Raw genomic sequence first — 70,754 nt, 5'->3', positions numbered from 1 at the left:
TCAACCCTTCAAATTCTCTCTCTCTCTCTCTCTCTCTCTCTCTCTCTCTCGTGGCTGACTCTTTATACTTCAATCAACCCTTCAAATTCTCTCTCTCTCTCTCTCTCTCTCTCTCTCTCTCTCTTCTCTTCCTGACTGACTCTTTATACTTCAATCAACCCTTCAAATTCTCTCTCTCTCTGTGTTCAAATTTAGATTGTTAGCATACCAAATCATACTACAGAGAGCAATCTGAAACTAAGGTACCAAAACATGCACAAAAAGGTAATGTGGCAATAAAGTTTGAAGATTCTGCTAGAGTGCATTATAAAATCTTAATGCCTTGTTCTCTTTGCTTTTCAAAAAGCATTTTTCAAAAAATTCACCCTAGATTCCCTCTACTTCCAACATTTCTCTCTCTATCTCTCCCCATTTATTACCCCTACTATTTTTCAAAAAAAAATTTCAAATCCAAACACAGCATTACTCTTCAAAATACAATGTAAAGAGGCAAAGGAAACTTTTTAGTGTTTCATGTTGAAGTATCTGCTGGAAGTACTCTAACATTCTCCTTGAGGTTTAGCTAGACATTGACAGAATAAGCTGAATTGGCCAGGCTAAAGAAGAGGCGGAACTGCCAGAGTACATTCTTGGAACTGTTCGGCTAAATCGTGTGAAGCTAGACTCTGCTGTACCCCTTGAAGTCTGAGATACTTTTACACGTCGACAGGCTTGGATTATTGTTTTTGCTGAGGCAATGGCATCATAGCTACTGGGAACAGTCAAAGGATTTCCCGATTCTGCTGTAAAATATTTTGCACATTATGTGGATCTTCCGTCGAAATTTCAATCAAAGGTCACCTTATTTGGGTTCAAACTCGGCAAGTGTTTGGTCTCTGTAATCAACGTATATTGGGTTTGTTGACAGGTTACAGAACTTGCTTTCATATCAATTGGTTTTAGTTGAGTATACGTACAAATATTAAGCAAGTCAACTGGGTTTATCTCCTGGTTTACATGAATGACTGACTGGATTACAATCAATGATATGACTCTTCAAATTCTGGAATACAGACTTAGTTGAGTTCCATCTTTTGAGACCTTGTTCTTCCACCCAAAATCTTTGGCAAAGGCTTGATATAACATTGTTGGTCGTGCATGTAAATACGTATATTACACGACACGTGTATATTACACGACACGCTTATAACGTAGGCTCTTAGATGTGATGGTGGTTCACACTTCGAATAGGTATCAGGTCCAACAATCCATCTTCTATGAGTGTAATTGGGAAATTGTACGAGCCTTATGTGTATATATACCGAGAATAACTTCTACACGGAGGGTACGTGTAGAAGCAAATGTCCACTAAGCCAAAACATGCCAACTCAGCAAAAAGTGGGGTACCTAGCAAGGCGTGGTATCCTCTCTCTCACTTAACACTTCTCCGGTGAAATCACTCCCTCAGGGCCTTATCCTCTTTGCCGCCAACGAACTGAACCATAACGGCGCCACCATACTCGCCAGACCTAACCCTTTTTCTTTCCTTCTCACTCCTCTACCACAGCTTCTCACTTGCCTGACCTGACCCTTCTTTTCTTCTCTGTCTACAAACCCTCACTTTGAACCAAAAAATTACCAGAGCACCAGGAAATGCACACTACAAATTGTGGAGTTCCAAAATTAGGATGGTAGGGTTTGTACTCCTTGGATTTCCAAAATCAGATTGAAATTGAAAAAAGAAAAAACACATCGGAAAACCCACTTTTTAGGACTCTGAAACTAAATCGAAACGGAAAAAATTAAGTTCAAACTCCGATCAGTTGCTTATATTGAGAATACTTGAAGATGAATTAGAGTTCAATCCTTACTATAATTCTATGTGATTCTTATAGATGGTTAGATTGTTGTATTTAGCTAGGATTCAAATCCAAAGAGCTACGAAAAATGGTGGTGAGGGAAGGTCGAAAGTGCGAAGTGGGTTTAATGATCGGTGGACTTTTTCTTCACAGAACCCACAATCTACAGTTCGGGTAACTATAGTAGTGCCGGGATGGCTTAGTTTGCCGACGGCAAAGAGGAGAAGGCTCTAAGGGAGTGATTTCGCCGGAGGAGTGATAAGTGAGAGAGAGGAAATTTGATTCAAGGGCTAGGATTAAATTAAGACATGTGTCCATACAAGAGAATTTGGCACATATGATGGGTTCAAAGAGTTGGGACAGAGGATCCCACACCTTGCCAGTTGCCCCACTTCTTGCTGAGTTGGCTTGTTTTGATTGCCTTGGTGGACATTTGCTTGCCAAAAATGCTACTTGCACAACCGTTGTGTTAGTTGTGTGCGTAATTCTGACCGTTCAGATGCATTTGGACGGTCTAGATTTTATAAAAACTCTTCCAAGGAAAAGTTTAACTTTTATTGGGAAGAGCTTAAGCGAATCCTGGCCATTTATTACAGCAATGGATGGTGAGAGATTGATTGTATGTTGTGTTTTACACAACCGTTGTGTGTGTAGCATTTTTGTTTGCTTTACACGGACCCTCCGTGTAGAAGTTATTCTCATATATACCATGCTGTAACCTTCTTCCACTATTGGTATCTTATTCCATCTAGTATTATCATTACTTCTGAAGAACCGAACGAGCTTGTTTAAGTTTGGTTTGAAAACTTAATGAGCTTTAAAAATATGTTGGAGCTTCGCTTGGTTATGAGCCAAACTGATATTAAACTGAGCTGATCACAAACCGATCTCGGACTTGTATAACTTGAATCTTTTAGACATCATAAGTTGAACAAGCCGAGCAGTAGTTTGTTTGACCTTGGCTCAAAAGCTTAACGGGCTTCAAAAAGACTTTTTAAACTAGGTTTTTTCATGTAATAGCAAACTGATCTCAAACGAGCTTTTAACGAGATCGAACTAGAGCGGTTTGGTTTGTTTATAAGCCCTAGCAAGAAGATGGTTAAAGTCTATTTAGTGTTGCAAGTACTAGAACCATGCATCATTGGTCATACTCCTACATAAACTTCAAAGTATAATGGTCTTGTAGCTGAGGAGCAGTTGTGACACCCCGCTTTCCGGTGGCCGTTGGTACTGCAGGAAGCAAGCTCCGTCCGGACGGGGGGGGGGCAAGTCATGGTTTGTAAAGAAAGATCCCTCCTACTTGTACAATGCCTTTTAAAGCCATGAGGGCGGGCCAAAGCGCATAGGAACTTCACAGTTAAGCATGCTCATCATGGAGTAGTCCGGGGATTGGTGACCTACTGGAAAGTCTATGGACTTTGAGCGTCCAAAGCGGACAATATTGTACAAAGATGGAGCGGATCGTTGCAGCAGTCATGAAAGGTTTTGCTGTTTCTTTGCTTGGTGATTACAACCAACTTCTTGACTACTTTTGCTTTGGCCTTATTTCTCAATTTCTTTACTATTTTCACTTCTTCTTTTTTTGGTACTTTGGAATATTTTTTCTTCACTATTTCCAATGTTGAATGGATCTGCATTTTTATCTTACCACAGCCTATGAAACAGATTTGAAAAAGTCTTCACACTGAAGTAGTAGTAATACATTTGGTGGAACTGTCTTTTTCTTCAATCACACTTTACTTGCTCCACACACTCCATATCTTATTATCTTTGGTTTCACTAAAGAAGTAAAGAGTGGTTTATGTTACTTTTGTGATTGATTTGCTTTTCCTGTAGTTGAATGTTTATCCATTTTGTACCAACACCATTCATAGTTGACCAACTCTTTCATTGGCAATGCGCAATAAGAATGTCAAAAATACCCTCAATTATATATCTTGGACCAGACACAATAGCAAGTGCAATGTATTTTAACTTCTCACGAATAGAATCGCGGGTATGCATGGCTTTTCTAGCTTCCATTTCATGTTGTGTTTTGGTTATGGTTATGTGTGGATTTCATGGAGGAAAAATGAATTTGAGTAAATAATGAAGTAAAGGGTTAAGGAATTATTTGGTTTCTATGATCCAAACATGGTCTAAAGGGGACAGGGGGATCTTGTCAGGCAGTTGATCTAGCCGTTTATTTTGACTGCGAATCCGAGCTTCTATTGATTCGAGCCGTCCATTGATCGGATTTCCGTCCATAGCTGAAATAGACAATCAGATCGACCGCATGGCCTACAATCCTGTAGGACAGCCCGCTTTACAGGATCTCCTTGTCCTTGTCCGTCTAAAGGTAGAGGTGGCTAGTCTTTGCAAATACATTATACAGTACATAGTTTGTTGATTCCAATGGGAAAAAGAACTGATTCACATGATCAGCTGAAGATATCAAACCTAACTTTTAAACTCTTAATGGGAATCCAATTAAGTGATTTTCTTTATCTTTTCCTCACAAGTCGTGTTCTCAAACCGAAGCCACACCCACACGGTCGGTCCATGCCTTTTTGGAAATCTGTTCCAGGAAACTTTTTCCTGAGAATTTGTGTTTTTGTCTCTTTTACAGAGCTCATCTGAATTGAGTGCCAAAAGTGACCCAACTGTTGTTCAAAAGCTCCGGTCTACAGGAAATTCCGATACTGTAATATGATAATCTGCATGCACGAAAAAGTACAGAAATTTGTGCAGAAAAGTCTGGTGTGATTTGAATTGGTCTGCTATGGGCCATATGGATCATAGAATATCACAGCGGTGCTACCCCACCGCTTCTCCCACCGCAGCACTCAATTTGACCTTTCGTCTCAGCAATCAATGATCCAGATCTTAAAAAAAACTCTTCCAGCTTAGAAGAGTCTTTTAAAATTCGGACCGTCCAAAGCACTTTCGAATGGTAAGATTGAGAGCAGTGGAGAAAACGGTGTTACATAGCAATGGGGTAGACTTTCTGAAAGAATATACACATAGATGGCTTCTCTTCGAGTCTGGCCAGTATGTGGAATGGAGGAAAAGTTGTTACGTACTCTTGCAGTACTGTCATGTTGATTCCATCACAAAATGTATGGCTTGTACATGAATGCGTGGTAAGAAAAGGACACTGGAGCAGTGAATAGCCACTCTGGAATGGATGGATCTTCTTCGGGCCCATAGGGTTTAGTTTTAGCTTCGAATCGTTTGTCTTGTTTGAGCAAATTCACCCTTGTACCGAATGTCATGCCAAAGTTCAAATTTTGTATCAAGAATGGACAAAATCCTCTTCATCCTTGTGCTAAATGCAATGGTAAATTTTGTCCATGACATTCTTGGTGTCAAAATCTTGCTTAGAAAATGAGAAGCTCTTTGGACATAGATCGAGCTTCAGGAATGACAAAAAAGTTTTTATTTTTATTTTTTATGCCAGTTGTAATAATAGTTTGCGGCTTTTCTCTATAGGCGATCAGATTGTGTTGGGTATAGATTTACTGTCATGGCCAGGATGGAGTGGGTAGTGAGGAGTTTGTGGTTTGAATTCGATGAGGGTGTTTGGGGAATTGTACAAAGAGATTGTAAAGTGAATGTGGAGTCAACATGTGTGGATCTCGTTTGAAGATAAGATGAATTCAATGAGGGTGTTTGGAAAATTGTACAGAAAAATTGTACAAAGAGATTGTAAAGTGAATGTGGTGTCAACAAGTGTGGACCTCATTGAAGATAAGATGAATTCGATGAGGTTGTTTGAAAAATTATACAGAGAGATTGTAAAGTGAATGTGGGATCAATAGATGTGAACCTCGAGCTAAATCCGCTTCATCCTTGAGCTAAATGCAATGGTAAATTTTGACCATGACATTCTTAGAGCATTTCCAACCCATGATTTCATATTGGAGATGTCAAACTTGTCGCATCACCTTCAAGGTGGGAAAAGCGGCCAAAAAGTAACTTTAATAGTATCATTAAGGGTGAACTTGGTCTATGTTAGCTAAGATAATTCATGCATGATAAATGCACAGTGATCTGATAATAGTCATGATTTCATTCGAAATTGAATTGCATTGCTCAACGGTCATGGAATCATGTCCTAATTTCCTAATGCCAGAATCCTTAAGTACCATTTTGTGTTTTCCAATTGGTGTACCCTGTTTTTGCTGCGATTTCAAGCACAACGTTATGTTTTGAAAACGTTCGTACGTAGCGATTCTCACATGATCCTGTACCCGAGAATGCCCTGATACAAGGAAAATTTATTCCTGAAACCGCGTATTGTGTGGGGTCCAAGACACGTATCAAGTTCCCATGAAGTTTTTCTTGAACCTAGTCCAGTTGAGTTCGGACCACTGTGGCCCCTACTTGGCCCAAACAAATATTTTTCATTTTTCCTTGCACAAATTTGTTTTGTTCACATACCTACTAATATTCGATCAAGCTATTTTCCTACTCGTCGAGTTCTATAAAATGAACGATTCCAAACATAGTTGTCGCCACGTAGGAGCCCACAATGACCCAAACTGGACACAAGAAGAACAAGAAGCGAGCGTGGCGGTGTCTCAGGAGCACTGAATTTATCTCTCCTTCATCCGGAGCACATTTATGTACCTTTGCCCCATAACAGGAACCGAAAGGGAAAAGGAGTAGGCCCCGTTCCAGAACATCTTTTTAAAAAATAAGTACTTATTTCACATTTTCAAACTCAAAAATAATGTAAATGAAAAATAATTTTTTAAATTTTTTTGCATCGTATTAAAGATCTCAATGAGATCTATCAAACAAAATCCATATTGCATATTTTTAGATTTCAATAAACCTATAATTTTTGAATTTGAAATTACATTCTTAAAAAATAAAGACTTAAAATCCGTTCTGGAACGAAGCCTAAGAATAGAATGAACACTTTCTCCCAAAAAAGGATCAAAAGAGCATTAAAATGAAACTGAAGACTAGTACTTCCAGAGCACTCACGGGGGGCAAAGCTTTAATGAATGAAATGCCTGCAAATTGAATGCTTTTTGCAGTCTCCATAAATGAATGCACGCATATGTGACATATCCGCCCAAAAATCAAGAAATCTACGTCTACGCCCGCCGCTCAATATTTCTCGCGCTCAATTTCATCATTCAAAAGTGTTTTGAATGATCCAATTTTAAAATAAACTTTTTCAGAGAATTGTTGAGACGGACAGTGAAGAGTTGAGCGGTGACCCTAGCACTGCTGCCCAAAAATCTATACAATATCAAAGAAAGGGTATATTTCAAGTTTTTAACCCAAGGGATTGGCTCTGGGACTTCAGGGTTTGGACCCTTCTAAGGTCTCAAACTCCCAGGTTAGCTTCTCTTTGCCAGTAATTTTTGGGGCCACCTCACCCTCACGAGTTAGCATGTGAAACGGTTGTAGGAGGGGTTGTAGGGATTAGTCCGAAGTGCACGCGAGCTGGCCTGGGATACCTTGCATTAAAAAAAAGAAAGAGAGAAAGAAGCAAGGGTATATTTCACTTGGAGAACAAATGTTTTCATTTTAACCTTAAGTATGGTTACTTCACTATTTTTTGGTTTATTACAAAATGCTAAATATTTGACAAAAACATACTTATCTTAAAAGAGAGAAGTTTACTGTTCCGTGGGGTCCGCATGGAAATGTAGGAATTCACAATATAAGTTGGCTTATATACAGGCACTAGAACAACGTAGAACAACAAATTATTCTTCCTTAAATGACATGATAAAGTCTATAACGAGTAACAACGCACTTGAGTCAGACGATTGCGCACGAACTCGGGGAGCTTGTTGTCCGACAACATCTGCGTTGTCCCTCCAAGCGCTTCATCCGGACCATCCAAACATTTTTGGACGGTTAAGATGAAACAATTCACTGTGTTACCTTTTTAAGGGACAACATGCTTCCTGTGTTCATTTCGCGCCTTTTAAAATTTAAAGAAACATGTGCAATTTATTTATCATGTCTACTCTTTTTATATCTCGTACTTTATCACTGATTCAGAGAAAAAGAAAAGGAAACGATTTGGACATTTTGGCCAAACCCACCCAGATGAAAAGGAGAAAAAAAAAAAAAAAATGCTTTCTTTGACTTCATTATCAAAATTCACCTATTTATCGGTTTCACACTGCGTACACGTGATAAATTAACATTCCTTGTACTTGGCCCTCAAATTCGATTACGTCCCAATCGGAGTCTAGGATTAAAAAGGGGGAAAAAATTACAAAGCAGTTTAGGCAAGCTTTTCAACGGTTTAAATCATTTTCAAATCGGAGTCCAGGAGCGTCTGTGATAAAACCGCAAAATTTGGCCGTTTGCGAATCTTAGAGGATGTGCCCGGGGTGCAATTAAGTGCGCTTGGGGAACATAGAATTGGGTCTAAGGCACATAAAAAGTACACAATATGTCAAACTTCGCAGGCTTGTCCCGAACACTCTCGAATTCCGATTTGCATATAGTTTGAACCATTAAAAGTTTGTCGAATCTATTTTCTAACCCAAGTAGTTTGGATCCTAATTTATTTGTACATCAAAAAATATGACCATTTTACCCTCAATTGGTCGAAAAACAAATCTTTCCTGTAAAACGCTCACATCTCCCTCATTTTATATCGGATAAAGACGTATTATATATCGATAAAAAGTGTTTTCAAAATAATAGAAGACAGTGGAACCCAACTATAAAAATACTAATAAACTTATTTTCTGAAATTGGGATAGAAAGCGCGACTACAGTCTACAAAGATTATGAGAGTACTATCACCAATACTATCACCCTAAAACTATCCCTCCACCACCAATCATCATGGTAGTGGTGATGTGGTAGCGGATATGGTAGTGGTGGTGAAGTGATGGTGGTTTAGATGGTGAAGTTACAATTTGGGCAGCGATTTTCAAGACTGAATGTCCGATTGGTGTTCATCTTCTTTTTTTTTTTTGGCAAGTAGTGTGTTATTGGTGATGTCGGTGAGTGGTGGTAATTGGAGCTGACTGGCGATCGTGGTCATCGGTGCGTGGTGGTGGTGGTGTCATCTGGTGTGGTGGTGGTGAATGAACGGACGGACAAATAAGAGGGCAACGAGGAGAGAGAGAGAAGGGAAAAACGGTGGTGGTGGTGGTGACATCACCCATGAGTTCGAAATGGAGGGCAAGGTGGGTACAATCCAACCACGGCGGTGGTTATGGAGGATTTGTTAGTGGTGGTTATGGAGGATTTGGTGGTGGTGCAGGGGAGAAGGTTCCATTTTGGGGGGAAAAGTCCTTTTTGGGAATGCGGGGACAAGTTTGGAAGTTTAGGGAAATTTTTGAGGTCGTAGTTAACAAATTGTCATAAAATTTGTGGGTTAGGCTTAGAACAAGCTACGTATAAAAAATTTGTGATTGCAAATAGCTCGGCGCATATAAAATGGCGCGCTTTTTTTATAAAACGACACCGTTCCTCTTTACCATCTCTTCTTCTTCCATTTCGTTCTGTTGCCTCGAATTTCTTCTATAGATCATGAAAACCTAATCAAGATCTATTCCATAATTTGCATCCAGAGCTCTCTCTCTCTCTCTCTCTCTCTCTCTCTCTCTCTCTCTCTCTCTCTCTCTCTCTCTCTCCCCGTTTGTTGTTCATAGAATAGCACTGTATAAATCCAATCTTTTTGGATCTGGAGAAATGGGCATTAGCAAAACAAAAATAAACTTAAGGAGACTACTCGCGGCTACACCTCATCAACAAAATCAAGCAAAGCTTCTACATGTACGTCTATTCGGTTCTTGATTTGCTAAAAAAGAAATTTGTTGATTTTTTCTTGTAAATTCTCATAGAAATGATTGCGCATTTGCAGTATGTTGTTACTCTAAGGGAACAATTGGAAGAACTAGCTGAAGAAAAAACCTCAGGTGGATTACCAAGATCCTTTTTGCATTTTCCTTTCACATTTTTTAATCTATTTTCTCGTATTAAAGGTTGCTTTTAGGAGTTCACCTTAATGGCTCTACAATATTTAGATATTCGTGTAACTTTTTGGTTCTGAAGATTGGATCAATTAGTGTTTGTTAATTTATCGACTCTTGAAAAAAATGTTGATATGGGTATTGATGGATGATTTGGATTTCAGAGTAAACTTTATTCTATTTTGGCTTTTTCAATCGTCTAGTTGTGTTGTTCTTGTGTGAAGATTTGGGAACTGAGGTTCAAAGCTATTCACTTTGGTAGTTAACATTTTGGGAGTCTTCTTGTGGACATGTTTCTGTTGGATATCAAAAGCGCAAGTGAATGATTATTCGGAGAAGATAGAAGCCATTGTTTCCAAGTTGGTTGTCCCCGTGGTGCGCGTTTCCTTCAGTTTCTTCTACATCAAATATCACAAGTAAAACAATGACAACAGAGTTGTCATTTTCAGAATAAACAATGGAGTTGCCATTTTCACATAACATCACTTGCATTGGAGTTTTTTTTCCCACCATTCTTAATGTTGGGGAAACGAAAGTCTGATTTGCTTTTCGTGATTTCCCTTATTTCTACTGGTTGCGAATGACTTACTTTTTCTGGGTTACCTGCTTTAAGTGATTCTTTGGACCCTTGTTTGGTTATTTCTGAAGCTATTTCCGAAGGTTTTGTTAGACTCAAGTTTTTGTCTCCATCATAACATTTTAACTTAAGATTCGGGACGGATCCGATCCGATCTCCGAATTTAAAAAAAAAAAATCCAAATCCGTTCCGATATTCGAAAAATCTGATCCGCTCAAAACGAATAACGGATCGGATACCGACGGGTTGGCCGAGATAAACATTCCTATTTGACGGTCTCCACTATTGAAACTACCCACCGCATGGTGAGTTCAAAAATTATGACCGAAACATGGTAACCATGATTCAGAAAGACTCTTTTGCCCTTCAATAAAAGAACATCTTTGCTGTTGAGATGCGTCTCCCTCCTCGCTTCTTACAGAATGCAAAAAGTGGTCGGTCCTCCATCTCCTCTCAAACCCTCGCCCACCACCACCGGGCCACCCCAAACCCGCTCCCCCCACCATCGACGCACGGTGCACCCTCTCACACTCCCTACCAATCCTCCCAAACCATCGATTGAGCACCCCACCGACGGCGCCCCACCACCATCGGTGCAAACCACTTCTGAGTCTAAGTCTTGGGTTCGTCTCTCTCTCTCTCTCTCTCTCTCTCTCTCTCACTATGATTTCTCTCTCATAGCCATCGATCTACATTTTTATTTTTAAGCCTCTCCAAAATTGCATCTGTTTATTGTATCTTTTGTTCTGCTTATTATCAATACGTGAATTTCCAGTTCTGACAATCATAGACTACAATCTCAAAAGAAATACCTCATAATTGGAAAAGTAAAAGCAAGATTCATCACATTATACATTTCAGATGCAAGAATATGAAATTATGCAATCCTTTCGAAAGCCCAAAAATAAATAACATTTATACCAAGGGAGGATCAAAGGGTGTAGGTGCTGGTCCTTCATTATTCCCTGATTTTTTGACTCTAGAAAGTTACAGAACAAATACAATATGGGACAGGACCAAGTCATTCTTCAATACATGTGAGCATATGGATATGGACTGTGAAGTACTGTTGATTATGAACAGATATAAATATGGTACCTAAACGAGAAACTCACAAATCAATATTTTAGATACTGTTGATACTTGAATGATTCATAATCGAAATCTCAAAAAAAAAAAATCCAATTTACTTTTCGTATCTGATAGAATGATTTGATGCCGTTGGGAATTAGAACTAAATGGAAAATCTATATTTATATAAAGATATCAAGTGGAGTATCAAATAGGGTACACAATACCCTAAATTGCAAACAGTTGACTCATCCCTAAAGTTTTGAAGATTAAGAAAACTTTACCTGATGACGGATGAGCAATCTTCAAAACTTTACCTGATGACGAATGAGCCATATAAAGTGATATAATGATGGAGCGTGCAGTCTTTTCCGACTCCAATCACCAGAAACAAATTAGGGGAAATTGTCGTAGGTGTATGCGATTTGCTTCGAAGTATGAGGGTGAGGGAACCGATTAGCGGGTGGAGTTGGAGATATGGTACAACGTCGGGGTAGGAGGCAAGTCTCGCAAGGATGGGGAGCATGGAGGATAAGCAAGGGAGGAGCAAACCTTAAACAGAGGAAACAGAGATATCGTTCGAGAGGAGGAAGAGAAGACCAGAAAAGGGGTTTGGGGGACATGAATCAAAACTATGTCGTTTTAATATAAGGGCAAAATGGTCCTGCCCAGATATCTTTACCATGTATTGGTCATTAAGATAGGAGCTACCATGTACCGGTGATTTCTAAACTCGGTACCATGTGTTGGTGATTAATCCCGGCCACCTAGCCGCCACTGTCCGGTAATTCTCCCTATTTATAAAAGTACTTATTTTCATACTTTTGAACTTTGAAGATATAATAATTTTTGGCAAATTACACTAAACCCCCTTCAACTATACCTCAGTAACGAGTTGCCTCCTTCATCGTTTGACTCGGACATTTAACCCCCTTCATCTATTCTATCACGCGGAATTGAAGATACCGTTAACGGAATGTGCGCAATTACCAATTTGCCCATCTGAATTTATGAAGGGAAAGAGTAAGAACATACCCTTAGATCACGACTGGAGTTTAGCAGGAGACCAAACCCACTTCCCTTCAATTCTACTCCATTTCCCTCCAATTTGACCTTGAAATTGGCACCCTTTCGCGTGTATTGTACCCTGTATAAGTACCCCTTTGCGCTAAATGGTACTCTTATGCCACAATTGCATAACACATTTAAATCCCCATCGCATGATCCAGTGCTACCTTCCATTACCGAGAGAGAGAGGGAGAGAGAGAGAGAGGAGGGGGGGGGGGGGGGGGGGGGGGGGAGATATAAATGGGTAGAGAGAGAGTGAGTACCGTTGTAGAAGATGATACATATCTACGCACTTATAAGGGCAACACCAATCATTAAAAGGTCATGGGTCATGTGCTGCTCACATGACCTTCTTCCGTTTGAACCCATATCGGCTCACTAATAAGAGGTGGTTAAGTGTCACGCGATAACAAATGAAGGGGGTTAAGTGTTCGAGTTAAATGATGAAGGTGGCAACTCATTACCGAGGTTTAGTTGGAGGGGGTTTAATGTAATTTGCCCAATAATTTTTTAAAATATAATTAATTCAACTTATTTGATAATTTTATCCTTTTATTACAAATTGTAAGGAGCTTTTTTCAGTCTTAATATGGATTTTTTTTTGTGGCCTTTAGATTAATTTCAATCTTTCTAGACCCTTGGATTGGGACATTATGGTAGAACCAAATCACTAGATTATTCCTTGCCCACTTTGGAAATAAGTGGAAGAGATAAGAATTTGCTTCTCTCATCTCTGGTTTGTCTCTCCCCTCTCTCACCAATCTCTCTCTCCTACCGATTGCCTCAGCGGTCCTCTCATCTCCATTTCTCGTATGGTGGCGGAATGACAGTGGCCGGTCACAGGTGACGGCGACCTCCTCCCTCCCTCTCTCTCTCTTCGATCACAGATGGAGTAAGGGCAGGCTCGTCATTCACATATCCGACTCAGGGTGGATTTGCCAACGAGGGGGTACCCGCAATCGCTAGTAATCCGGGACATAGGTGGATTTACAATCCAGGAGAGCCAAATCCCCCCACAAATCCACCTGCGTTTTTTTCTTCCTAAACACCTAATTTACGTGGGGCCAGGGCTCCAAATCCGGGCGTAGAAATCCGGGCTCCAAATTCGGCATCCAAACAGGGTGCTAGGGTTTCAAATCTTCAAGGCGAATCATGGCAACTGCATCAGGCATGCCTTCTTCGATCTCCCTTTTATCATCCTATTGATTTGCAGTTATTTTGTATGTGTTGCACATGCGCATGGTTCTATGTTTTGATTTGTTGATCCTTTATTGTTTATGCTTAAATGAAAAGTGAATATGCAGCTTTCAATTTCGTCCTTCTATTGATTGGAATTGGCCAATTACGTTGTGTATTAATTAGAGATTTTGTTTGTTTTTTATGGACGATGGTTCTGGGTGAAATTTCTAAAGTGATGCTAGGAGTAATTATTTCGTGTTAATGGATGACTTCAAACACACCATGAAACCAACCACAGAACGAAACAACAAACTTACGTGGAAAACCCCAAAATCGGGCAAAAACCACGGGAATGAATCATGCACTAAAACAAATGTACAATTACAAGCAATCTTAATACTGACCGTGTATCCTCACCACGAGTCCTAAGATCTACCTGCCGAATCCACGTTCATCGTACCCTTGCGTGATCGCCGAATCCTGAATCCTCATGCCTTCCAAAGACGCCTTTCGAACTCCGTGAAAGGACTTAACTTCGATTGATCATAGACAGAGAGAAACAACCTCTTTGAAGTTAGAACTTGTTGAACCGAGATGTCCAAGATCTCTTTAAGTCTTCAACGTCCACCAAAAACAAAACTCCCGCAATCGTCACTACTGAGCTGTAAAAACGAGAGAGTTAAATAATTGCCATGCTCGACCTCCTTTCTGATGACCTAATGGGTCGATGCAATTAAGGCCCCATAAATGCATTCGAGCAAAATAGAAATCGGCCCACTAAGAATTTTGTTTGGCTTTGGCAAAATATCCTATTTTCCAACTCTTTCATGAACTGGCCCAATAAAAACTCTACTAACATCTACCGCACTAAAAAACAATACAATATAATGATTCCTTTCCACATCCTAAACAGACGCTTTTAACCAAAAGAAAAAAATTACAACTCGATAAAATGGGGATACGTGGAAAGGTGTTATTTGGTCATGAACGTGCCAACCAAAAGGGAGCTCGGCCAATGGAGCTTCACTGGGGAACTCGGCCATGGGGAATCGTATTGTCTGTTTGTAATTTTGGAACTTTTTGAGATGAAATTGCAAAGATATTGTTCTTCTATAGTCTCTACTACTGTTAGGAGTAAGATTGGAATTGATGCAATTCGCATCGTAGAAATTAGCTACCGAAGTCTTCAGCGTTCGTACTCATAAATTTATGAGGACGCAGAAGGTCTTTTCGTTTCGTAAAGAGTCTCAAGCAATGGTGTGCAAAAGTTGGCTCTTTTTTTGTTTATCTGAATTTCTCTTTAGGAAATTTAGGTTTTAAAGTACTACTTGTTCCTTCTAGAGTGTTCGGATTTTAGAATCTGAATTTTGTAAACATTTGCGGAAGTTAATTTTCGATTTTGGTAGCTATTTCAGGACTGAATGTCCAATTGGTGGTGAATGGACAGATGGACAAATAAGAGGGCAACGAGGAGAGAGGGAGAAGGGCAAAACGGTGGTGGTGGTGCTGACGTCACCCGTGAGTTCGAAATGGAGGGCAAGGTGGGTACAATCCAACCACGACGGTGGTTATGGAGGATTTGTCGGTGGTGGTTATGGAGGATTTGGTGGTGGTGCAGGGGAAAAGGTTCCATTTTTGGGGGAAAAGTCGTTTTTGGGAATGCAGGGACAATTTTGGAAGTTTAAGGAAATTTTCGAGGTTGTAGTTAACAAATTGTCATAAGATTTGTGGGTTAGGCTTAGAACAGGCTACGTATAAAAAATTTGTGGTTGCAAATAGCTCGGTGCATATAAAATTGCGCGCTTTTTTATAAAACGACACCGTTCCTCTTTACCATCTCTTCTTCTTCCATTTTGTTCGGTTACCTCGAATTTCTTCTGTAGATCATGAAAACCTAATCAAGATCTATTCCATAATTTGCATCCAGAGCGCGCGTGCTCTCTCTCTCCTCGTTTGTTGTTCATAGAATAGCACTGTATAAATCCAATCTTTTTGGATCTGGAGAAATGGGCATCAGCAAAATAGAAATAAACTTAAGGAGACTGCTCGCGGCTGCACCTCATCAACAAAATCAAGCAAAGCTTCTACATGTACGTCTATTCTGTTCTTGATTTGCTAAAAAAGAAATTTGTTGATTTTTTCTTGTAAATTCTCATAGAAATGATTGCGCTTTTGCAGTATGTTGCTACTTTAAGGGAACAATTGGAAGAACTAGCTGAAGAGAAAACCTCAGATGGATTACCAAGGTCCTTTTTGCATTTTTCTCTCACATTTTTTAATTTATTTTCTCGTGTTAAAGGTTGCTTTTAGGAGTTCACCTTCATGGCTCTACAATATCTAGGTATTCGTGTAACTTTTTGGTTCTGAAGATTGGATTAACTAGTGTTTGTTAATTTATCGACACTTGAAAAAAGTGTTGATATGGATATTGATGCATGATTTGGATTTCAGAGTAAACTTTATTCTATTTTGGCATTTTCAATCGTCTAGTTGTGCTGTTCTTGTGTGAGGATTTGGAAATTGAGGTTCCAAGCTATTCACTTTGGTAGTTAACATTTTGGGAATCTTCTTGTGGACATGTTTCTGTAGGATATCGAAAGCGCAGTTGAATGATTATTCGGAGAAGATAGAAGCCATTGCTTCGAAGTTGGCTGTCCCCGTGGTGCGCGTTTCCTTCAGTTTCTTCTACATCAAATATCACAAGTTAAACAATGACAATGAAGTTGTCATTTTCAGAATAAACAATGGAGTTGCCATTTTCACATAACATCACTTGCATTGGGGTTTTTTTTCCCACCATTCTTAATGTTGGGGAAACGAAAGTCTGATTTGCTTTTCGTGATTTCCCTTTATTTCTACTGGCTGCGGATGACTTACTTTTTTTGGGTTGCTTGCATTAAGTGATTCTTTGGACCCTTGTTTGGTTATTTCTGAAGCCATTTCCGAAGGTTTTGTCAGACTCAAGTTTTTGTCTCCATAACATTTTAACTTAAGATCCAACTGTTTCATCCTTCTTCTTCTGTATTAGAAATACATGCATCTCTTTTGGTTTCTCATTTCTAACCAGCTTTTCACTTGGAAACTTCCAGTCAACCATGCAAGAATCTGAGAAACCTTCTGATATAACTCCTATAGGAGAAAGCCCTTCTAAGACCAAAGGAGAAAGTCCAATTCTTACTTCCCCAAAATTGAGGAGAAGATTTGTGTAAGAAACTACGGTTTCTATATTACCTCTATCTCTTTGGTCATTTTTTGTGTTTGTGGTTTCATTCATCTACTTAAACAGGCCCCAATCGAACGTTGAAGATAGACCTCATAATCATGCTGACACTAATAACTCGGCTCCTGTCAAATTGGATGCAGCAGCACAGACTCATATTCAAAAGCACAGGTACTTATCTTATCATATCTAAGCATATTGTTCAAGTAACTTGATCACAGTAAGAATTGAGGGCAATAGTTTTCTGCCATCAATTTTGAAACCCTTTTGAGGTTGTTGATGCCTGTCCACATGTTTACTTTTAGTTATTGGTTTATGTACTTTTATGCGTATTCTAAAGGCAGTACTTTAGCGCAGTTGAACTGTTGGTCCCCCTTCACCATATCCTGTTAAAATTGGTTTAGCTCAACATCTTCATCTTGATGGAACTTGTGATAATTATAAAAAAGAAAGAAAGAAAGAGACTGATTTAGATTCAAGGCATAACATGTATTTTTGTGTCCACTTATTATATTAATCCTATTTGCATTACATATTGTCATTTGCCCGCCTTTCTGCATCCTACCCTTATCCCCTCGGCCAAGGGGCTGAGCTATGAAAGGACTGGTGGTCCATAATTTAATGCCTTGTAGTAGTGAAAAACTTCAACCTTCTTTCAGGGGGAAAACCCTTGCATTATAGTTGAGCTTGAGTTCACAATTAATGTGCATTACTAAGTATAATGAACAATGCATAACAGGAACTAATCAACGGATTTGTTTGGTTGTTTATTAAGATCTCTTGATTCATTTAAACAAAAAATGCATCAGAAACCAAGCAAGACACCACAGCAGTTTCATTTTGGGGATTTAGAGATAGGAATGTTAATGCTTGAACTCTTGTCTAAAGAGGAAATTGGTGTTTGGAGCTTTCATTTTTCTTTCATTTTCTTTGTAAGTGTGACAAGAAATTGTGATCAGTTGGCTCACAAGCATTGCTGTGGTTTGGTTTTTCAGCCTCATAATATGAGACTGTATGACTGCATCTGTAGATTACTAGTTCAGCCAACTAGTTAGCATGTATATATTAGGTTTCAACTTTTTACTGTTAATGCTTAATTGGAGGTTTTAAAGGAGCTACCCAGCAATACGCTGTCTACCCAGTTGAATGACATGATATCTATTAGTGCTGATTTTTTTTTTCTTGTTACTGCTTCTCATTGCCTTCGCTGCCTTCAACAGAAAGCTTCAAGAGGACTTGACAGATGAAATGGTGGGGTTGGCACAGCAGCTTAAAGAGAGTAGTCTCGTCATGAGTCAATCCATCAAAAACACTGAGAAAGTAAGTTACCTAGAATTTGTCTTTTTGTTTGCTTTGGTAGTTGTCTTGAGGTATATATGAGGCACATGCAATGGGTTGTATCTTCTACAACAATCATTGCGTTATAGAGCACTAGTGGATAAAAAAAAAATTACTATCACTAAAATTGCGTTCTTAAACCATGGGTCTGAGACGAGTCAAACTGTGCATCTCATGTTTCCTACAGGTTTTATTTCGAACTATTAGGTTAATGGGATTCTATTCTGACACGTAGCAACTATTCTTATAGTTTTTTTTTTTTTTTTTATCGGCAACTATTCTTATAGTTCAGTTGTAATATGAATGCAGATTCTTGATTCGACAGAGGAGGCCGTTGAACATAGCTTGGCTAGCACTGGTCGTGTCAATACACGAGCGATGGATATAAACTCGAAGACATTCAAGACTACGTGTTTTACATGGCTTGTGATGTTTGTAATGACATGTATCTTCATCATGGTTGTACTTCTTATTCGTGTCACCTAGGTACTATTGCTGTAAGAAACATACACAGAGTTACGCTTATGATTGTGTCTGTAAGGGTAATCTTCGTGGTTCTGTAATTTTACCAAATCAAAATGAAGCCAGTTTATGTATATGATTTGGATTGTTGGGCCGTGTCATGGATTTGTTCTGCATTTGGTTCTAGATTTTTTTTGGCTTCAAATGTGAATAAGCAGGGATCATTGTTTGCCAAGGCATGATCAACAAAAAGAAAAAGGTTTCATCACATCTACGCGTCTGATATTACTAAAGACGATGAACCTGAGTCAATATGCTTACACTGTAATTCATCCATTTTGTTGGCAAATCATTATGTCCATGGAAGTCCAAGTTGAAGACTATCAAATCATGTAATGTTGAGATATGGGTAATCAAGGAAATGGTTCAATCTGTTTTGTAATGGTGTCAAATTGTTGATCCTTACTGTACCCTCTTTGGGGTTACCTGATATTACATTCCAGTTGCACCTAATAAACAGTGTCTTGTTAGAACTGGCATCCTTAACCTTTGAAGCCATGTGATCAGCTCGGATCCATACCACTCATTTGTCAGCATTTATCACTAACTCAAAAAAAGGACATTTTGTACCCATACCTATAACAGGTTAAATCTTTTCATTTATAGACAGGTTATGTAGGCTATGTTTTCGTGTGTTGACCTTTAATCTGCCATTATGTTACAAAGAGTTACGTATCTGGTGCCATTTATATGCAGCTTCTTTCCTTTTGTCTTTGCCTTTATCTTGGATTGAAATCCTGTGTAGATATAATGAAGATTGCTACATCTAGTTGTGGACCCCAATGTATTGGGACCCAACACATCGTTTGGTTTTGTTGGGTTATGAGCATTCAGCATTACTATCGCATTCTCATTCCCGTGGCCTAAGAAGCTGTTTCAATGTTAGAACATGTCAGCCATTAACTGTGTGCTGGATTGCTGCTTACTGGTTTCTTATTTCCTCTCCACAGCCCCCCCCCCCCCCCCCCTATTTCCTCTCCACAGCCCCCCCCCCCCCCCCCCCCCCCAATTCTAAACTCTATGTTATGGCATCACTTAGCAGAACTTTATCTTTTTTATCTTTCTTTTTGTGGTTTGACTGGTTTCTCATCCCTCAATCCAGTTTTTCATACATCCTTCATCAGAGTGTCCATATATTAAAAAACCTTAGCGTGTGATTATGCAGAAATTATGTTTCTTATTAACACATGGTTAAATTAGGTTAAAATATGGTAACATATTATCTATAACCCAGGCGAGAAAGAGAAATAGAAAGGGAGGAACACGACAACAAGGATGCCGAGTGATAGCTCACGTATTCATGTTGGTAGAGAGCCAAACATGAATAATTTTTGCCCCCTTTGCAAAAAGTTGGCTTTTCCAGAAAGATGAGATTATGGTTGTTACAGGAGCAGCAGTGCTACATGAGAGGGGAGCAATGGTGAATGTGATAGGGGAGGTGGCCGGTGGATGGTCAAGTCGATGGCAGTTTTAAGTGATGCAGTAGAATTTTCCTTGTCCTTCATAACGAGGGTTTATACCTAAGAGGCCTATTGGCGGGCTTAGTGTACTAGTAGACTTAGTCTATGACTATATAACTAAGCATTGTGTTCTTATCATAGTTAGTTTTCTGCATGGAAGAATAATGAATAGCTTGGGAAAAGCTCCGGTGTTCTCTCTATTATCTAACCCTGCGGACAACCCTAGCAGGCCCAACCCTAGGCATAAGCCCTCTAAGAGTAAGCCTAGTGCACCGATTTTGGCCCAAAGTAGGGCACTCATTTGGAAGAAGTTATCCTGGTTCTTGATCCAAGACATTATCATGGTTCTTTTCGCCAGGGGAAGGATAAGACAGATAGTAATTGTTGGACATCTCCAAGCGGTGCAGCATTTATGATCAGAGGGAAGACATATTTGAAAGATAACACTAAGGTGGGTATTTGTTGACATCAGAATTGTTTCACCGGTTTGATCACAGTTCAGAGGAGTGGTTTCAGAAATTTATTCACTCTGAAAAGTATGAAGTCTGTCTTTTCCTCCCATTTTCTTCTTTCTTGGAAAATTCCTATGTTTAGGTACAACATATATTCCTCCTCTTTCTCTTATTCTTTTTTCTCTTTGAAGCAGCTATAACTATAATCCAATATCTAATTGCCTATACCAATTTGAAGTATATTGAGTAGCTTGTCAATTGTCAAAAGCTTGAGATAGCCGATGACGGTATGAGTTTGGTGCAAAATATCTTGCCCCTCAGCCAAAGGGGGTGCTATTTAGATTCTGGCAAACTTTACTGTGGGAATCTTTTTTTTGTTTTCTTTGACGAAGAAAATTTTAGAAAATCTCTTTACTTGAATTGATAAGGATTTGAATGTCTACTCGATTGTATGCCCCTTTCAGGTAAAGGGAGGAGATCCACTTTTACAGCTTATTGCAGTTGACTGGTTTAAAGTTGAAAATTGCATCAGTAAGGTTGCATTGCATCCCAGTTCCCTTGTTCAGGTAAAGGATGTAATCCATCTCTCTTTGAATTATGGATGAAACTCTGGAGAAATAAAGGTGTATGTAATCTCATTCAAATGTTTTGCTGCCATATGTCCGCAATGTTAATGTTATTCACTTATTCCAACTTTTGTAGCCAGGCCTATGATATTGTATGTTCCATATACCATATGGTGCCACTTTTTGGCTGACAAATGGAATCACATTTTGGCAAACTATTCATAGCTTTTACTCATACTTTTTAGCTGTTTTTTATTTCGTCATTATTTAATAGTCTTGTACCTAAGAAAGCCTCCTGAAACTATGGACACATTTTTTCTAGCATCGTGAGAAATGCTTCAATCCTGTTTGAAAACAGATGTATGTCATTTGAATGTATTGGGGCTTATGATCTTTTAATCTTTTGGAAGGTCGTCCTTGTATTTTTGTAACATTCTTTCTTCTTATCCAGTCAGAAGCTGGTAAAAAACTCCCGTTCGTCCTCATTGTTAATCTTGAGGTATGTTTAAGAAATCTTTTTGATTCTCCTGTATGCATTTGGTGGGAATAATAAATAAGGTTTGGTTTGTACCCAACGGAGTGCTCCACAGTTTTTCAATCTGAAAGCTACCGCCTGCCTGTTTCATCTCCTTAAACTTTACCACTGCTGTTAAAGAAAAGTCATCCGGTGTAATTGACACCTCCGGAGAGCTGCACGTGTTATAAAAAAATATGTTGTTTTATTAGATGTTTATCATTTGGAAGCAGTAAGTATTATGATCTATATATAGAAGCCTACCCCCTATTGTTCCATTTCCGTTCTAGTACCGGAACAATCACATTGGACTTAGTTCCCTCTGGGAATCCTAACTTTTTTAATCATTTGAAAGCAGTAAGTAGTACTAAAATCTATAGAAGCCCCCCCTATTGTTCCCATTTCTGTTCTAGTACCAGAACAATCCACTTTCCAGGCAGCATCGGACTTGGTCTCCTCTGGGAATCCCAACTTTTTTTATGAGGTGCAATTATTATATTCAAATTAAAGGGTCAATTCCTTTAAACCCCCCTCAACGGTCACCCATTTACGAGTTACCACTTCATGTTTAAACTCGGACACTTAAGCCCCGTCATGTATTCTGATAAAAAATGGACTAAACGCCGTTGATAGAAAATTTCAATTTTATGTTTTTGCCCGTTCAACCAATGCTTTGGAGAAGCCCATCAACAAGCAAACCCATCCTCCATTTTTCTCACTGAAACTTTTACATAATTCAGATCCAAACAACATCTAAATTCTATGTGACCAACCGATTGGTTCTGCTTTCCCCCAAAATTGACGTCGACCCGAGTGATATTGGGTACGCGGCAGAGGGGGAATTGACGGAGTGGAGGAGGAGAAAGAATATGGAGGTTGCCGTGGTGTCGGTGGCCTGATGGTGGTGTCGATGAGTTTTACAGATTTGAAGCGGTGAGATAAGACTTGAAAGATTTTTTTCCTTAACTGATAAAAAAGAATACTAACTTTGTTAAAGAACTCTCATTTATCTAGTCCAGTACTATTCAAGTGGAATATTCCATCCAAAATCTTAACTGTTAGTTAGCCAGAGGGGTTTCTTGCCATAAGATAATACATGTTAAGTGTTTGAGTTTAAACATTAGGTGGCAACTCGGAAACCGGTGATAGTTGAAGGAGGTTTAATGTGATTTACCCCAAATTAAAAATGGAACACCTCTCACATTGCACCTTTGTTCCCGAGTTTGACTATATTCACTGCCATTTTTTTGGATAATTTAGAAAAAATAGAAATATATAAATTTTCTTGTCAAAAAGGACTGGCTATTTGGGACGTACCATTGGGGATATGGACCAAATACCAATGGAGATATGGACCGAATTTTGGGACCTAAAGCATCTCTTTCTTATGAGCTATGCTTGTATGTACTGGAGTTTAGGCAAAAAGAATTCCAGGATGAACTTGGACTTTCTTTCAGCGTAGATATCGTCTTCATAATAATCATTGAACATAATGCGTAATGGTTCTTTTTGTTTTTATCTTTTCCATGCTACGAATTTAAGTCAATGATATGGCAAGAAATTGCGGTGGTTTCATTGTTTCAGGTTCCAGCAAGACCTAACTACAGCCTGGTTCTTTACTAAGCTGCTGACAGGCCTGTAAATAAAAACTCTTTGCTGGGTAAATTTATTGATGGGTCTGACATGTTTCGGGATTCCAGACTTAAACTAATTCCAAGTATTGTTGAGGTATGAACTGCTTTGCTTGTACCATGTGTTATTGATCCAGCTTAATTTCTGATGGTTTTGACTTACAAATGGTTTTTACAGGGATATTGGATGGTAAGGCGTGCAGTGGGAACAAAAGCTTGCTTACTAGGGAAAGTAGTTACTTGCAAGTACCTTCGACAAGACAATTTTCTCGAGGTAATGACATTTGATTCCAACATCCAAATAGTCAGCTAAGGTTAATACGTATTGTCAGCTAAGGGTAATAAGTATTGCCCTCAGGGTTGGATGTGCTCATATTTAACTGCTTCTTGCTCATCCGCCGTAAGGTTAATAAGTATTGTCAGCTACTTGCAGATTGACGCGGACATTGGCTCATCATCTGTCGCTAGGGGTGTCATTAGTCTTGTCCTTGGATATGTGACGAGCCTCGTTGTTGATCTTGCAATTCTAATTGAGGTTTGTATTTTCCAGTTATTTCTTTTACTAGCATCCCCAGCAGATGCTTCAACTGTCAAACGTCCAAAAAAATTGAAGGTTTTGAAAGGTTTTTATGTGGCTGACTCTTTTTTTTTTTTTTTCCGGTCAAACGGAAATTTGTGGCTGACTCTTTATACATCAATCAACCCTTCAAATTCTCTCTCTCTCTCTCTCTCTCTCTCTCTCTCTCTCTCTCTCTTCAAATTTAGATCGTTAGCATACCAAATCGTACTCCAGAGAGTGATCTGAAACTAAGGTAGCAAAACACGGCCACAAAAGGTCATGTAGCAATAAAGTTTGAAGATTCTGCTAGAGTGCATTATAAAATCTTACTCTTCAAAATACAATGTAAAGCGGCAAAGGAAACTTTTTAGTGTTACATGTTGAAGTATCTGCTGGAGGTACTCTAATATTCTCCTTAAGGTTTAGCTGGACATTGACGGAATAAGCTGAATTGGCCAGGCTAAAGAAGAGGCGGAACTGCCAGAGTCCATTCTTGGAACTGTTCGGCTAAATCGCGTGAAGCTAGACTCTGCTGTATACCTTGAAGTCTGAGATACTTTTACACATCGACATGCTTGGATTATTGTTTTGCTGAGGCAATGGCATCATAGCTACTGGGATCAGTCAAAGGATTTCCCGATTCTGCTGTAAAATATTTTGCACATTATGTGGATCTTCCGTCGAAATTTCAATAAAAGGTCGCCTTATTTGGGTTCAAACTCGGCTAGTGTTTGGTCTGTGTAATCAACGTATATTGGGTTTGTTGACAGGTTACAGAACTTGCTTTCATATCAATTGGTATTAGTTGAGTATACGTACAAATATTAAGCAAGTCAACTGGGTTTATCTCCTGGTTTACATGAATGAACTGACTGGATTACAATCAATGATACGACTCTTCAAATTCTGGAATACAGACTTAGTTGAGTTCCATCTTTTGAGACCTTGTTCTTCCACCCGAAATCTTTGGCTAAGGCTTGAGACAACATTGTTGGTCGTGCATGTAAATACGTATATTACACGACACGCTTACAACGTAGGCTCTTAGATGTGATGGTGGTTCACACTTCAACTAGGTATCAGATCCAACAATCCATCCTCTATGTGTGTAAATGGGAAATTGTACGAGCCATTTATATATATACCATGCTGTAACCTTCTTCCACTATTGGTATCTTATTCCATCTAGTATTCTCATTACTTCTGAAGAACCGAACGAGCGTGTTTAAGTTTAGTTTGAAAACTTAATGAGCTTTAAAAATATGTTGGAGCTTGGCTTGGTTACGAGCCAAACTGATATCAAACCGAGCTGATCACAAACCGATCTCGGACTTGTATAGCTTGAATTTTATAGACATCATAAGTTGAACAAGCTGAGCAGTAGTTTGTTCGAGCTTGGCTTGAAAGCTTAACGGGCTTCAAAAAGACTTTTAAAACTTGGTTTTTTTTTTTGTAACAGCAAACTTATCTCAAACGAGCTTTTAACGAGCCAACACGAGATCGAACTAGAGCGGTTTGGTTTGTTTATTAGCCCTTGAAAGAAGATGGTTAACGTCTATTAGTGTTGCAAGTACTAGAACCATGCATCATTGGTCATACTCCTACATAAACTTAAAACTATAATGGTCTTGTAGCTGTGGGACAGTCATGAAAGGTTTTGCAGTTTCTTTGCTTGGTGATTACAACCAACTTCTTGGCTACTTTTGCTTTGGCCTTATTTCTCAATTTCTTCACTATTTTCTCTTTTTTTTTTTGGTACTTCGGAATATTTTTTTTCTTCACTATTTTCAATGTTGAATGGATCTGCATTTTTATCTGACCACAGCCTTTGAAACAGATTTGAAAAAGTCTTCACACTGAAGAAGTAGTAATACATTTGGTGGAACTCTCTTTTTCTTCAATCACACTTTACTTGCTCCACCCACTCCACATCTTTTCTTTGGTTTCACTAAAGAGTGGTTTATGTTACTTTTGTGATTGATTTGCTTTTCCTGTAGTTGAATGTTTATCCATTTTGGACGAACACCATGCATAATTGACCAACTCTTTCATTGACAATGCGCAATAAGAATGTCAAAAATACCCTCAATTATATATCTTGGACCTGGCACAATAGCAAGTGCGATGTATTTTAGCTTCTCGTGAAAAGAAACGCAGGTATGCATGGCTTTTCTAGCTTCCATTTCATGTTCGAGTTTTGGTTATGGTTATGTGTGGATTTCATGGAGGAAAAATGAATTCGAGTAAATAATGAAGTAAAAGGTTAAGGAATTATTTGGTTTCTATGATCCAAACATGGTCTAAAGGATCATGTTAGGCGGTCGATCTAACCGTCTATTTTGACGGCAAATCCGAGCTTCTATTGATTCAAGCCGTCCATTGGTTGAATTTCCATCTATTGCTGAAATAGACAATTAGATAGGCCGCGCGACCTACAACCCTGTAGGACAGCCCGCCCTGCAGGATCTCCTTGTCCGTCTAAAGGTAGAGGTGGCTAGTCTTTGCAAATACATTATACATAGTTTGTTGATTCCAATGGGAAAAAAAACTGATTCACATGATCAGCTGAAGATATCAAACCTAACTTTTAAACTCTTAATGGGAATCCAATTCAAGTGGATTTTCTTTATCTTTTCCTCAAAAGTCGTTTTCTCAAACCAAAGCCACACCCACACGGTCGGTCCATGCCTTTTTGGAAATCTGTTCCAGGAAACTTTTTCCTGAGAATTTGTGTTTTTGTCTCTTTTACAGAGCTCATCTGAATTGAGTGCCAAAAGTGACCCAACTGTTGTTCAAAAGCTCCGGTCTACAGGAAATTCCAATACTGTAATATGATAATCTTCATGCACGAAAAAGTACAGAAATTTGTGCAGAAAAGTCTGGTGTGATTTGAATTGGTCTGCTATGGGCCATATGGATCATAGAATATCACAGCGGTGCTACCCCACCTGCTGCGCTTAATCTCACCGTCTATTTCGACAATTAATGGTCCAGATTTTAAAGTACTCTTCTAAGAAAGAGCAGTGAAACAAAACGGTAGGGTAGACTTTATGATAGAATATACACATAGATGGCTTCTCTTCGAGCTCATATGTGGAATGGAGGAAAAATTGTTACTTACTCTTGCAGTATTGCCATGTGTTGCTCCATATCTTTCTTCAACACATATATGTTGATTTCACCACAAAGTGTTTTGCTCTTACACAAATGTGTGGTAGGAAAGGGCACTAGAGCAGTGAATTAGCCACTCTGGAATGGATGGATCTTCTTCGGTCCTATAGGCATTAGTTTTAGCTTCGCATCGTTTATCTTGTAAGAGCAAATTCACCCTTGTACCAAATGTCATGCCAAAGTTCAAATTTTGTATCAAGAATGGAAAAATCCTCTCCATCCTTGTGTTGAATGCAATGGCAAATTTTGACAATGCCATTCTTGGTGTCAAATTTGGTAATTGTCAAACTTGTCACATCACCTTCAAAGTGGGAAAGGCGGTAGCGAAAGGTAGCGAAAGAAGAAGAGTGTTAATTATCCCAAAATGACATTGCACGAGTGAAAAGATCTTGTTATTTTCTAAACAAAATAACATCGTAGCTAGCCAAAAAAAATTAACTTTGATAATGTCATTAAGGGTGAACTTGGTCTAGGTTAGCTAGATAATTAATGGTCTAATTTCCTAATGCCAGAATCCTTAAGTACTTTTTGGTGTTTTTCAATTGACATGTGAAACTGATTAAAACACATATGAAATAGAGGAACAAAATCTTGGTCTACCCTGTTTTGCTGCGATTTCAATCACAACATTATGTTTTGAAACGTTAATATGTAGAGATTCTCACATGATCTTGTATCTGAGAACGCCCTGAAACAAGGAAAATTATTCATGGCACCGCGTATTGTGTGGGTATCAAGTTTCCATCGAGTTTTTCTTGTGTCTAGTCCGGTCGAGTTTGGGCCGTTGTGGCCCCTATTGGACCCAAATAAATATTTTTTATTTTTCCTGGCACAAATCCGTCTACTAATGTCCTACACAACAACTTCTACAAAATAAACTATTCCGAGCATATTTATCACCATTAGAGGCTCACAATGACCCAAACTGGACTCAAGAAAAACAAGATGGGAGTGTGGCGGTGTCTCAAGAGCACCAAATTTTCTCTCCTCCATCTGGAGCACATTTATGTACCTTGTCCCATAGCAGGAACCAAAAGGGAAAAGGAGCAAGAATAAAATGAACACTTTCTCCTCCAAAAAAGAAAGGATCAAAAGAGCATTAAACTGAAACTGAAGACTGCTTGGTACTTGCAGAGCACTCACGGGGGGCAAAGGTTTAATACAATGCCTGCAAATGGCTCCCCCGTGACGAAACTGAATAACCAAATTGAATGCTTTTGCAGTCTCCATAAATGAATGCACGCATGTCTATGGTCTACACCAACCGCTTAACCGCTCTTAATTTCACAGTCTAAAAGTATTTCGAACGATCCAGATGTATTTCGAACGATCCAGATTTTAAAGAAATTCTTCCAAGGAACTGTCAAGACGGATGGTGAGGAGTTGGGCGGTGACCGTAACCCTACTGCCCAAAAATCTATACAGTATCGAAGCATGGATATATTTTAAGTTTTTAACCCCAAGGGGTTCTCTTAAGGTCTCAGGTTCAATTCTCCTTACTAGTAACTCTTGGAGTCACCTCACCCTCACGCGTTAACGTAACGGTTGTGGGAGGATTGTAGAGATTTTTCTAAGGTGCATCCAAGCGGGCCCGGAACACCATGCATTAAACACACACACACACACACCCCCCCCCCCCCCCCCCCCCCCCCCCCACACACACACACACACACACACACACACACAAAGCAAGCAAGGGTATATTTCACCTTGCCCCTTAATGTATGGTTCTTTTCTCACTTCGCACCCGAAATTAAAAAAATTTCCCACTTTGACACCTGAAACCCAGGAAACGTTTTCAATGTTTTCCACCGTCAGGCAACGGCATCATTGACAGTAGTTGCCATGTTTAAGCACCGTGTGTTGCCCACTTGGAGTACAAATATTTTCATTTTAACCTTGAAAGTATGATTACTTCACTATTTTTTGGTTGATTACAAAAGGATAATTTTTTTTTTTGATCTGCAAAAGGATCAATATTTGACAAAAACATACTTATCTTAAAAGAGAGAAGTTTATTGTTCCGTGGGGTCCACAGGTAAATGTAGGAATTCGCAACATAAAGTTGTGGCTTATACAGGCGCTAGATCAAATGTAGAACAACAAATTATTTTTCACAAGGCCCTGTTCCGCAGAGAAAAATAAATACTTATTTTTTAAATTAAAAATAATGTATTATGAAAGAATGATCTGTCTCGTAAAGCGAATAATATGTACTTAAAAATAAGAATATCAGCGAAATGGGGCCAAGTCTATAACGAATAACAACGCACTTGAGTCAGACGATTGCGGGCCTTCAAAATTTAAAGAAACATGTGCAATTTACGAGTGAATTTGCTTGGTTCACTTGATTGCTTGTTTGATAAGCACCAAGGGATGTTAGTTTATTTATAATGTCTACTCTGTTTTTTATCTCGTACTTTATCAACGATTCATTGAAAAAGAAAAGGAAACGATTTGGACATTTTGGCCAAACCCACCCAGATAATTTTCCATATGATTCATTGAAAAAGAAAAAGGGATGTTATATGTTTTAGATATGATTTTGACAAACTTTTCGTACACAAAAATCTAATGTTTTAATTGTTGGATCCCACCAATTTATAGTACTTTGAATATCCCCTTTATCGATGTAAAATAAATTTCGAAACAGTTGAAAATTAGTGTGATGTGAGAATTTTTTTCAATGTAATTTATTTTTCAACATGCCAAGGCTAAAACTGTTATATTTTTTGATGTATAAATAATTTTAGATCCAAACTACTTTGGATAGAAAGTAGTCTAGACAAGCTTTTCAACGATTCAAATCTAGCACAAATCGGAGTCCAAGAGTGTTTGTGGTAAAATCGCAAAGTTTGGCCATTTGCGAACTTTAGGGTATGCGCCCGGGGCGCAATTAAGTGCGCCTTGGGAGCATAAACTTGTGTCTGAGGCGCATGGAAGGTACACAATATGTCAAATTTCGCGGACTTGTCCCGAATACTCTCGAATTCCAATTTGCGCATGGTTTGAGCTGTTAAAAAGCTTGTTGGATCTACTTTCTAACCCAAGTAGTTTGGATCCTATTTTACTTGTACATCAAAAGATATAACCATTTTACTCTCAGGAGGTCGAAAAATAAATCTTTTTCGTAAAACACTCACATCTCCCTCTTTTTTCATCGAATAAAGACGTATTATATATCGATAAAGAGTGTTTGCAAAATAATAGAAGATGGTGGAACTCAACTACAAAAATACTAATAAACTAATTTTCTGAAAATAGGGTACAAAACAGGTCACTACAAAAATTATGCGAATACTACCACCCCTCCATTACCAATACTATCACCCTAAATCCATCCCTCCACCACCGATCTTCACAGTAGTGGTGGTGTGGTAGCGGTTATTGTAGTGGTGGTGAAGTGATAGTGGTGTAGTGACGGTGGTGGATGGATGGTTAGGGTGATAGTGTTGGGGGTGGAGGGGTGGTAGTACTTTGATAATCTTTGTAGTGGCATACTTTCTACCTTCTTTTCATAAATTAAATTTCAGTGTTTTTGTGATTGGATTCTACCATATTGTACTATTTTGAAAACTCTCTTTATCGATATATAATATGTCTTTATCCGATTTAAAATGAGGGAGATGTGAGCATTTTACCAAAATGTTTTATTTTTCGACCAACTGAGGGTAAAATGGTCATATATATTGATGTACAAATAAATTAGTATCCAAATTATTTGATTTAGAAAGTAGATTCGACAAGCTTTTTAACGGTTCAAATCACGCATAAATCGGAGTTCAAGAATGTTCGAGACAAAACTGCAAAGTTCGACATATGGTCTTTTTATGCGCCTCGGGCACAACTCCATGCGCCCCAGGCGCACTTAATTGCACCGGGCACATCCTCTGAAATTCGCAAATGGCCAAACCTTGCGGTCTTGTCACCAATACTCCCGAACTCCGATTTGGATGTGGTTTGACCTGTTGAAAAGCTTATCTAGACTACTTTCTAACCTAAGTAATTTGGATCCAAAATTATTTATACATCAAAAGATGTGACGAATTTACCCTCGACATGTTGAAACATGAATTACATTGAAAAAAAATCCTCGCATCACACTAATTTTAAGCCGAATCAAAATCTGTTTTCTATCGATAAAAAGGGTATTCAAAGTACTATAGGTTGGTAGAATCAAACTATATAAATATTATTAGATTTTTATTTACGAAAAGTTTGTCAAAATCATACCTAAAACATAAATATTGAAAGAATACACTAGAGGAGTATAAATTATTCTCACTTTTTTGTGTGCAATCTCACTCTAAAATACATAGTCATAAACATAACCCTCATCTTATTAGGTTGGCTAATTTGGTTGAGTTGTTTAGAATCAACATTTTGGACATGAAATTGTATTTTGCTAGCATAGTACATAATTGACCAAAGATAAAACAAAATTTGATTACCTATCATTTTCAGCTTTACAGTGCCCCATCCCCTTGAAATTCTGGCTATGCCACTGCTTTGTTGTTTCTTTAAAAAAAACCCTGAGGCTCTGAGCTTTCATATCCTTTAGAGGCTTCTTTTTTTTTTTGGGGTCAGACAGAAATTTATATCCTTTAGAGGCTTCAAGGAGGCAAAAGGGTTGAGCAGCTTGAGCTGATCAATGATAAAAAGGCAAACAAGAAAAAAGATGACAGCAGTAGTGCTTTTATCACAATTCTGTCCATTTCACATACCCATTTCCCTGCCACTGACATAAATAAAACGACCCATGGACGACAAATCCAAAACAATGACTAACATTGTCTGTTACATTCTTGCACTGGGGAGTTCATGTACTCCCACCCTTTCCATTCAGGAGAGAGAGAGAGATGGAAATTGTATCCATGTATCATAGATGAACTAGCGAATGTCAATACCTGAAGGTACGACACAACACATTTTGAAGACAACTAAAATTACAGGGTCGAACAATTAGCAAAGGCAGGACATGTAAAAAAAATGGGTAGGAGACAAAGTAAAATCACGTCCAAATTGGAGTCCAAAAGTGTCTGTGGCAAGACCGCAAAGTTTGGCTATTTGTGAACTTTTGAGGATGCGTCTGGGACGCAATTAAGTGCACCTGGGGCGCATAGAATTGCGTCTAAGGCGCCTAAAAAGTATACAATATGTCAAACTTTACGGGCTTGTCCCGAACACTCTCGAATTTCGATTTGCGTGTGGTTTGAACTGTTAAAAAGCTTATCAATTTACTTTCTAACCCAAGTAGTACATCAAAAGATATGCCAATTTTACCCTCAGTTGGTCAAAAAATAAATCTTTTCCATAAAACGTTCACATCTCCCTCATTTTTCATCAGATAAAGATGTATTATATATCAATAAAGAGTGTTCAAAATATTAGAAGATGGTGGAACCCAACTATATATAAAAATACTAATAAACTTATTTTCTTAAAATGGGGTAGAAATTAAACAGGACACTACAAATATTATGAGAGTACTACCACCCCTCCACCACCAACACTATCACCCTAAAACCATCCCTCCACCACCAACACTATCACCCTAAAACCATCCCTCCACCACCGATCATTGTGGTAGTGGTGGTGTGGTGGCGATTATGGTAGTGGTGGTGGTGTAGATGGTGAAGTGACGATGGTGGATGGATGGTTTCAGGGTGATAGTGTTGGCGGTTGAGACGTGGTAGTATTTGGTGGTGTTTTTCGGGTGCGTTGGAATTATAATTGGGTGCGGGTGTGCCAGAAAATGCCCGTAATTTTTCTTTTCAGATTTAACTTACCAAAAGCCAAACTTAATCAGGCGATCGTGTCGTCGGTTCAATTACCTCAACGAAGAAAATTTTTCTTTTTACAAAAGTATTGAAAACGGAACAACGAATCACTTAGAAATTCAACAACCAAGTGAGAAGCAAGATACCTTGAATGGAATCAAAAGACAACTTGCTATCTCAAACGATTCTTCAACTTTGAAAGAATAAGAACGGGGTGTTACAATGAAGTAACTGCTATAAACTAATCCTAAACTACTTCGACACTACGTCTAAGTTCCTAATCTATTGCCTAAGGACAAACCAAGCATAGCATAGCTGTTTGTTTGATGATTTGTCTGAGGGTTTTTTCATTCTTTCATTTCTTCTATTTATAGACAAACTCTTGGGTCTTCTCAATGTCTTCCAATCTCCTGCCTAGTTGTCTTCGAAATCACCTTTGCCTTTGAATTCGAACTTTCCCACCAAAGCTTCTGGCTTGTAACCGTCAGTAATGGCTCAGTTAATCCATGATCTCCACTCCCCCTATTGTATCATGCTTGAACTGGGTTGTTTCATGCCTCAACTTCAACTCCCTGGAACGTGCTCAGCAAGCATAACTGCCCTTGTTTATTGGCCCAAGAGTGTTCGAGACAAGATCGTGAAGTTTGACATATTGTGTACTTTTTATGCACCTTAGGCACAATTCTATGCGTCCCAGGCGCATTTAATTGCGCCCGGGCGCATCCTCTAAAATTTACAAATGGCCAAACCTTGTGGTCTTGTCACCAATACTTCCGAATTCTTATTTAAATATGGTTTGAACCGTTGAAAAACTTGTCTAGACTACTTTCCAACCAAGGAAATTTGGATCCAAATTATTTATACATCAAAAGTTATGACAAATTTACCCTCGATATGTTGAAACATAAATTACATTGAAAAGAAATCCTCACATCACACTAATTTTAAGTCAGATCAAAATCTGTTTTACATACAAAAAGAGAGTATTCAAAGTACTATAAGTTGGTGAAATCCAACCATAAAAATATTACTTACGAAAGTCTGTCAAAATCATACCTAAAACATAAATATTGAAAGAATACACTAGAGGTGCATAAATTATTCTCAGTTTTTTGTGTGCTATCTTATTCTAAAATCCATAGTTACATACATAACCATCATTTATTAGGTTGGCTAATTTGGATGAGTTATTTAGAATCAACATTTTGGACATATAAACTTGTATTTCGGTAGCATAGTAACTGAGCAAAGATAAAACAAAATTTGATTACGTATCATTTTCAGATTAACAGTGCCCCGCCCCACCCCCTTTAATTTCTGGCTACGCCGTTGCTTTGTACCTGTTTAATTAAATACAAAGATTAAACGGAGCACGGACACACCGGTATAGGCCACCCAAGACCGAAAAAGGGCGGCAAGATGCCAACCAAAACAGCAAAAAGACTCCAGAGGATAACCTAACAAAAGACACCCAAAATCTAACCGAACCGCCAAAAACAAACCTCACAACCCACAGCTACCAACACCTAACAAAACACAAACACGCCGGAACAGAACCGAGAAGCCACGTGACAACACTACCAACACCTAACAAAACGCACCAAAACCCTCTGACGCCAGACAAAAGAAAGCTAAAACTCCGAAGATAAGGAGGCCTTGTCCTCCCTATCAGATTCATCTCCCTCTTCTAAATCTGAATACTTCTTTGAGACATTCTCATTATCTGAGATTTCCTCCTCTTCTATTTCAACAAATTTCTTCATAGTAAAGAAAAGAAGATGACTGAACCCGTTCACACTAGTGATTAACTTATGCACCACAATTTTTTGGTTTTGTCCTTATTCAATTTTTTTATTTTTTTGCGTTTGTTAGTTTTACGCCAAATTTTTATATGATATGAGTGAGTAAGGACGAGAGGAATCGAAAAAGTAAAATTTTTTGACTTTTAAACAAGTATTTTGAGAAATATTCAAGAAAAAGTTCAAAAATTAACTTTTTGAACTTTTCTTTGGATATTTTCCAAAATACTTTTGTAAAAGTTTTAAATTTTTTTACTTTTTGTGATTCTCATCGTCCTTATTCACCCATATCACATAAAAAAATTTGACATAAAAACTAAAAAATGTAATAAGAAATTGAATAAAGACAAAACCAAAAAATTATTCCGCATGAGTTAATCAATAACGTAAATACCCTTCCGCTCTGATCGCTTTCATTTCCTTCAGAGGCTTCAAGGAGACAAAAGGGGTTGAGCAGCTTGATCTGATCAATGATAAAAGGCAAACAAGGAAAAAGATGATAGGCAGTGCTTTTATCACAGTTCTGTCCTTTTCACATTCCCATTTCGATCCCTGCCACCCACATAAATACAACGACCCATAGACGAGACATATATATCCAAAACATTGTCTGTTACATCCTTGCACTGGCTTTGCATTGCCTACTTGCAGTACCCTCGGCCTGTAGGAAGGAGAGAGAGAGAGAGATGGAAATTGTATGAGTGCACCCTTAGGCACGTACCTGTACCTGTACCTGTACCCGAGAGTCCGTGCATCATAGATGAATGAATCGAATTAAGTTGCAGCCAGTTTGTGCAACAAAAAACACGTATAGTTTTCCGAAGGGATTGCAGCTCTTTCTCCGGTCCCTAAAGAAATCCGAGCATGTCCGGTTTGGCTTATTTGTAGGTTTTTTTTTCTGAATTCACTTTGACGATCACAAGAAGCTAAAAGAAAAAGTTCAATAACCACGAAAAATAAATCGCTATCATTAAAAAATAGATACAATTTGTCGAAACGCCATGTGTTAAGATTTAACTATGATGAGAACTTTTGTTTCGAAACTAGCTTTCCTGTTGTGTGCTCTGCGATTCTAATCTTAATTATTTGGGCTTCTATTACAACTCATATCTTTCATCTGCTAGGAGTTACGTAACAGTACACACAGAAAAAAAACACCTAAGTTTATGCAGTTCGTTGAAGGTGAACTAAATCGCAATTCACTCTGTTTGCTTTCCCTATGATAGAGAAAACCAAAAGTTTCATCCGAATTGGATTGATAACGTACGGTTTTGATGTACAGTACTGTCCGACTTCAGGCTTCATCCTAGAGTTGTATATAACCAAACTAAACCAAACCAAACCTAGCTTTACGTTTCAATTACTTGGGATCGGCTATATGAATCTGTTTTCACTATTGAGCTATGTTAAGGGCCATACTAGAGTCGTATATACAATCAATAAATACCACAAAATACCAGCCACAAGATTAATGCATAAAATTAATGTAATTGTCAAGATCTAATGTCAGTTTAATACCCAAACAATCTCCTGCTTAAGTCCCAAGATCTAAAGTCAGTTAATAGTTGAAAGTCCTCGACAAGACTCCATAATTATTGCCCTCAAAGATTCCCTACGTTATTAACTACTACTTTGACAACATCATTAACATTATAACTCATATCTTTCATCTGCTAGAAGTTACGTAACAGTACACACAGGACTTAACAGATACGAAACACAATTAGAAAAAATTCGGAGCTACGCAACCAGAAAAAAAAAAAAAACCAAGTTTATGCTGTTCGTTGAATGTCAACTAAAAATCGCAATCACTATGTTTGCTTTCCTAATCACTATGTTTGCTTTCCTTATGATAGAGAAAATCAATTGGAAAGACTACAATATACACATTTTATTTGGGTGTATATCATATGCATTCCCCAAAATTTTATGAATTGTAAAGAAAATGTTACGAATCGTATTGCTAAAAAGTTACGAATCGTATAAAGGTTACGAGATACACCAAAATGTTTATGAATCATAATGAAAATGTTATGAATCGTAGTGCTAAAAGGTTATGAATTCTAGAACAAAAGTTACGAAACACACTAAAATGTTATGAGCGAACCATAAAATAGATGCATATGGTACCCCTTTTAAGGGTGTGTATTGTAGACTTTTCCCCATTCATCTGAATTGGATTGACAACGTACTGTTTAGATGTACAGTACTATCTGACTCCAGGCTTTATACTAGTGGCCCGTTTGGATGCGGAAAAAGAATTGGGGATATTAATTAATAAGGGAATAGATAGTAGGGCCGGGGTGTTAGTTAATAAATGATGACCCACAAGATAGTAGGGTGTATTAAATAGGGAAATTAAATAATACTTGGTTTGAATAAGGGATAAATTGGGGGTATAAAAAATGGTGGATGATGTAAAAAATTGTCAAATGACCCACTTGCCCTTGTGTCGTGTTAAGTTAGATTATTCATTACGATAAATATAAAATTGTAAAAATTAATTACTTTTCATAATTAAGCAATAATAATTTAATTCAATAATTAATTAATTAATTTAATAAGTAAAAACAATTAAATTCATTTTTTTAATGTTTTTTTTTAAATAATTTCGTGTGTTTTTAAGTGTGGATGGATGGAGTTGTATGGATCACATTGGCACAAAATTGTAGTGCAACTGTGTCGTTTTGGGGCTGCAAGGGATTGGGAAAAAAAAAAAGCTGCAAGGCTTGGTTTGGAGAAAACTGAGCAAAAAAAATTAATTATTCCAAATTTCAATCCGTTTGAATCAGTAGGAAGATTTTATTTTTCTGATCATTTAATTCTAAAGAGTCATAATTAAATTTTGACTATAGGACACTCGTTGAATAGCTCTAAGAAAGTTGTAGAACCAAATATCTTTTATGACTAATTAACGAGAGCCCTGGAGTCAAAAATTAATTATGACCCTTTAGGATAAAATGATCAGAGAAATATGATCTTTGTACCGGTTTAAACGGATTGAAAATTAAAATACTTAATTTTTTAACCATATTTTTTAATATATAAACTGTCTAAAACATTGAAAAATTAATATATATATATATATATATATATATATATATATATAAACTGTCTAAAGATGTTGAAAAATTAAGTGTTCTAATTTTCAATCGGTTTGAATCAAAGATACTATTTCTCTGATCATTTTATCCTAAAGAATTATAATTAACTTTTGGCTTTAGGGCTCTCGTTGGTTAGCCCTGAGGGATATTTGGTTCTACGACTTTCTTAGAGCTAATCAACGAAAGCCTTATAGTCAAAATTTAATTATGACCATTTAGGATAAAATGATCATAAAACTAAAATCTTTCCATCGGTTCAAACGAATTGAAATTTGGAACACTTAATTTTTTTTTCTTTTGTTCAGCTTTCTCTCTCGTCTCTTCGAACAAAAGCAGAACTGCAACAGAAATGGCAAGCTGGGGGTGGGAGAAGGGGGATAAAGAGGGGTGGAATCGTTCATTTTTTAGAGGGTTGGGGGTATACGTGATGGATACCTTAAACCCTAGCCATAGGTAAGACTCCTGAATACCCTTCTCTCCGGTATTACAGATGAACGGGAGATTAACAATACCCGGTCTCAGTGACTTTCCAAACCAGGACTTAAGCCGTGGGCTCAGACTTAAATCGGGGGTATTGTTACCACCCTTCATAACACGGCATTCAAAAGACCCCTAGAGTCGTATATATACAATCAATAAATACCACAAAATTAATGTAATTGTCAAGATCTAATGTCAGTTTAATATCCAAAAAATCTCCTGCTTAAATCCCAAGATCTAATGTCAGTTAATAGTTGAAAGTCCTCGACAAGACTCCATAATTATTGCCCTCAAGATTCCCTATGTTACCCTATTAACTACTACTTTGACAACATCATCATTAACATTATAAATTTGTTCACATAATCCCATGATCCAACGTCTACTTTGACTGGCCCAATTGCCAATCCTCACCAGTAAAAGACTAAAACAAAGCACCTTTAATTCATATCACGGATCGATCTGTGATGATTCTTTATAACTCAGTCGTTCGGGGTTAATTTTCGCACACCTTGCCTAATTCTGGATGTCCAATTCTATCGTTCACTTTGCGAAAAACTCAATTAAAGCCGGAAAAAATCCATATAAACTGACCCCAAAAGAGTTGATAGCACATGAGAGGCCGGTTTCGAACTTAAGAAGAAGGAAATCCTTAAATCACGTGAAATTCTACAATAGACCGAGAGTACCACCACGTGATACTCCGAACTATTTTATAACCACACATTCTTGTAGAGACCACGACTATATGTGTGGACCCTACTTAAATGTTTGATTCTTAAGTAGACCGGAGTACTACGTAGCGATACTCTCGGACTAATCTCAGTCACAAATGTAAACCACCAGTCCAACCCCTCGTTTGTGATGATTTCAGGCATCATGTCTCACTGTGGTTCGAGTCGATCCAAAACTAGTCAGCAAAACAAACTTTTAATTAATTCTTTACTTGGAGTAAATTAAGCTTTATTAACTTGTGGTTACGGATTTTCTGCCCTCCTTGAACACGGTGTAGTTTGCCATGACGGGTTAATCCCCATCGTAATTCGATGATCAGTAATCATATATGGGCGGTTGAGTAAATTATTCACGCAAAAAATCAGATTTACCGAACTCTAATATCCTCGTGACTGGATGTATTTATCCTGAAAAATAGATAGTACATACTTCTTAAGTTTTCTTTAGAACAAGTTATTGGATCAAAACATATACCATAACTCCATAAGCTGCTTTAGGAATCTCGCTATGTTGGGTCCATCCCATTAATTATAGTTGTAAAAAATGAAATCTAAAGCGGTAGGAGTAGTACTTATTCCTTGCAAATGATTTCTATGATGAAATACTGTCCTCACAATAAAAAGAAATGAAAGAAATTTGTGAAACTATTTCGAGAACTTGTTGGACGTTTTTGTAATGGAAAAGATGTCCAAAAATAACGATGGGCTTTATTCCCCACCCAATATGAGAAAAAAACAATCTCCCATCCAAAAAGAAACAAAGAAAGCAAATAGATAAACAAAGAATCAATCCTCGCCATCGTTAATTTGGATCGGATAGAACCGTTCAAATCTGAATTGCTTTAATTAGTGATTTGAATGTGCTCAATACTTTTATCGGTGAGAGTTCCAAACTATTGATTATAGACATTATACCAATGTTTAATTCAGAATTAAACGGTTCCAGATCAATTCAAAACTTGAACCGAAAAGAATCCGAACCCGATAAACAAACACTCCCATGGGTCCCTTCTTGTTACCAAAAGCAACCTAATGATATTCACATATCAACTACTACAGATTATAACGTCATTCCCTCCTTTTTCTCCTCCCAATCTTTCCCTAGTCCCCATGCAATTCTTGGACCTCACCCAACGCTAATTAAATCAATAAATTACAAACTGACACGAATTTTTTTCAACCCATTATTCAATCACCACTCCACTCGTGAGTCCCTCCTTCCTCCTCCGTGAGAGTTCCAATGGAGATTTTCAAACCCTCTTGCTTCCACCTTCTTCTTCTTCTTCTTCTTCTTGCTTCAATCCTCATTTCCTCTGTTCTTGCAATTGACCCCTACTCACAAGCCCTTTTGAGCTTCAAATCTGACATCATAATTGATGATTCCAGCAGCTTGAGTGACTGGATTGTGCCTTCAAATTCGAACCCATCTCAACAAATCATTGGTTGTTCTTGGTCTGGTGTCAAATGTGACCAGAACTCAACCACGATCGTTGGTTTAGACCTCTCCATGAAGAGCCTTGGTGGTGAGATATCAGGAGATCTATTCCAACTCCTCACAAGTTTGCTTGATCTCAACCTCAGTTACAACTATTTTTCTGATAAATTCCCAACTGGGATTTTCAACCTCAGAAATCTTGAGACCTTGGATGTGAGCAGAAACAATTTCTCAGGCCCTTTTCCTAGTGGGATTTCAAATCTCCACCACCTTGTCGTTTTTGATGCCTTCAGTAACAGCTTTTCAGGCCCTTTGCCAGCTGAAATCTCCCGGATTGAAACCCTACAAGTGCTAAATCTAGCTGGGAGTTACTTCAGTGGACCAATCCCATCTGAATTTGGAGATTTCCAGAGCCTTGAGTTCATTCACTTGGCTGGGAATTATCTCACTGGTGAAATCCCACCAGAGATGGGGAATCTCAAATCACTTACCCATATGGAAATTGGTTACAATTCCTACCAGGGTGGAATTCCTGTGAAATTGGGTAACATGAGTCAACTCCAGTACCTTGACATTGCTGGTGCAAATCTCTCTGGTCCAATACCAACCCAACTCAGTAACTTGACTCAGCTTGAGTCACTTTTCCTTTTCAGAAACCAACTCACCGGTTTGATCCCATGGGGGTTCAGCAACATCACTACTCTAACAAGTTTAGATCTTTCTGATAACCAGCTCACTGGGCCAATTCCGAAGAGTTTTTCTGAGCTGAAAAACCTTAGGCTTCTCAGTCTGATGTACAACAACTTGAATGGCACTGTACCAAATGGAATTGCAATGCTTCCCCAACTTGAAACCCTTCTCATTTGGGACAATTTCTTTTCTGGGTCACTTCCAAGTACCTTGGGAAGCTACTCAAATTTGAAATGGGTGGATGTTTCCACCAACAACTTCATTGGGGTCATTCCACCTGGTATCTGCTCAAGAGGGGTATTGTTCAAGTTGATCCTATTTTCCAACATTTTCTTAGATTCTCTATCTCCTTCCCTCTCCAATTGTTCGTCCCTCGTTCGCCTCCGACTCGAAGACAATGCTTTCTCAGGTGATATCCCTTTGAAATTCAGTAATTTGCCTGATATTTCATATGTGGACTTGTCCAGAAATGCATTTTCTGGTGGGATCCCCTTAGATATATCTCAAGCTTCCAATCTTCAGTACTTCAATGTGTCTGATAATCCTCAGCTTGGGGGTATAGTCCCACAAGGGATTTGGTCACTGCCACTTCTTCAGAATTTTTCAGCTTCTTCTTGTAATCTCACTGGTTTTCTTCCTCCATTCCAATCCTGCAAAGATTTATCTGTGATTGAATTGAGCTCAAACCACTTGTCAGGAAATATTTCAGCAAGTGTATCAAACTGTGAGTTTCTTGAAAAGATGGACTTATCTAGAAATAGTTTCACAGGTCACTTACCTGAGGTACTTGCCAATCTTTCTTCTCTAGCTATTCTTGATTTGTCACACAACAATTTCACTGGATCAATACCCTCAAATTTTGCTAATTCATCTGCCCTTGTGCTTCTGAACTTATCGTTCAACAATTTATCTGGTCCCATTCCACCCGAAAAGAAATTCAGTTTGATGGGTAGTAGTGCTTTTGTTGGAAATCCAGAATTATGTGGACCACCGTTGGAAAACCCATGTTCTAAACGTCCTAATGAAATAGAATTAGGAATAAGAAAAACCCAGAAGTTTGCTTGGGTACTTATAGTGTGTTCTGTGGTGGTTGTATGCATCACAGTTTCAGTTGTTGTGGTTCTCTATTTTAGGAAAGGAAGCCAAGGCAATTGGAGAATGATCACATTTTCCGGACTCCCTCGGTTCACAGCAGAAGATGTTTTGAAAAGCTTCTATTCAGCAGAAGCAATGGAAACGATTCCACCGCTTTCCGCTTCAGTTTGGAAAGCTGTTTTGCCCACGGGGATAACTGTTTCTGTTAAGAAAATAGAGGTGGATGCGAAAAACATGAAGGCTGTGGTGGAATTTGTAACGCTTTTGGGGAATATGAGGCACAAGAATTTGGTTAGGTTGTTGGGATTTTGCTACAACAAGAATTTGGCCTATGTTTTGTATGATAACTTGCCGAATGGAAATTTGGCTGCGAAGATCAGAATGAAGAGTGATTGGGTGGCTAAGTATAGAGTTGTCATTGGGATTGCTAGGGGACTTTGTTTCCTTCATCATGACTTTTATCCTGTGATTCCCCATGGAGATCTGAGGGCAAGTAATGTTGTGTTTGACGAAAATATGGAACCACAATTGGCTGAGTTCGGGTTTAAGTTTCTGCCGAACTGGGGCAACAGACCATTTCTAGCTCCAGATTCCAGGATTGATACAGGTACTATTGGACTAACTTTAGTTGAAGCTAACAATTTTGAAGAACTGCATATTACATTCGTTGCAAACTACTCATCATGTCTGAAAATAGAGAAGTTGTGTGGATATTTCTGAAGTTGAAAATGGCTCTCTTGATCATTTTTCCAAAAAGAGGAAGAAGCTGATAATTGGCATCCATGGTTGGGAGTTTGAAAATGTCTCTATACCTCTGTTCCCAAGCAATTTAGCTGCAAAATTGCATAAAAGACTCTAACCGGTAGGACTCCTTTTAGGCGTTCCTGCGGTTGAAATTGCACGGGAAGAGGGGTACAGAGACTAGAAAACTAGAGCTATTAAGGAGAATCATTTTTTTGTACAGCATATACAATGCATTCAATTATTATGTGGAACCCATCCTCAACAACTGTAGATTCCTTTAGTACAAACAAATTCAAACTAGGCCAAAAAGTTCCTAAGAATTTCGAGTTGAGAGAATGTTGGAATGAATAGCCTGTAGATGTACTTTCCGAGCTTTTGATCAAAGAGAATTAGGGCCAACAATCCTTTCTTCTACCTGGAAAGTGAAGTACTATGATCTATGGTCAATACTTAATTACTATTTTACTCATCAACCTTAAATCCAATTATCCAAGACTAGGATGTACCTGTACTTATTTTGCCTTTGAGCATGAACTTCAGTCTTACTTTTGCGACTTCCACTCGTCAAAAAAAATACGTTTTGTTTTAACACCTATGGTTGGTTTATTTCTGTCAATCTAGTCCTTTGAATCTATATATGCTTGTAATAGACTCTTCTAAAAGTATAAAGAACCACACTCGACACCCAACAGTGTATGATGCTTGTCCTACATTTGGTGAGTTCAGTTACCTTATATCTATGATTAAAACTCCCATGTTACACATGAAAGCTCTGTAGCACCTTGCAAACACCATTCCGAAATGACTGCGTTGAGGTGTGCACGTATGGTTTTTTTTTTTTTTTTTGTGGTGTGCATGTATGTTTGAGACGAAAATTCGATGAACATGACACTTAGATATCCAGTCCCATACACGTACTTATCCATGCACCCATAGGTTTTGATCGATAGTTTTCTAATCATTTTGTGAATCATGGAAAACTGAACTTCCCTCTCTGAATTTCTTGCAGGCGAATACGACACTGCCATAAAGGAGGAAATCCAAATGGACATCTACAACTTTGGGGAGCTAATTCTGGAAGTACTAACAAATGGCAGGCTGAAAAATGCAGGAGGAAGCGTACATGCTAACCCAATGGTGACCCTTTTAAGGGAGATTTGCCATGAGAACGACATCGGCCCGTCCGATCCAATCCGAGAGGACATAAAGGTGGTTGTTGAGGTTGCTTTGCTATGCACCAGAAGTAGGCCTGTCACAAGGCCATCCATGGAAGACGTATTGAAACTTCTCTCAGGGTTGAAAACACAGACAATGGCTAAGGGCACTATATGACAAGCGGTTTCGATTATAGAAGCAAATAGTTTTCGATTTCATTTTGTAGATATAGAATGTATCTGTTGATGTTACTAGTTTTCTGGAACTGCTATTTTGTGAAATAGATGCTTATAGTTTTGTGTGGTCTTAAAGCATCCTATGTGAGAAGAATATAAACTACTGTTTCTGTTTTGACTTTCTCTGTTCATTTTGTTTGGCTTGTTTGAGTTGAGATCCGGCTACTGACCCACCCCAGTAGAAGAACGGGCAATGATAAACAAGAAAAGAAATCTGGTGAAGATTCCACAATTGATTACTTTCGGCAATGATACACACAAATTCATTTTCAAACCAGAAAGTTACAGAGAGTGCTGATACTTTGCTTTAAAAGCTTGGGAAGACATTTTTTGTTAGAGATTGACCTATTCACGGAGCCGCGCGATCACACCCGTCCATTTAAGACTATTGCTCTTGGCCGCACACTTTTGCACTTGGCCGCAAACTTTTGCTCTTGGCCGCATACTTTTGCACCTGGCTGCTGCAAAAGTTCGCGGCCAACTGCAATTATTTGCGGCCAGGTGCAAAAGTACGCGGCCAAGAGAAAAAGTTGCGGGCAAGTGCAAAAGTGTGCGGCCAAGAGCAATAGTGTTGCGGCCAGGTGTGCTTTGAGTCCAGGTATGCAAAGTTTGCAGCCACACGCAAAGGTTTGTGGCCAGATACATAAATTTGCGGCCATGTGCTAAAGTTCACGGCCATGTGCAATAGTTTGCGTCCAGGTAAAAAAGTTTGTGACCAAGAGCAAAAGTCTGTGGCCAAGAGCAAAAGTTTGCGGCCAAGTGCAATAGTTTGCGGCCAGGTGCAAAAGTGTGCGGCCAAGAGCAACCATCATCAGACAACGCTCTCATATACAAAATGACAGGTAACCTTTTGGTGTATCACTGTATGTAAGTTCCATCTGTAGTAAAAAATGTCAAAGTATTGATCATCCATGGGATGTTCAGTTCCATCTGTAGTAAAAAATGTCAAAGTATTGATCATCCATGGGATGTTCTTTGAGTTGCAATTCTTAATAAATTGATGTCAGTTGCGTGTGTGATGTCCAGATATTAAGTAGCCTTGACCTATTAATATAGCTGTGTATTGTTTTGTTTTGTTTTGTTTTTTTGTTTTTAAGGTTACTGCATAGATTAACTGATGAACTGAGTTCTAGGAAATTTCTTTCCCATAGAGTCATCATTCAAGCTCTGCCTGAGGCAGTTAGGAATACAATCGAAAATAACTAAATTTTCCTGATGGGCAAGACAGGCAGACAGCCCCGCAAGAACATCGGCACAAACATCAGCTTCCCTGAAGATGTGTTTCACCTCGCTCCCAAGCGTTCGGAGCATTGACCTGCAATCAAAAATAATGTTACCAAGTTCATGACCATCCTGCGTTTCCTCCATGATCAGCTGGGTGGATGCACGCGAGTCTGTTTCAATGAGGATCCCGAACAGATTCCTGTCCAAGGCTAATTTCAGGCCCTCACGGATAGCCCAACATTCCACCATGGTACTGGAGGATTGCAAAGCGAATGTTCTTGTGGAAACCCACAACCCACGACCCATTGTCCTTTGTAATCTCTTATCAGACCTAGCTCCCATCATTCCTGCCTTGGCACCGAGGTTAAAGGCCCCATTGGCATTGAGTTTGAACTTCCCCGTAGGTGGCAACAACCAACCTTCCATAGTTCCATTCTAGGAATCCCCACACGTTTAGCCCCCTGAATTCCTAAGAAACTATCCCATTCCAAGGCTATGCTCAAGGTCCTGTTTTATCCTTAGAAAACAAGACATCTATGGTGTATTAGTGTTCATTACACTCAAAAGAATCTGCAGAAGTGTTTGTATTTATTGCTTTCTTGCAAATCGTTTCCCTTTATGTAGAAGTAGAATTTGAACCTCTTCGAATATTTGGATGAACACACAGTGTGAATTAGTACAGAAGCGTTAGTTGTTATTCTCTCCCATGATCGCTGCAAGAATTCAGCAGATGATCGAAAATAATGGAAGTTGATTCAAACACAGCATCAATGACTTATCGTGTCTGATGCTCAAGGAGATTCCTATTTCTTGTCTCAGTCCCATTTTGAAATGTCATTACCTTTAGATGTTACTACCATTATGTTGGAACTCTCTCTCTCTCTCTCTCTCTCTGTTACTACCATTATGTTGGAACTCTCTCTCTCTCTCTCTCTCTCTCTCTCTCTCTCTCTCTCTCTCTCTCTCTCTCTCTCTCTCTCTCTCTCTCTCAATGATAATGGACGGTGGGATTGGTTCCCCAATTAGTCAGGCTACTAAGCCGGATAACCGAGTTATCAAAAGGGATACTTTAAAATGGCAAAAGAGGTATGCGTGATTCAAGAAACTCGAACCAAAATGCTACACCACGGAATGGAAGCCTAGGGCTCCTACCCTCTTTGTGGAAATCAGCAAACGAAAATGCTAGTGGTATCGAAAAAATAGGGTACCGAAAATGTACAACAGCAAAATCCGAATTATTTATTAATTTTAAAATAATTTCTTGAGTGACCTTGTAAAAAATTAGCTCAATTGGATATGTCTAAGTTGGACAGGGCGGCTAAAATTATTGTGATTTTTAGAGAATAATTTTCGAATTTTGCCATAGATGTTCAAAGTATTTAGGATAATGAAATGCTCCATACATGCTTTTCTACCACTCCACTAGGAAATTCTTAACTTAAATATCAGAGATTAATTTTCTTACATATTCTACCATAAATTTTCAAATATGTATTCAAGATAATTAGATACTCCATCTTTTGGTTTTTGTTAGCACATTGAAATTTTTAACTTTTATAGAAAACATAATGATTGCACTTTAAATTTCGTTGCAAAAATATCCTTCATTATTGCACATTAAATATTCAATCGTTTATTACCAATTCAAGTATCAATCTAGTTTACAAAGAATAAACTAGATTTATCATGCCCGCCCTTATCTTTCCAATTCAATTATTAATGTGAGTAAATGCTTTTTTTTTCTTTTTTTGGTCTTTAGACTAATGCAAAAATATCACTTGGTCTTGCTGTTCTCTCTACTGTTATATTCCTTTCAAAGATTAATAAATTTCTTTTACCAAGCAAAAAAAAAAAATTCATTTGTTTCTATTAAAAATACCACAAATACCATTTAGTCCATTAAGATTAGAGAAATGAGTTTGTCTAGAACAGTTAGTATATTTAATCTAAATACATGAAAATACTGAAAATTACCATTTAGTCAATAGTGAGAATTCACCCTTACACTACCACCATAAAACTCTTATCACCATTAATTCAATTAATGGCATCTACAAACTTATTAGATTGGACAATTTAGGGATGACAATCTACCTCGCTCTGTCGCAATCCCATCTCTAATTTGTCCCAAATTGGTAATGGTTCCTCAAACATTTTTCTGCTTTAATTGAATTTGGAAAAGAAATATTTGGAAGTATTGCTCAATATCTCTCTCAATTTGAAAATTCAGAATCTTAAATTTAATTTTAATTGATGTCCTTTTAGCATTTATACCTCCAAGAACATACCGGTATTCAATTTCTCTTGTCGCCGTAGAAGTTTCTAAACCAGTAATTTCTTCAAGCTCTTCCCCGGAGGGAACACCTATTTTTTTTCTTCTTGAATTCGAATATATTGAAGTTGGTATTTTGTAAATCTATTCCGTTATCCTCTCCGAAATAATTAGGGTCATACTCTAAAAAAAAAATACTCCGTCATTTCATATCTAAGCTACCAAACTAATAATAAGTAGAACCATTTTTTTCGACATTAAATTAGAGGAATTAGTATTGACGATGATATTTTATTATCATGTAAATTCGCACAACTGGAGATGGTGTTACCGTTACATGGGATACAAATTTTGTACACAATCTTATCTTAATTTAATCCCACTTTTCATACCTTAAACGACACAGACCGAACTGTTTTATCTAGCAGACAAAATTGTGGAGTAATTAATACTAGAAATAGGGGAGGAGTAATACTAATGTTTGAAATTGAAGACGAAATGAGAGATATCCGCCTTATTCGATCTTATCCTTCTTACATCACATATTCTTAAAAAATCATGCGTATCCTGCTTTCAATTCTCGTTCTCGCAGATTTTAAAAGTATATAATGTGATTTAATAAGAACGCTTAACACTTCAGCTCACGCACGAACATGCGGATTATGCGACGTAGGTCCCACACGGTCACACCACGAACACCCATGTACCAAAAAGCTGACCCATCAATAATGTACATCACACGAACACGAACAGACGCGTACGTACATATACGGCAATATATAGGAGTATACATCAATACAGTATCCAACATGTATCTGTGTGTAGATAAAATACCTACACTTTTATTCTTTGCTTTCGCTTCCTTGATCCCACCTCTGACGCAATTCTCTCACTTTTTTCTCCCCTTCCTCAAACCCACTTCTCTAAGCAAACTCTCTCTCTCTCTCTTTTTTCTCCCCTTCTTCAAACCCACTTCTCTAAGCAAACTCTCTCTCTCTCTCTCTCTCTCTCTCTCTCTCTCTTTCTCGCTCTCGGAAACGAGGAAGAGAAAAAGGACCTATTTAACAAGCTTAGACAGCAAGCAGTCAACGGGAAGTCAAGCCCTTTTCAACTACGGGCCGCGATCGCCGCCATGGAGGGCGGCCACAATGGGGACTCTCCAGTTCAGTTGCTTGCTGAGCAGATTTCAACCCTCTCGGTCGGTTGCGATGAAGGATCAAGCGGCGCAGAGCAAAAGCAAGAGAAAGACCCCAGAAAAATTGCCAGAAAGTGTGTGGGTTTATTTTATTTTATTTTATTTTATTTTATATATAAAATCTCTTTATGGGGTTTTGCGCAGTTGCATTTTGCTTCTCGGGTTTCCTTTTGATAGTTGTCTGCGTGCAAGAATTTTCCCTAGTGTGCTGTTTTTGGGTGCTGAGAAAATGTGTGGAAAACAGATGAGTCAGTCTCGCATTGGTCAATTTTGTTGCTTTGACTGTTTTCTATTTGCATTTGATTATGTAGGTTAACTTAATTATTGTTCATCGCATTATATCCTGTTGGGTTTCTGAGAAAATTGAGCCCCAAGCATGTGTTTCTTGTTTTTTTTTTTTTTATGGGTTTTCGTGCAATTGCATTTTTCTTCATGGGTTTCCTTTTGATAGTTGTTTATTTATTTTTCCGCAAAAGAGATTTTATTGATGAAACTCGATAAGGGTACATTGAGGAGGGGGAGGGGCATCCAACCAAATGTTGAATTTGATAGTTGTTTGCATTGCATGTAAGAATCTTCCCAAGTGAGCTTAATGTCTGGATGTTGAGAAAATGTGGGGAAAATAAATGAGTCAGTCTCAACATTGGCAAATTCTGTTGCTCTCTATTTGCATTTTGTTATGTGGGTTAACTTAGTTCCTTTTTTTTTTAATCATTAGTTAACTTAGTTCCTGATCATTGCATTTTATCCTCTTGTTGGGTTTCTGAGAATGAAACAGATAGAAAGATAGAGCACTCAAAATGTAACTTCTTTATCTTATATCTCTTTGTTTTTTAGTTCATGGACGAAAATACTGGACCAAGGTTAACCAATTGTCTTAATAAAGCTAATTATAGCTTTAATTGTTGAATTGAGTTTGTCTTGTGTGTGTTATGGAAGTCCGAAAGGGAAACACATAAAAAGAAAAAGAGAAAATATGCTAAAGGTAAGTCAAGTTTTTGAATTATATTGGATAGAGGAAATCTGCTTTTATTGGATCTCAAGTAATGATCTATTTGAAAATTGTGAGCAAATAAAGCTAATTGTCCTGTATTTCTTTTCACTTTGTTTTGAGTTAGGTATCAGATGGATTTATGCAAGAAAGCTTTGGGGGAGAATGTTATTGTGTATTTAGAAACAGGTTGCGGAAAGACTCACATTGCTGTCTTGCTTATGTATGAGATGCGTAACTTGATAAAGAAACCCCAGAAGAATATTTGTGTGTTTCTTGCTCCTACAGTTGCACTGGTTGAGCAGGTAATTAGTTTTTTGGGGATTACAGCTGTTATTAGGTTTGCTTACTGTTAAATTTGAGTGTTGTTGTACCATCATCATAGCCTGTGCATTCTTCTAGTTGATAATAGTGGAGTGAAAGGTTTACCTTTTTAAACCCAAGGTGGGGCTGATTTGTTTTTGGTTCATATTAGGAAGGCCATCTACAAAAGATTTATTTGCACTTAGTTCGGTGTAGGTACAAACACACTTGTGAAAATGATGACGTATATGGGGGTGCATTGTGTCAGAAACTCAGGGAATTGATTAGCTATAGATGATTAAATCATGAAAAAGAAGCTTAGGAAGGGAAGAGGCTTTTTACGCTCACATGGCGTGATGGCGGCACATGAGTGGTTTCCTGTTATCAGTTTTGTCTTTGTTGGTCTTGAATAGTTGAATGTAGAAGTTTTTCTGTCTTTAATAGGAGATATTGTGCTAATAAATGAGGATACTAAAGTGAAACTACGCTCTTTGTTGCACTGTTAAGCAGACACATTGCAGGGAGGTTAGTATCATTTCAAAAAAGCCTGTGGGGAGGGGTTCTCCATTCTTGTTTTTATCAGGAGTTGTAATGGAAGTAGTTTGATTTACCCTTCTTAGAAACATGTCAAATCCCGTGTAAACTTCTCAAAGCCAATTCCAGGTCAATCGTTTTTGTTAGAGCTTGTCCCACATTGGTTATTGAATCAAAGATGATGTTTTGTAGCAAGCAAAAGTTATTGAAGACTCTTCTGATTTTAAAGTTGGGATGTATTGTGGAAGTTCTAAACGTTTGAAGAGACATCATGAGTGGGAAAAAGAGATGGAAAAATATGAGGTTAGTTACATTGGCTTTAACTAGCTTCTCTCGTGTGGAGTTCACCATTGAAGTCAAAATTTTGTGTCAATTTTCAATATTCTTTCCTTTCTAGTATACTATCATTGTCATTTCATTATCATGCTTTCTGTGCAGGTTTTTGTTATGACCCCTCAAATACTATTAGGGAAACTATGCCACTGTTTCATAAGCATTGAGTTAATAGCACTCCTCATATTTGATGAGTGCCACTATGCACAATTTGACAGCGATCATCCTTATGCAGAAATAATGAAAGTAATCTTCTTTTTACATCCCTTGCAGTTTTTGCTTCTTCGTATGCTTTTCTTCATGTACTTCCTTTTGGTTACTCTTGTTTGAGTGTATATTCTGGAATGTTGTAGGTCTTCTACAAAAATACTGTTGCGAAGCTTCCCCGTGTATTTGGCATGACTGCATCTCCAAAGTTCGGGAAAGGTAATGCTGTGTGCGTTGAATCCCATGTCCACGAACAATTTTGTTGATTGACGGTGTCAGGCTAGTTCAAGATTATTGTCTTTGAGGCGGATGGTTTCTCTTTGAATTGTTTTTAATGTATAGGTGAGCTTTATTTATTTTGTAGCCTTAAGGTTGTCATGTTACTATTTCAGGTGCTTCCATCAGTAGTCTTGAAAGCTTACTTCATGCTAAGGTGAGGTGTGGAGGCTTGGAATTTTGGGCTAACTTTTGGTCAATGCAAATCTGTACCTTATTTTCTGAGATATGCGAATGAAGAGTTATTTCACAAGTGGAGATGTACATTGCATATGTGGCTGTTGTTTTTATTATTTGGATGTCTAAAGTTAATTTCTCTAGTTTTCTCCATGATTTCACAGGTTTATTCTGTTGAGGACAAGGAAGAGCTGGAACAATTTGTGCATTCCCCCCAACTTCGTATATATTACTATGGTTCGGCTGTGAAGAGCTCAGATTGCCCCCATATGACTTGCTATAGGAATCTTGAGGAGATAAAACACCAGGTATACCATGATGATATTGTTCCTTTGTGGGATTCGCCTCCTCTCCATTTGCCATCAGTCCGGTTTGGTGCTGTTTTGGGCCGTTGTGGCCTATCCGAGACCCACAACGGTGATCAAAACTGTTCATCTTGCAGGCCTCGATAAAGAATGTCATCCTTGGAAAAACTCGGCTTGATGGGACGTGGCATCCATATGAACCAATTATATTAATGGAAGAACAAAAATTTGTTCATAATGAAGCTGATTTTTTGCATGGACGGCCTTCTTAGTGAGGCCTACGTGATGGCCGGTTCCGATCACCATATGGGTCTTGCATGGGCCCACAATGGCCCAAAAATAGACCAAACTAGACTACCGGGAACTGGACAGGAGCCGAGTTCTCATATGTAAGCTTCTTGTCAATTTTGATAGACTTTCATAGGTTTCTACATGTGTAATGAGCAGTGTGTGTCAACACTAAGTACGAAGACTGATGACCATAGTAGTCGTAAGAGCTCCAAGAAGATGCTCCGGAGACTACATGAAAATATAGTATTTTGTCTCGAAAATCTTGGCCTTTGGGGAGCATTTCGGGTAAGCTATTGCATGTGAAATTTTTTACATTGTCTCTTCTGATTTTGACCGGATTTGTTTGACATCCTTTTATGTAACACAATTAATTATTAGTTTCTCCATATTTACAAATCATTTTTTGAAGTGTTATATGTCATCTTTCTTTGTCGTTTCCCCTTTTGCCTACTCAACTTTGTTAGGCATACGTGCTTCCCTTCCCGGCTTCCCATACATCTACCATATATTTGTTAAAGTGTTTCTTGACATCCCTGAAGGTTGTTTTAGAGGCATTTCTCTCCTGAAAGTTTCTTCCTTAAATCTTCTAAGCGTTGTTTATGCAATTTTCATTCTATTAACTTGCCAAAAACAAGATCACGTGTATGCTTCCAAATATGTATTGAAAATTGCATTGAAATGCTTTAAGTAGAGGTTGCTTAAATATTTAAACTCTTTCGTTTTTTGCAAGGCTTGTCGCATTCAGCGGGGTGACGGCTCTGAAAGGCATGAATTGATGGATGCAGAATTGAACGGAGGTGACGATGTTTTACGTAAGAGATATCTTACTGAAGCTGCTTCGGTATTTGCTTGTGATGGTATTAAAGGTATAATTATGTTTGAAAAGCATGCTCATTAAAGACCCATAACCTTTTAACCATATATTTCTACATTGCTATATACTGGGTGCAAATATCTGGTGTGATTTGAGATTGTATGTGGACGGATATAATCAAATAATCAGCCAGCATTACATTCTTTTAAATGTTCCTTGAAAACTTTGTGACATCAGTAAGTATAAAAGTGAAAGTGCTGATCATTGATATAAGTTCTTTGTCTGCTTTTCCTGTAGATGGCATTGAAGCTGATTTATCCTCGATGGAGGTTTTAAAGGAGCCACTTTTCTCAAGAAAGCTGTTACTGCTTATTGAAATTCTTTCAACATTTAGGTTGGTAATTTATTTCTTATGGGTGCTATGACCTATTTGAGCAAAATGTTGCGAGAGGTTTTGTGTTTATTGCATAGTTTGATCTTTAACTACCATTCTATGATTCATCCCATCACTTGTATTCTAAGTCACACTGGCACGGACATGACACATTGATATGCAATTTTAAAAAAAGAAAGAAAGAAGAAGCAGGATATGACGCTCTGGAGGACACATAAGAATTTCACATGTTTTTAATTATATAGTATATGTTTCAATAGCAATAGCGGATTATTTAAACCTGTTTACTTCGTTATTTAACTTGTTTGTATACTCAAAAACCCTAATCTTGCATATATGCATCACATTTCAACGAAAAGGAGAGGGAGGGAGGGAGGGAGAGACCTGACGACATGCGCCGGCCATGGGTATGACTTTGCTGGTGAGGTGATTGGAAATATCAGTCGGTATATCTTACTATTTGTCTCTGTCAATATATATCAGCCCTTATTCCCTTTTTCCTTGTAATGTTTTGGCATTTTGTACTTTAGTTATTACAATTTTACCCTAACCTAAAAAGTTTTGATTATTGTACCCTGATCTAAAAAGTTTTGATTATTGTAATTTCACTCCACTTAAAGTATTTTTATAATTGCTTACCCCCCACAAAGTGTCAGGAAAGTGTCCTTGACTCCTTGGGAGTTTCCTACTGAAAATACTGGAAAATGATCTGGACACTTTGAAATCAAGTGTCTTAACACGTGTCTGGGTTGTGTACTCTCCCTGACAGTGTCCACATCGGTAAGTTGCTTCTAGCAAAGTGCCGGTGTTACATAGCTTGTATTTCTCTGAACACTTATTTATTATTGGCACCTATGACCCACTTGTTTTAAATTTTGCGAACAGGTTTTGTGTTAACTGGATAATTGATCTTTTTACTACCCTCACTGTATCTTGCGCAGCAGCATACCTTCATTAGGTTCCTGTCCTATAAGTACCCAAGCTAGCATGATTTATCAAATTGGTCATTACATATCGTATCAGATGTCTGTGGAATACCAAAAGACGTGGAGAAGCATTAGCAAAGTTAAAGGTCTAAGAAAATATCATATCGGCCACAATCTTCCTAGAGTTTGGACCTTCAATACCATTCACCTAATTTTTGGCCAATATTGTTTGATATTGGCTGATATTGCTAATATTGGGCGTTTTATGGCTGTATCATTGATGCTGACACGCATCCCAATGTCAGGATCTAGAACCTTGGATGAGGGTGTGGGGCATTGCTATTCACAACATGATATTGTAGTAAGGTTCCCAGATTTGAATAGGGCTAACTGGGCCTTCAGCAGATCGGTCATAGTCTATAGCGGTATTGGTCACCTCAAGTATGTGGATGATCTATCGATGGTTAGAATCTTAGACACAATAATGAAGTGAATGCTTGCATTGCAGGATTCTCGAAGCAATTCTCTTGCTAATGCTCATTTTCAGTAGAACTTTCATGTATTCTCTTGTTCTAGGTATCTTGTTAATCCTTACTATATGCTCACCTTTTGTTCAGCATGATTGGAAGTTTTCCTATCTAAATAGTTGTTCACACATAATCATTAGAAATAAAGGTGATTTTCTTGTTTTTTCCGCTGATTAATAAAGGTAATTTTTTTATGTCTGTATTGTTGATCTCTATTACGCTATAAGTTGAAAGTATCTAAAAATCTCTCTTTTGTTCTTTTTCAGGTTACAACCAAATATGAAATGTATTATTTTTGTGAGTCGGATCGTAATTGCGAGATCCTTGGCGTACATTCTTCAGACCCTTGATATTCTTTCATCTTGGAAGTGTGGTTTCCTTGTAGGAGTACATTCTGGGTTGAAGAGCATGTCACGGAAAAATATGAATATCATTTTGGAAAAGTTCAGGTCTGGTGAGGTAATGCATATTATTTTGTAGGTGTCAATTGTTGATTTTTGGTGCCACAGATCTTTTGAAGTCTTCTTCTTCATCATTTTGTTGTTACTCTCTTTCTTGTCACTTATTTATGGAGTTTTGTTGTCTTTTTGATAAAGTGTTCTTGGCTTCTATGTATGCATACCGACTACATTGTGAATCACCTCTCTACTTGATGTTTAAAGGTTTTTTTTTTTCTTCTCAAGAATGGAAGTATATTGCTACTTTATTGAAGGGGATGGTGTTCATAAGTTGCCACTTTGCTTCGGAAGGGTGGTGTTCATAAATTGCCACTCTGCTTCGGAAGGGTGCATTAACTTGTCAGTAACAGGAACGGATCCAGGAATATAGCCTAGTGGGGGCACCTGTTAATCATAATGGCGAAAGTTCATTTTTTTTAGTGAAAGATCGTACAAAATTAAGGCATGCATTACTAACTACAAAAGTTCATAAAGCGTACTTTAAGTTAAATTAGGTAAAAATGAGTGCAAAATTTCCGACAAAATTTTTAAAGTACGTTTTGAATGAACATCGACAAGTTTTAGAATGTTCGAACTTGTTTTGTTAATGACTTTATTTTAAAATATTTCTCCCAAACGGTTAGAAATAAAGAGAATCAAGAAAGAATAGTTTCAAATAGGCAAACAACTCGTTAAGCAACAAGTATAAATGCACCATATGAAAAAATTCAAGCATAAAAATAATACTATATGTGTATTTTCGAGATATATGTAAGTGTGTATGTTTATATATTAGCACACTTTCATATTTATGCTAATTTATACAAAAATATTAAAAACTATTTTAATTTGAGTGGGGGTACGCATTTGAGTGGGGGCACGTTCCCCCACTTAGGTCCGTCCCTGGTCCCTAACTCTCGCTGGTCATTTTGATTGGGCACCTTTGACCTAGTTGAAAGCCTCCTGTCACATTAGTTTTTTTTCCATATATTTTACATGACGAAACCCTCTTTACAGTCTTTAGAACTTTTCAACACTTCTTCCAATCGATTCTCTCCTCGTTTTTTTTCCTCAAGTTTTTTGTTACCCGTCAAAATCGAACCAACAAGGGAAGATCGTGATACGTAAAAATGGAGTTCACTAATTCTTGATCATTGATCAATTATTGATCTCAAATCTTCGTATCTTGGGGAAGATGTGGAGGGTGCATGAGGAAAAAGGATCAAGAACTGATGCTTATAACCCTAGGTCCAGATTTCTCAAAGTTGTAGTCGGTTATTTGAAAATATGCTATTTATTTTCACAGTATTTGAAATTAAAGCCTGGTTAGTTACTAGATTTGAGATCTTTTTTTTGTGAGCAGCAAATTCATTGCCAATAACTCTGTACATAGCTTGATTCACGTAGGTATAATCAATGATTCCAGTATAATAGGTGCACCAATGAAAATATTTATTGTTTCAATTAGAACAATTGCTTCAGACAAGGGGATTTCGGAAGGGCCGGGTTGTCAGAAGGTAGTTGCTTTAAATAGTTATCTTATTGTAGATATAACTTGGTGCTTTATTAAGTTCCCTTTTCTTCCTTTTATACCGCACGACTACTTGCTTATAACTCATACTTGGGCCACCTTTTCCTTACTCCCGGTTTTTTTATTACCCAGTGTTTATTATTTCATATTTTGAATCTTGATCCTTAGTAGGCATGGGTATTGTATGGTTGACTCACTGTTAGACTCTTTATCAGGTAAGTACTTGCCTGTCATTCGTTATCGGACCACCTTTGCAGTACCCTGTTTTATGGCTTGTGTTGATTATTCTTTGATATTTTGCTCCTCAGTAGGCATGTTTAACACGTGATATGTTTTGACTGCCACTTGTCATGCTCATAAACTGATGTAAATATGGCATTGGGTTTTGTGTTGAAATTTGTCCCACATCGGTTAATTATCACCTCAAAATTAGTGTATGAGCTGGGGCGGCCTCTCCCCACATTGCCAATTGGTTTTGAGTTAGATGCTTTAACAACCCGAATAAGCTGGCATAAGCAGGGAAGCCTTACAAACTTACATTTATTGGGTTTATCCAGTGATTGACCAAGTAGTACATATCCAAATCAGATGCCATGGGACTTAACGAACCAGGCAATCACTTCTATAGTAACTGTAAATGCATTTCTTCGTTTATCAGTCAGTTTTTTAAAATATCACTCCTATTTAATAAGGATGTGGGTGAGCGTACTGCTGGGTGTGGGTGCGTCCTCAAGCATCAGAGTTTCCTAAACTGAAATCTTAGGATACTGGGATATAGTCCAGAAGTTGGGTAGGGGTACGGGGACACGTCCTAGCACTTAATTTGTCTTGTATGTTGTACAATCTATGGTGGTAAGTGCAAATAATTTTGAAATATACATGAAATCAAATGGGTCTTGAGAACAAATCGGGATTTCTATTTCCGATCCATTTGAGGTTTTTTTCCCTCAAGCATCATAAAGTTAGAGGACCTAAGTTTCTGAATTAGGTATGGGTGTCAGATCCATATCCCGCACCCTCTCCGGAGCATAGAGTGTGAAATGCAGGTACTTACATGCACGTAGAAGAGTCCATGGAACATAGGTCAGCTGCCTTTTGGTTGGTTATTGAAGATGCATGTTATGCACAAAGTAAGGAAGGAAAAACAAACAAAAGCCTATATTCAGAAAGGAGATGATCCTTGCAAAAGCCTTTGGGGCAGAAAATTGGTTTTTCAATATTTTGGTTATGAAAGTCTGGAAGAAGTTACCTTTGATAGCACTCTGTCTTGCATAAGAATGGTGCTAAAGTATCGCTTTATCTACTTTTACGGCAAGCTGAATTCCACAAGTCCTTGATTTGGCAGCTGAACTTATTAGTTGCTACTAAAGTGGGTGAGGAAGGACTTGATATACAAACATGTTGCCTTGTCATACGATTCGATCTTCCCGAAACTGTTGCTAGTTTCATACAATCAAGAGGTCGTGCACGCATGCCACAATCTCAATATGCATTTTTGGTTGACAGGTGATTCCTTTAGCATATACTGTAGGCGACTTCAAACAATTTGGTTACTTTCACGGGATAAATTTTACTTTGAGAACATTGCAGGGGCAACGAGAGGGAAATGAATCTAATACAAAGTTTCCAAAAGGATGAAGATAAAATGAATGTTGAAATTGCATCCAGAACATCTGGTGCACCATCTGTGGATTTGGAGGAAAGAACCTACAAAGTAGCTTCAACCGGTGCCACTATCAGTTCTGGATATAGTGTCTCGTTACTTCACCATTACTGTTCTAAACTTCCACATGATGAGTATGGTCTTTTCCTGTAATCTCATTGTTGCCTTTTTGAGATCTAAGTTCCCTTGCTAATTGTTACAATGTTAAATGATTTACATTTCCTAGATATTACAACCCGAAGCCGGAATTCTCCTTCTTTGATGATGCAAAGGGAACAATTTGCAGCATAATTCTCCCTAGTAATGCACCAATTCGCGAAATTGCCAGTTTGCCACAACCTTCAACAGAATCAGCCAAGAAAGATGCCTGTTTGGAAGCATGTAAAGCATTGCATGAATTGGGTTCCTTGACTGACTTTCTCTTGCCTGATCAAGATGATGGGAATGAGGAATTTGAGGATGATTCTGATTCAGATAGCTTTGATGGTTAGGCAACACAAATAGGATTTAAAGTCATGATATATTTTTACCTCTTCAGGTTGTGGGTTGTAACAGTTATTCTTGTTCTTATTGGTAGGTGAAGCTTCTAGAGGAGAACTGCATGAGATGCTTGTTCCTGCTGCACTTAAAGAACCATGGACTGAGTTGGAAAATTTCGTTTGTCTCCAATATTATTTTGTAAAGTTCAGTCCGCATCCAGCGGATAGGCTTTATAAAACTTTTGGTCTTTTTGTGAAAGCAGCTCTCCCAAGCGAGGCTGAGGGAATGGTACTTGATCTGTTTTTGGCTCGCGGCAGATCAGTCAAGATGGAACTTGTCAAATCAGGAGTAATGAAATTTGATAACGATGAGGTTCAAAACTGCTAGTCCGTGAAATGTAATAGGAGGGCAAACTTCAATTTGACCCCCATGGCTTGTGTTGTGTCTATCACCTCATTCTCATAAACTAGCACACTACCCCCATACAAAAGGTTTTTTGGACCAAACGCACTGTCCAATTTCCTACCTAAGGTAACTGAATATTTTATCATAAACATAATTTGAGAGTGTGAGTAAGAAAGAAGTTAATTTTAAATGAGAAGGGGGTGATCTGCACCAAACACAAACCTCAAGGAGTCGAAGTGAAGTTTGCCCAATATAATAGAAATACAGAAAGTAACTTGATTGCCCCCCGCCCCGTTTTTTTTTGTATGTATGACAGATTGTGCAGGCACAAAATTTTCAAGAGATGTCCCTGAAGGCCATCCTTGACCGATCCCAGCTCATTCCAGAGTTTGTTTCTTTGGCATCAAATGGTTTTAGTGACTCAAGCTCATCAACTTTCTACCTGTTGCTACCTGTCATTCGGCATGAGAATGAGAACACAATGGCTGTAGATTGGAAGCTTGTGAAACGATGTTTATCATCACCTATTTTCAGGAGCAGAGGGGACGCTAAAGTCAATGCCATCCCTTGTTTGAACTATCACTTAGAACTTGCTAATGGACCCCACAGGATAAATGATGTCAAGAATAGTTTGGTGTATGCCCCATGTAAGGATACGTTTTTCTTTATCTCTAATGTTGTTCCAGAGAAGAATGCATACGACTCGTTCAAGGATTCAACAAATCATGTAGAGCACTATTTTAAAACGTAAGTAACTGCATTTTATGCTTCCTTTAGTGTATTAATGCTTCTCTATGTGGTGTGTGAACATGTCTCAAGTTAATTTTTAGGGCAAATTTTCGTAGTCGTCCCTTTAGTTTTACAGTTGTCACAATTTCGTCCCTCTAGTTTCAATTGTCTCAATTTCGTCCCTGTAGTTTGTTTTACGTTCCAAATTGGTAAAATCGTTAGCACCGTTAATGAAACTAACGGAAAAATATGATTAAAAAATTAAGTGTTCAAATTTTCAATCTGGTTGAATCGGTGCGAAGATCTTATTTTTTTGATCATTTTATCCTAGATGGTCGTAATGAATTTTTGGCTCTAAGGCCTTTCAACGAGCACCGGAAGACTCCTTATTTAGTTTCAGGGCTCTCTTAGGGTGCTCATTGAAAGGCCTTAGAGCCAAAAATCCATTACGACCATTTAAGATAAAATGATCAGAAAAATAAGATCAAGATCTTCGCACCGGTTCAACCGGATTGAAAATTGGAGCACTTAATTTTTTAATCATATTTTTCCGTTAGTTTCATTAACGGTGTTAACGATTTTACCAATTTGGAACGTAAAACAAACTACGGGGATGAAATTGAGAATTGAAACTAGAGGGACGACTACGAAAATTTGCCCTAATTTTCAGTCTTCTTACTAAAATTGCTATACATTAGGCTAATTGTTTTTCATTTTCACACAGAATATGAAATTTACTCAACCGTAGCTGTGACAACAATGTGTGTTAAATCCAGTTCCATGTCCTCTGAAATGTATTCTCTTGTGGGTTGTGATGAAATACTCAAGGACTGAAAAAGTTGGTTCTCAATATGTGATACATGTAACCCTCATATGGAGCTTTCCGAGTTTGTTTGTTCTGTATGATTGATTAATAGGAAATTTACTGAACCCTTCTGGTTTTATCGTGATTTCGTTCCGTCCAGATTTCGTCATAATTGCGCCTTTGGATATGTCTGAACCCTGTCTATCATTTCAGTGCCCTGGATATACTTACTGGGCTTAGTTGCACCATTTATGTATTCTGGATTGCCCTAACAATGCATTGTCTGACCACTTCCTAGTATCCCAGTAAACTGAGTATAGCCTGTTGTCATTATTACTATATGTATCCTATTTGTTTAATGAATGGAGTTTGTTATTTAGTTTGATACTGTAGTATCCTACTTCGGTGATTTTAATTTCATGTTTCCCTTTTTGATTTCATAATAAAATAGGTTTGGCATTCAGCTTTCATACCCTGATCAACCTCTTTTAAAAGCAAAGCAACTTTTTTGTTTGGAGAATTTGCTGCGGAAGGGGGGGAATACAGGTACTCAAATAGTTTAGTTGTATCTTTACTTTCTTGCTGCTATTGCCTTTGTTTATCCATTGTATTGGTCTCTCATTGTGCTAGAGGGGGTTGCTTGCGAGGGAGCGTCATCTCTTTGTTAACGCTTTAGTATTTGGGGACACAAATGTGTAGCATAGGCATGTCTACCTTTGAGTGGGTGAATGCAAATGTGCATACCGTAATCTCTCCATCTGTTCTTTCTTTCAACTCCTCTTTGCTTTCTGTATTCTACTAGTGATCTTTGATGGTGTCTTTCAACTTAAGCCAAAATACTTTGATCCATAGAATGCAAGTAGTTTGGCTTTAACTGGACGGGATTTTTTTTTTTTTTTTAATTACCAGGCCAACAAAGCTTTTGAAGGCATAAATATTGAAAATAGTGTCAGAGCAGCCAATTCATCGCGTGTTCAAACTTCAGCACCTATGATACTTAGAGCATTTGCACAGGTTTGGCCCCATTATGGAGGAGAGTCTGGCCAAAAGTGAGGGCGTGTTAAGGTTATAAATAGTAGATGCTCCCATGAAATGGGAACTTCAACTAGTACTTAAAGGGCTCTGAAATGAATTCGCCTTTGTTTGTGTTAAATAGAATTAGTTAGGGCGTTAGCATAATACGGCATCTCTATGAGAACAATTGTGCATCACCTGGCCTGTTGCTAGCTAAACACATTGGTACTACAACGGTTTTTCTTTGGGAAAAGTTCGTTTTGTACTTAATGCAGTTCTTTGCTTTTTATTTGTTTTGTTTAGATTGCGTTGGGTTTGTTGGAAAAAGGTTAGTCTTTGAATTTGTACCTATTTGGCTATCAATCTCTTATGCAGAATCACGTGAAAAAGAGGAACATTTTGTCGAATTACCTCCTGAGATTTGTCAGTTGAAGATAATCGGCTTTTCGAAAGATATTGGAAGTTCCCTGTCTTTGTTACCATCATTTATGCATCGTCTGGAAAGCTTGCTTGTAGCAATTGAACTGAAGGACAGGTTACGTTCTTCATTCCCGGAGGGTAATGACATTAGTGCCTCTCGTGTAAGTATTTATTCTTGTTGTATAAGTTTGAATGATTATTTGTTAGGCTATGTGCCTTCCACAGTAAGCAGTTCTGCACGTGACTCTCTCATATGTTTTAATATTACCAGTTTATGGGAATCAGTGAATCACACTACTGATGTTGAGAAGTGTCGTATGTGTATGTATTAGGTTCTTGAAGCACTCACAACAGAGAAATGCAATGAGCGGTTTTCTCTTGAAAGACTTGAAGTGCTTGGCGATGCTTTCCTTAAATTTGCAGTTGGAAGGCACCTCTTTCTTTTGCATGACAAGCTAGATGAAGGTCAACTAACGAGGAAGCGTTCTAACCTTGTCAATAACTCCAATTTATGCAAGCTAGCAAAAAAGAGCAAACTACAGGTAATTGGTGTAATTTTTGTTGCGATACTGGCTTCCCAATTAATTAGAGTAGTGGTGGTAGAAATAATACTCCCTCCCTCTTGTTAAAGCATCCAACTCAATACCAATTGGCAATGAGAGGAGAGGCCGTCCAGGCTCATATACTACTTTTCGTGGTGATAATTAACCGATGTGGGAGTTCTAACTTTTCCAGAGATTTTCCTTCAATGCAATCATAAATGTTCTTGATTTTTATTGATTAACGATGAAGTTTGGAAATTGAGAAGTTCTATGCTTTTATTTTTCAAATTGGAGATGCTCTATTGCACAGCCCAAAAAGGGAAAATGGACTAACAAAAAAGGATGGATGGAGTGTAGTTTAAGCCGCGCCGCAGGGTTGGGAAGGAAGACGAGGAAGATGTTGTTGCCTTTTGCTTGATATGGATATTTTAGTAAGAGAGGAACTGCAAAGACGTTTTGATGGCGTAGAGAGTCCATTGTAAAGGCTTACGAATTTTTTTCTAGAACATTGTACAAGTCGGGAGTCTAGGGAGTTTTATCCCTCCCTTGACCATGGGTCCTCCTTGATGTCACACTTAGCCTTATTTTTTCTGTCACACTTGGATTTTACAGATTTTTTTGGTATTTAAAGGACCTTTTTCACTGGCTTTTCGTATATCGGGGCAGGGCATTCCTGGGTGTGGTCATATGGGCCTTGTCACTCTTACTTTTCATTGACAGCATCCCCTTGGTGCTTTTTGTATATGTAACCTTGGCTTATTGAAACCCATATACATAGTTTGGAGCCTTCCGGGTCAAAATGTCATATTTTGATGATCCAAACCGTTCAACTTGTTTAAAACATGATTTTAATGTTACTAGCTAGAAATCAGCTGAAAATATTACCGGGAAGTGCTTGATCCTAACATGAGGTCCATAAAATAGTTCCTGTCAAGCTTTATGAAAAACTGTTTGGATGAAGCACTTCCTGGTCATATTTTAAGCTGTGAAATAGTTTCTGTCAAGCTTTATGAAAAACTGTTTGGATCAAGCACTTCCCGGTCATATTTTGAGTTGATTTCTCACAGGTACTCTTAAAAACATGTTTTAAACAAGTTTTTTTTTTGAAAGTCGTTTTAAACAAGTTGAACGGCTCCAATTTTTAGCATGGGGCTCCGAACTATGAGGTCCGCATTTAAGGTTCTTGTTGGAAGGGGACTGTATATATATATATATATATATATGTGTGTGTGTGTGTGTGTGTGTATTGCCTGTGAGTGTGTGTAGTTAGAATTGTTGGTTTCATCTTCCATGTCTTTCTGTACATACTTTTTCTGCTTCTCTAGGTGTTCTTCACTCACCTTCATTTTTATGGATTATGTGCCCTCAAGGCAGGATTATCGAGAATTACATGGGTGCTGTTGTTTGTGAGAATCAGTTTTTTTAAACATTTAGTGTTCTATTTTGGGTGCGGTTAACAAAAAAGTGCAAAAAGTGGGATGTTGTTTATGTGTAAATGTTTTTCTGTTGGTGAAAATGCAACTGTTTTCACATTTGATGAATTTAATTGTTTCGGACTGTGTTGGCATTGTAGGTATATATACGTGATCAATCATTTGATCCCCGCCAATTTTTCGCCCTGGGCCACCCTTGTTCTGTACCATGCAGTCAGGAAACAGCAAGTATTGTACATTCTCATGAAAATTATTTGAAAAATGGTTCCAACATTGAGGTTAGATGCAACAGAAGCCATCATTGGTTGCATAAGAAAACCATTGCTGATGTAGTTGAAGCTCTTGTTGGAGCATTCATAGTTGACAGTGGCTTCAAGGCAGCAGCTGCATTTCTTAAATGGGTTGGAATACAAGTAGACTTTGAGGCCTCACAAGTTAGTGATATTTGCTCTGCAAGCACAATCTTCAAGCCACTTTCTGGTCAAGTGGATATTACAGCCCTTGAAAATTTGTTAGGTTACCAGTTCCTCCATAAAGGTTTGCTTGTACAGGCTTTTGTTCATCCTTCTTACAACCACCCATGGGGAGGCTGCTACCAGGTAAAAGACATGAATTTAAACTTGTGTTTGAGGCATTTCTCACAAAAAACTTCTTGTGACACTTGAATAATTTTTTACCAGAGGCTGGAGTTTCTTGGAGATGCCGTACTGGATTACTTAATCACATCCTATTTGTACTCAGTGTATCCAAAACTAAAGCCCGGACAGTTAACCGATTTGAGATCGTTGTCCGTGTGCAATAGTTCCTTTGCCAATATTGCGGTGCATCGGTCATTTCACGAATTTATACTATGTGATTCAAGTGGCCTCTCTGCTTCCATGAGTAAATATGTTGACTTTGTTAGAACAACAGCTTCAGCGAATGGTCTTGCTCAAGGGCCAAGTTGCCCCAAGGTATTTGCTGTAGACCTTTGCCCTTTCTATTGATACAGCTTGTGTTTCCTTATGATCTCTTCTTCATCTTATATCTTTTGCTTGATATAACACGCGAATCTAGCTGCCGAAAACACTAAATGAAAACAGTGTATGCCAAATTGCCAATATGCATGTCCAAAACTAGCTTGGGATGTCAATTTTTAATGCCTTTCTCAATAGTGAACTTAAGTTAATTGGGGCTATCATTGGAAAAGGTTACATTTTTAACGTAGATACAAACATCAGACAAATGGCAAGCAAGAATTCCTGTAACTAATGAGGCTGTTCACTTTGGATGGCATACTTTGGTAGTGAGTTCTTATACTATACCCGTAAGTAAGATATATACCTTCATATTGGTTACAATATTAAATATAGGGAGGAGTTATGTAGATTTTTTCCTACATTCTTCCCACCACCACAGAAATTACCATGATACTGTAAAATATTATCAAAATTTTGGCACATCGATATCCAATGTGGTTATTGGTTGTCATGATTACTGTAAGTTTGAGAAATGGTAGTCGCTTCAAATTAGGAATCATCTTGAAGTTAAGTTGGTTTTTTTCTTCATCATCAGTTGATTCTTGCTTGATTTCTTTCTTATCAACACGAATTGCCCTTTGTTTTCTTTTGTGTGACATGTGCGTATGAAATCATAATGATATGCATATGGAGGAGGGTCATTCTGCTGAAAATGTAATGTAGGGGTTGACTTTGAGAACTATGAGAGCTTGTCCCACATTGGTTAATTACAACCTCCAAAACTAGTATATAAGCATGGGCGACCTATCCACTCATTGCCAATTGGCTTGGAGTTGGATGTTGTAGCATGGTATTAGAGCTAGGCTTTTTTGGAGGCTTTTGAGTAAGACTCTCTTGATTGGTTGCCCTGTTGTTTGTACCTTAAGTTCACCTTGTTTCGTTGAGATCCCGTATGTTATGGATAATTTGTTTACCTCTCCACGTGTGGGTCAGGGGACACATGTGGGGGAGTGTTAGGGCTTGTCCACATTGGTTAATTACAACCTCCAAATCTAGTATATAAGCCTGTGTGGCCTCTCTACTCATTGCCAATTGGTTTTGAGTTAGATACGTCAACAAGAACCATTTCTTGTCCTGTACTTCGAGTTGTGGTTGGTGATTTTGTTTGGACCTTGGTCACATAATCCTCCAGTAGGACCCTTTGCTCCCGCTATCACTTCTCGCTCTATGCTCCCTCCCTCAATTCTCGCTCTCCCATTCGAAAGATGCTTTTACGTTCTCGCTCGTGCACCAGCATTATGTGATACGTTCGGACAATAGCTCATATCCTATCACTTCAATTAGCCATGGTCAGTGTGAAAGAACGCGTAACTTTAATTAGTTTGATTTTGGGGTTTCAGTAATATTTTTTTTTCCTGTTATACCCACTGTTACTGATTGTAAAAATTTTCTTTCTGATGTTTCAGGCTCTAGGAGACCTGGTAGAATCTTGTGTCGGTGCCATTTTCCTTGACACGGGTTTCGACCTGAATCGTGTTTGGAAGATAATGCTCTCTTTCATGGATCGAGTTATGAGCTTTTCCAAGTTTCAACTAAGTCCTGTACGGGAGCTTCAAGAACTTTGCCAGTTCTATAAGTGGGAACAGGAATTCCCCTCATCCAAAAAGGATGGGATGTTCTTAGTTGAAGCTAAAGTGAAAGGTGAAAATGTTTCTGCATATGCTTCTGCTACCAATATCAATAGAAAAGCTGCCGAAAGAATGGCTGCACAAAATTTATACGTAAAGTTGAAGGTAATTATTTTGTTCTCTTCATTTATTCTCTGTCACTGCTGTGGACACCTATGGTGGCTGCAATAACCTTGATGTTTGAAGTTGGAACGCTACGAAACACTTTAGCGGTGGAGTTTTTTGTTCTACTTTTTGCTGGTTTGTCTTGAAACCCACCATAGCTACTTGGGGTTTCTGTCAAATCGGTGGGCCCCAGAGCCGGTTGTCCTCTATCAGTTCATTTATGATAGACAAGAGTCATGACTACAAGGGCAAATTGAGACGGAAAAATCAAATCCTAGATACAGTGTATAAGAATTGACACCCAGAAGCAGTATTGGCTCGTACATGCGACAAACAAATTGCATGAACTTGTGATGTCATAAACTATAAGTGTTACTTGTAGTTTATGGGGCTTTACCCTTACTTAAGGTGCATAACAGTTTTATTGAGTTCAGCATGGAGATCCGGAAAAAATACACATAAAGGCAGAGGCATCCGTTGTAACATTTACCTGATTAAGGAGACCATGATGACCATCCGATATTATTTTTTCCCTTTAAAATATTGGTTTTTTCATATGGGTCTCCTTTGTTTATATTTTGTTCTTAGGGGTAAAGGCATCATTTTGGCGTTAAATTATGAAGCTTCAAGATCTATTGCAGATATATAGTACAATCACCGTGGTTAGTTTAACCCTATGTTACTGGGAACACAGATGGTTCGGTATGAGGAATGAGAAAGGGGTACGCAACATTCCCTAAATTGTAGGTATAGTGGGGGTAGGCTTCTAATACTAAAAAATGGGAATGTAATCATTCCAAATTGTTCATGCAACACATTTTTTAGATTTTTTGTTCTGAAGCTCCACCAGCTCTAGATTGTTCGCTTATTAGATTCGATTTTTTGTCCTGGGGAAAGTGCTTCGGAAAGATCTAGGCATTTTTGGGAATCGCTTTGTATCGCTGAACCTACTGTTTTGGAATGTGGGTGTCTCACTTTTTTTTAACGTGCATTGCATGACATAATTCACCACTAGGATATTTGCGTTTTCTGTTAATACAGATTTAACTGTTCAACTTTTGTTGTTGCTTTACGACTATATGTCAGATGCTTATCAACTCCGATTGTTCAGGATCAAGGTTACAAACTCAAATCTAAATCACTGGAGGATGTTCTCAAGTCAAGCAGAAAAATGGAAGCCAAACTAATAGGATATGATGAAGCACCAATAGATGTCACTGCTCCAGATGCTATCCCATGGGATAAATTGAAGTTGAAGGAACCTTCTAGAAGTCGATCTAACCAGAAAGTGTACCCCATTAGTGATGAGGCAAAGAAGATTATTTTCTCCCCCAGAATGGGATCCATTATAGAGCCCCAGCCGCCTTCACTGGAAGCACGGGGGCCACTATCTACTGCAAGCCGCGGAAATAATCTCTTAGGTGGTTCATCCAAGAAATCAGTAAGGTCGCATTTGTACGAAATTTGTGCTGTTAACTGCTGGAAGCCTCCGTATTTTGAATGTTGCAAAGAGACGGGACCCTGCCACTTGAAAGAGTAAGATCCTAGTCTCTAATACACTTCATTATTGTTTGTGAATGTCAGTTAAAATATGGAGTCATTTTCTCGCATTTGTAACCCGAAATACAATATTTCTTCACCCATTGATTGTTTAGCAGCCCAAAGTATATTATGTGATAACCAAAAAAGCGCTAATTCAGTATCTTCTATCAACTTGCGATTCTTATATTTTTCACAAAAAGCTAATAGGACCAAATTTCAGGGACGCGGGCTGAAAACTCATTAGATCAGACGTGTAGCTCACTTTGCATGAGCTTCTCCTTTGGAGGCTAATGTTTTATGTTTTCAAATAATGGTTCATCCTTAAAGTCAGAGTATTCCGGATATGAGTAGCCCTAGAGTTCTTCACCCAACTACTTCAAGAAACACGTAAAATAATATATCACGTGCCTCATCTAGAACGTAATGATGATTGTTTGCACTTATTTATGTCTTCCATTTTTACCTATGCTTTCTGCAGATTCACTTTCAAGGTGTCTGTGGACATTGAAGAAGCCTCGAATGAGATTGTGGCATTCGGAGCACCTCATGCAAAAAAGAAAGACGCAGCTGAGAATGCAGCTGAAGGGGCAATTTGGTACCTGAAGAATGCCGGATACTTGCGCGAGTAAAATTGAGTTTAATCTAACTTATTTCTGAGTGCGAGCAAAAAGATGTTTGCCCTTGCATAGGTTGACATGGTGTAGTAGGTAATAACCCTTACAGAGAAGAGTTTGAACCCAAGTTTATGTACTTAAGTGACGTATATGTCAACTGTGAACAATCCTGTGCCTGTGGCATGGGGTGTAAGAGGTACAGGCCATGATCTTTCCTTTTCTTTTGCTTTTATGGTAAGGTCAGTGGCTGGGGAGGGAGGCGACTGGCGTAGCTACCTCCCTTGGGCAACCCGTGTGGGCTGTTATGATGTATATGAATTTGTTGATGTATGAATGTATGTATGATTAATCGATTCGACAATCCACTGAATCACTGGAGTGGAGTATTAGTTGAGATTCACCCAAAGCTATATACCCTATCAGTTTGAACTGCTGCTATCATGCCACATATAACGTTATATGTGTAACAAAAAACGTATTTTTTTATTTTCTTGATTTTTCTTTTATTGAACTCACTACACTTAACATTTAACGTTATAAATGTGACAAATTACTCTTTTTATTTTTTTTTATTTTTCTTGTATTGATTTTTTAATGTTATATGAGTAATAAAAATTTTTCAACGTACAATATTATGTGTGACGAAAATTTTTCAACATGCAACATTTTTTTTTGGTTTTTCTTGTTTTTAGTCGTTAACGATATATGCTGATCCATAAAAACATATAACATTATATGTGAGTTTTTGAATATCTAATTATCGCAAAGAAAAATAGAACATATTATATTATATTTGAGCTTTTGCAGCTCTGAATCTCACAAAAAAATAGAACATAACATATAACATTATATGTGAGCTTTTACAGTTCTAAATCTCACAAAAAAACATAATATATAACATTATATTTGAACTTTTGTATCTCTAAGTATCACAAAACATGACAACATTGTATATGTTCTCAAAACATCATATCTTTCCAACAATATTATATATCTCAAAAAATAACATTATATGTTCATATATCATGTCATCATTATTTTTGTTTTCAGCTGTGCCTTGAATACTAAGTTGAATGTTGATGAGGCCACAGGGGGTCGAGCTTCATTTTTTCATTGTTTCTTCATCAAAACCTTCATCAAATCCTTCAAAATTTGTGATTTTCTACCTCTGAATAGCATTCTCATAACCTCTATAGCTACATATATGCATATTCAAAACAATATAAACAACATTAATATATCTCAAAAATGATA

The 70,754-nt window shown here is 38.1% G+C and overlaps 6 protein-coding genes across 12 annotated transcripts in view; 5 read left to right on the top strand and 1 right to left on the bottom strand.

Moving 5' to 3' along the window:
* Positions 1-1,045, top strand: part of LOC131299203 (protein ENHANCED DISEASE RESISTANCE 2-like) — a 21,651-nt gene extending 20,606 nt beyond the window's left edge. For all 4 annotated transcript variants that reach the window (XM_058324828.1, XM_058324821.1, XM_058324834.1 and 1 more), the window contains one exon: positions 596-1,045. In XM_058324828.1, coding sequence (XP_058180811.1) covers positions 596-688 — 93 coding nt within the window. In that variant the 3' untranslated portion in view covers positions 689-1,045. The remainder of the gene's footprint in view (positions 1-595) is intronic.
* A 12,132-nt stretch (positions 1,046-13,177) lies between these two features.
* LOC131299225 (uncharacterized) lies at positions 13,178-18,835 on the top strand. The gene is made up of 7 exons (XM_058324855.1): positions 13,178-15,769; positions 15,858-15,925; positions 16,269-16,341; positions 16,769-16,884; positions 16,966-17,070; positions 18,120-18,219; positions 18,547-18,835. Exons 1-7 carry the CDS (start codon positions 15,686-15,688, stop codon positions 18,721-18,723), a joined length of 723 nt encoding a protein of 240 aa, XP_058180838.1. The 5' UTR covers positions 13,178-15,685; the 3' UTR covers positions 18,724-18,835.
* A 950-nt stretch (positions 18,836-19,785) lies between these two features.
* On the top strand, positions 19,786-24,855 carry LOC131299232 (protein ENHANCED DISEASE RESISTANCE 2-like). 4 transcript variants are annotated; one of them, XR_009190668.1, is made up of 7 exons: positions 19,804-20,670; positions 21,136-21,237; positions 21,689-21,736; positions 23,336-23,479; positions 23,561-23,656; positions 23,816-23,917; positions 24,401-24,855. XR_009190668.1 is itself a non-coding variant. In XM_058324868.1 (6 exons), exons 3-6 carry the CDS (start codon positions 23,435-23,437, stop codon positions 24,491-24,493), a joined length of 336 nt encoding a protein of 111 aa, XP_058180851.1. In that variant the 5' UTR covers positions 19,786-21,237; positions 21,689-21,736; positions 23,336-23,434; the 3' UTR covers positions 24,494-24,855. The 4 variants fall into 4 exon arrangements, 1 of the variants encoding a protein (XP_058180851.1); XM_058324868.1 differs by having other exon boundaries at positions 19,786-21,237; XR_009190664.1 differs by having other exon boundaries at positions 19,794-21,237; positions 24,148-24,855.
* Positions 24,856-40,076: 15,221 nt separating this feature from the next.
* On the top strand, positions 40,077-44,479 carry LOC131299195 (leucine-rich repeat receptor-like protein kinase TDR). Its single transcript, XM_058324811.1, has 2 exons — positions 40,077-42,836; positions 43,983-44,479. Exons 1-2 carry the CDS (start codon positions 40,250-40,252, stop codon positions 44,303-44,305), a joined length of 2,910 nt encoding a protein of 969 aa, XP_058180794.1. The 5' UTR covers positions 40,077-40,249; the 3' UTR covers positions 44,306-44,479.
* Positions 44,480-45,474: 995 nt separating this feature from the next.
* Positions 45,475-46,014, bottom strand: LOC131326832 (uncharacterized). The gene has a single exon (XM_058359720.1). The coding sequence runs from the start codon at positions 46,012-46,014 to the stop codon at positions 45,475-45,477; it is 540 nt and encodes a 179-aa protein (XP_058215703.1).
* A 2,708-nt stretch (positions 46,015-48,722) lies between these two features.
* Positions 48,723-69,900, top strand: LOC131299186 (dicer-like protein 4). Its single transcript, XM_058324799.1, has 24 exons — positions 48,723-49,129; positions 50,174-50,351; positions 51,076-51,186; positions 51,322-51,462; positions 51,570-51,642; positions 51,816-51,856; positions 52,041-52,184; positions 52,629-52,757; positions 53,203-53,338; positions 53,584-53,680; positions 55,400-55,592; positions 58,447-58,607; positions 58,692-58,898; positions 58,991-59,250; positions 59,342-59,616; positions 59,966-60,396; positions 61,635-61,729; positions 62,573-62,778; positions 62,950-63,159; positions 64,733-65,191; positions 65,273-65,545; positions 67,018-67,344; positions 68,456-68,880; positions 69,365-69,900. The coding sequence occupies exons 1-24, from the start codon at positions 48,993-48,995 to the stop codon at positions 69,513-69,515; spliced, it is 4,860 nt and encodes a 1,619-aa protein (XP_058180782.1). The 5' UTR covers positions 48,723-48,992; the 3' UTR covers positions 69,516-69,900.
* The last annotated feature ends 854 nt before the right edge of the window (positions 69,901-70,754 follow it).

This window comes from Rhododendron vialii, chromosome 1a (genome assembly GCF_030253575.1).
Source record: "Rhododendron vialii isolate Sample 1 chromosome 1a, ASM3025357v1".
Classification (NCBI taxonomy): domain Eukaryota; kingdom Viridiplantae; phylum Streptophyta; class Magnoliopsida; order Ericales; family Ericaceae; genus Rhododendron; species Rhododendron vialii.
The sequence above is the reverse complement of the archived record's forward strand: the minus strand, read 5'-3'. Positions and strand labels throughout refer to the sequence as shown.

What these genes read in the sequence shown, in the direction of transcription:
- LOC131299225 (XM_058324855.1), top strand. Translation starts at nt 15,686, where the DNA reads ATGGGCATCAGCAAAATAGAAATAAACTTAAGGAGACTGCTCGCGGCT. An exon ending in CGAAGTTGGCTGTCCCCGTG is followed by an intron (nt 16,342 to 16,768) that starts GTGCGCGTTTCC and finishes GGAAACTTCCAG; the next exon opens with TCAACCATGCAAGAATCTGA. An exon ending in ACTCATATTCAAAAGCACAG is followed by an intron (nt 17,071 to 18,119) that starts GTACTTATCTTA and finishes TGCCTTCAACAG; the next exon opens with AAAGCTTCAAGAGGACTTGA.
- LOC131299232 (XM_058324868.1), top strand. Translation starts at nt 23,435, where the DNA reads ATGTTTCGGGATTCCAGACTTAAACTAATTCCAAGTATTGTTGAG. An exon ending in GACAAGACAATTTTCTCGAG is followed by an intron (nt 23,657 to 23,815) that starts GTAATGACATTT and finishes AGCTACTTGCAG; the next exon opens with ATTGACGCGGACATTGGCTC. An exon ending in ATCTTGCAATTCTAATTGAG is followed by an intron (nt 23,918 to 24,400) that starts GTTTGTATTTTC and finishes TGAATTGGCCAG; the next exon opens with GCTAAAGAAGAGGCGGAACT.
- LOC131326832 (XM_058359720.1), bottom strand. Translation starts at nt 46,014, where the DNA reads ATGGAAGGTTGGTTGTTGCCACCTACGGGGAAGTTCAAACTCAATGCC.
- LOC131299186 (XM_058324799.1), top strand. Translation starts at nt 48,993, where the DNA reads ATGGAGGGCGGCCACAATGGGGACTCTCCAGTTCAGTTGCTTGCTGAG. An exon ending in AAGAGATGGAAAAATATGAG is followed by an intron (nt 51,187 to 51,321) that starts GTTAGTTACATT and finishes CTTTCTGTGCAG; the next exon opens with GTTTTTGTTATGACCCCTCA. An exon ending in AAGGGCCAAGTTGCCCCAAG is followed by an intron (nt 65,546 to 67,017) that starts GTATTTGCTGTA and finishes CTGATGTTTCAG; the next exon opens with GCTCTAGGAGACCTGGTAGA.
- LOC131299195 (XM_058324811.1), top strand. Translation starts at nt 40,250, where the DNA reads ATGGAGATTTTCAAACCCTCTTGCTTCCACCTTCTTCTTCTTCTTCTT. An exon ending in AGATTCCAGGATTGATACAG is followed by an intron (nt 42,837 to 43,982) that starts GTACTATTGGAC and finishes AATTTCTTGCAG; the next exon opens with GCGAATACGACACTGCCATA.